The sequence below is a fragment of the Odontesthes bonariensis genome, chromosome 15 (genome assembly GCF_027942865.1).
Source record: "Odontesthes bonariensis isolate fOdoBon6 chromosome 15, fOdoBon6.hap1, whole genome shotgun sequence".
Classification (NCBI taxonomy): Eukaryota; Metazoa; Chordata; class Actinopteri; order Atheriniformes; family Atherinopsidae; genus Odontesthes; species Odontesthes bonariensis.
Window position 1 is genome coordinate 37,984,171 of NC_134520.1, and position 72,089 is coordinate 38,056,259.

General features: G+C 39.2%; 1 protein-coding gene across 2 annotated transcripts; it reads right to left on the reverse strand.

The window, feature by feature from the left end:
• Window positions 1–31,188: 31,188 nt before the first annotated feature.
• Window positions 31,189–51,953, reverse strand: palm1a (paralemmin 1a). 2 transcript variants are annotated; one of them, XM_075486135.1, is made up of 10 exons: window positions 51,870–51,953; window positions 45,257–45,290; window positions 44,781–44,861; window positions 41,456–41,583; window positions 35,532–35,595; window positions 35,409–35,430; window positions 35,273–35,341; window positions 34,984–35,049; window positions 33,685–33,816; window positions 31,189–32,145 (listed from the first exon to the last, which is right to left on the reverse strand). In XM_075486135.1, the coding sequence occupies exons 1-10, from the start codon at window positions 51,872–51,874 to the stop codon at window positions 31,481–31,483; spliced, it is 1,266 nt and encodes a 421-aa protein (XP_075342250.1). In that variant the 5' UTR covers window positions 51,875–51,953; the 3' UTR covers window positions 31,189–31,480. The 2 variants fall into 2 exon arrangements, with proteins under 2 accessions (XP_075342250.1, XP_075342251.1); XM_075486136.1 differs by lacking the exon at window positions 33,685–33,816 and having other exon boundaries at window positions 51,870–51,952.
• Window positions 51,954–72,089: the final 20,136 nt, after the last annotated feature.

A 72,089-nucleotide genomic window follows, 5' to 3' on the forward strand; every position in this document is an offset into this window, starting at 1 on the left:
CAAAAGCATGTATGTTAGTGCATGTTTATATTAGTGCACAAAAGCGTGTATGTTAGTACATGTTTATATTAGTGCACAAAAGCGTGTATGTTAGTACATGTTTATATTAGTGCACAAAAGCACGTATGTTAGTACATGTTTATATTAGTGCACAAAAGCATGTGTGTTAGTACATGTTTATATTAGTGCACAAAAGCGTGTATGTTAGTACATGTTTATATTAGTGCACAAAAGCGTGTATGTTAGTACATGTTTATATTAGTGCACAAAAGCACGTGTGTTAGTACATGTTTATATTAGTGCACAGAAGCATGTATGTTAGTGCATGTTTATATTAGTGCACAAAAGCGTGTATGTTAGTACATGTTTATATTAGTGCACAAAAGCGTGTATGTTAGTACATGTTTATATTAGTGCACAAAAGCACGTGTGTTAGTACATGTTTATATTAGTGCACAAAAGCATGTATGTTAGTACATGTTTATATTAGTGCACAAAAGCACGTGTGTTAGTGCATGTTTATATTAGTGCACAAAAGCACGTGTGTTAGTACATGTTTATATTAGTGCACAAAAGCACGTGTGTTAGTGCATGTTTATATTAGTGCACAAAAGCACGTGTGTTAGTACATGTTTATATTAGTGCACAAAAGCACGTATGTTAGTGCATGTTTATATTAGTGCACAAAAGCATGTATGTTAGTACATGTTTATATTAGTGCACAAAAGCGTGTATGTTAGTACATGTTTATATTAGTGCACAAAAGCGTGTATGTTAGTACATGTTTATATTAGTGCACAAAAGCACGTGTGTTAGTACATGTTTATATTAGTGCACAAAAGCATGTATGTTAGTACATGTTTATATTAGTGCACAAAAGCACGCTTGTTAGTACATGTTTATATTAGTGCACAAAAGCACGTGTGTTAGTACATGTTTATATTAGTGCACAAAAGCACGTGTGTTAGTACATGTTTATATTAGTGCACAAAAGCGTGTATGTTAGTACATGTTTATATTAATGCACAAAAGCGTGTATGTTAGTACATGTTTATATTAGTGCACAAAAGCATGTGTGTTAGTACATGTTTATATTAGTGCACAAAAGCGTGTATGTTAGTACATGTTTATATTAGTGCACAAAAGCACGTGTGTTAGTACATGTTTATATTAGTGCACAAAAGCATGTATGTTAGTACATGTTTATATTAGTGCACAAAAGCATGTGTGTTAGTACATGTTTATATTAGTGCACAAAAGCATGTATGTTAGTACATGTTTATATTAGTGCACAAAAGCACGTGTGTTAGTACATGTTTATATTAGTGCACAAAAGCACGTGTGTTAGTACATGTTTATATTAGTGCACAAAAGCACGCTTGTTAGTACATGTTTATATTAGTGCACAAAAGCACGTGTGTTAGTACATGTTTATATTAGTGCACAAAAGCACGTGTGTTAGTACATGTTTATATTAGTGCACAAAAGCATGTGTGTTAGTACATGTTTATATTAGTGCACAAAAGCACGTGTGTTAGTACATGTTTATATTAGTGCACAAAAGCATGTATGTTAGTACATGTTTATATTAGTGCACAAAAGCATGTGTGTTAGTACATGTTTATATTAGTGCACAAAAGCATGTGTGTTAGTACATGTTTATATTAGTGCACAAAAGCACGTGTGTTAGTACATGTTTATATTAGTGCACAAAAGCATGTATGTTAGTACATGTTTATATTAGTGCACAAAAGCATGTATGTTAGTACATGTTTATATTAGTGCACAAAAGCGTGTATGTTAGTACATGTTTATATTAGTGCACAAAAGCATGTATGTTAGTGCATGTTTATATTAGTGCACAAAAGCATGTATGTTAGTACATGTTTATATTAGTGCACAAAAGCGTGTATGTTAGTACATGTTTATATTAGTGCACAAAAGCATGTATGTTAGTACATGTTTATATTAGTGCACAAAAGCATGTATGTTAGTACATGTTTATATTAGTGCACAAAAGCGTGTATGTTAGTACATGTTTATATTAGTGCACAAAAGCGTGTATGTTAGTACATGTTTATATTAGTGCACAAAAGCGTGTATGTTAGTACATGTTTATATTAGTGCACAAAAGCATGTATGTTAGTACATGTTTATATTAGTGCACAAAAGCATGTATGTTAGTACATGTTTATATTAGTGCACAAAAGCGTGTATGTTAGTACATGTTTATATTAGTGCACAAAAGCATGTGTGTTAGTACATGTTTATATTAGTGCACAAAAGCATGTATGTTAGTGCATGTTTATATTAGTGCACAAAAGCATGTATGTTAGTACATGTTTATATTAGTGCACAAAAGCGTGTATGTTAGTACATGTTTATATTAGTGCACAAAAGCATGTATGTTAGTGCATGTTTATATTAGTGCACAAAAGCGTGTGTGTTAGTACATGTTTATATTAGTGCACAAAAGCATGTGTGTTAGTACATGTTTATATTAGTGCACAAAAGCGTGTATGTTAGTACATGTTTATATTAGTGCACAAAAGCGTGTGTGTTAGTACATGTTTATATTAGTGCACAAAAGCGTGTATGTTAATACATGTTTATATTAGTGCACAAAAGCATGTGTGTTAGTACATGTTTATATTAGTGCACAAAAGCATGTGTGTTAGTACATGTTTATATTAGTGCACAAAAGCATGTATGTTAGTACATGTTTATATTAGTGCACAAAAGCACGTATGTTAGTACATGTTTATATTAGTGCACAAAAGCACGTATGTTAGTACATGTTTATATTAGTGCACAAAAGCGTGTATGTTAATACATGTTTATATTAGTGCACAAAAGCACGTATGTTAGTACATGTTTATATTAGTGCACAAAAGCACGTATGTTAGTACATGTTTATATTAGTGCACAAAAGCACGTGTGTTAGTACATGTTTATATTAGTGCACAAAAGCACGCGTGTTAGTACATGTTTATATTAGTGCACAAAAGCACGTGTGTTAGTGCATGTTTATATTAGTGCACAAAAGCACGAGTGTTAGTACATGTTTATATTAGTGCACAAAAGCACGTGTGTTAGTACATGTTTATATTAGTGCACAAAAGCACGCGTGTTAGTACATGTTTATATTAGTGCACAAAAGCACGTGTGTTAGTGCATGTTTATATTAGTGCACAAAAGCACGCGTGTTAGTACATGTTTATATTAGTGCACAAAAGCACGCGTGTTAGTACATGTTTATATTAGTGCACAAAAGCACGTGTGTTAGTGCATGTTTATATTAGTGCACAAAAGCACGTATGTTAGTACATGTTTAAATTAGTGCACAAAAGCACGTATGTTAGTACATGTTTATATTAGTGCACAAAAGCATGTGTGTTAGTACATGTTTATATTAGTGCACAAAAGCATGTGTGTTAGTACATGTTTATATTAGTGCACAAAAGCACGTATGTTAGTACATGTTTATATTAGTGCACAAAAGCACGTGTGTTAGTGCATGTTTATATTAGTGCACAAAAGCATGTGTGTTAGTACATGTTTATATTAGTGCACAAAAGCGTGTATGTTAGTACATGTTTCTATTAGTGCACAAAAGCATGTATGTTAGTACATGTTTATATTAGTGCACAAAAGCGTGTATGTTAGTACATGTTTATATTAGTGCACAAAAGCACGTATGTTAGTACATGTTTATATTAGTGCACAAAAGCACGTATGTTAGTACATGTTTATATTAGTGCACAAAAGCACGTATGTTAGTACATGTTTATATTAGTGCACAAAAGCACGTATGTTAGTACATGTTTATATTAGTGCACAAAAGCACGTATGTTAGTACATGTTTATATTAGTGCACAAAAGCATGTATGTTAGTACATGTTTATATTAGTGCACAAAAGCACGCGTGTTAGTACATGTTTATATTAGTGCACAAAAGCACGTGTGTTAGTACATGTTTATATTAGTGCACAAAAGCATGTGTGTTAGTACATGTTTATATTAGTGCACAAAAGCATGTGTGTTAGTACATGTTTATATTAATGCACAAAAGCATGTGTGTTAGTACATGTTTATATTAGTGCACAAAAGCATGTGTGTTAGTACATGTTTATATTAGTGCACAAAAGCGTGTATGTTAGTACATGTTTATATTAGTGCACAAAAGCGTGTATGTTAGTACATGTTTATATTAGTGCACAAAAGCATGTGTGTTAGTGCATGTTTATATTAGTGCACAAAAGCACGTGTGTTAGTACATGTTTATATTAGTGCACAAAAGCATGTGTGTTAGTACATGTTTATATTAGTGCACAAAAGCACGTATGTTAGTACATGTTTATATTAGTGCACAAAAGCGTGTATGTTAGTACATGTTTATATTAGTGCACAAAAGCATGTGTGTTAGTGCATGTTTATATTAGTGCACAAAAGCACGTATGTTAGTACATGTTTATATTAGTGCACAAAAGCGTGTATGTTAGTACATGTTTATATTAGTGCACAAAAGCATGTGTGTTAGTACATGTTTATATTAGTGCACAAAAGCATGTGTGTTAGTGCATGTTTATATTAGTGCACAAAAGCATGTATGTTAGTACTTGTTTATATTAGTGCACAAAAGCACGCGTGTTAGTACATGTTTATATTAGTGCACAAAAGCACGTGTGTTAGTACATGTTTATATTAGTGCACAAAAGCATGTGTGTTAGTGCATGTTTATATTAGTGCAAAAAAGCACGTGTGTTAGTACATGTTTATATTAGTGCACAAAAGCGTGTATGTTAGTACATGTTTATATTAGTGCACAAAAGCATGTGTGTTAGTACATGTTTATATTAGTGCACAAAAGCATGTGTGTTAGTACTTGTTAATATTAGTGCACAAAAGCACGCGTGTTAGTACATGTTTATATTAGTGCACAAAAGCACGTGTGTTAGTACATGTTTATATTAGTGCACAAAAGCGTGTATGTTAGTACATGTTTATATTAGTGCACAAAAGCATGTATGTTAGTACATGTTTATATTAGTGCACAAAAGCATGTGTGTTAGTGCATGTTTATATTAGTAAACAAAAGCACGCGTGTTAGTACATGTTTATATTAGTGCACAAAAGCATGTATGTTAGTACTTGTTAATATTAGTGCACAAAAGCATGTATGTTAGTACATGTTTATATTAGTGCACAAAAGCATGTGTGTTAGTGCATGTTTATATTAGTGCACAAAAGCACGCGTGTTAGTACATGTTTATATTAGTGCACAAAAGCACGTGTGTTAGTACATGTTTATATTAGTGCACAAAAGCATGTGTGTTAGTGCATGTTTATATTAGTGCACAAAAGCACGCGTGTTAGTACATGTTTATATTAGTGCACAAAAGCACGTATGTTAGTACATGTTTATATCAGTGCACAAAAGCACGTATGTTAGTACATGTTTATATTAGTGCACAAAAGCGTGTGTGTTAGTACATGTTTATATTAGTGCACAAAAGCGTGTATGTTAGTACATGTTTATATTAGTGCACAAAAGCGTGTGTGTTAGTACATGTTTATATTAGTGCACAAAAGCGTGTGTGTTAGTACATGTTTATATTAGTGCACAAAAGCACGTATGTTAGTACATGTTTATATTAGTGCACAAAAGCGTGTGTGTTAGTACATGTTTATATTAGTGCACAAAAGCGTGTATGTTAGTACATGTTTATATTAGTGCACAAAAGCACGTATGTTAGTACATGTTTATATTAGTGCACAAAAGCGTGTGTGTTAGTACATGTTTATATTAGTGCACAAAAGCGTGTATGTTAGTACATGTTTATATTAGTGCACAAAAGCGTGTGTGTTAGTACATGTTTATATTAGTGCACAAAAGCGTGTATGTTAGTACATGTTTATATTAGTGCACAAAAGCGTGTGTGTTAGTACATGTTTATATTAGTGCACAAAAGCACGTATGTTAGTACATGTTTATATTAGTGCACAAAAGCGTGTGTGTTAGTACATGTTTATATTAGTGCACAAAAGCGTGTATGTTAGTACATGTTTATATTAGTGCACAAAAGCGTGTATGTTAGTACATGTTTATATTAGTGCACAAAAGCACGTATGTTAGTACATGTTTATATTAGTGCACAAAAGCATGTGTGTTAATGCATGTTTATATTAGTGCACAAAAGCACGTGTGTTAGTACATGTTTATATTAGTGCACAAAAGCACGTGTGTTAGTACATGTTTATATTAGTGCACAAAAGCACGTATGTTAGTACATGTTTATATTAGTGCACAAAAGCGTGTATGTTAGTACATGTTTATATTAGTGCACAAAAGCACGTATGTTAGTACATGTTTATATTAGTGCACAAAAGCGTGTATGTTAGTACATGTTTATATTAGTGCACAAAAGCACGTATGTTAGTACATGTTTATATTAGTGCACAAAAGCATGTGTGTTAGTGCATGTTTATATTAGTGCACAAAAGCACGTATGTTAGTACATGTTTATATTAGTGCACAAAAGCGTGTATGTTAGTACATGTTTATATTAGTGCACAAAAGCATGTGTGTTAGTACATGTTTATATTAGTGCACAAAAGCATGTATGTTAGTACATGTTTATATTAGTGCACAAAAGCACGTGTGTTAGTACATGTTTATATTAGTGCACAAAAGCACGTGTGTTAGTACATGTTTATATTAGTGCACAAAAGCACGTGTGTTAGTACATGTTTATATTAGTGCACAAAAGCACGTGTGTTAGTACATGTTTATATTAGTGCACAAAAGCACGTATGTTAGTACATGTTTATATTAGTGCACAAAAGCATGTATGTTAGTACATGTTTATATTAGTGCACAAAAGCGTGTATGTTAGTACATGTTTATATTAGTGCACAAAAGCGTGTATGTTAGTACATGTTTATATTAGTGCACAAAAGCACGTATGTTAGTACATGTTTATATTAGTGCACAAAAGCATGTGTGTTAGTGCATGTTTATATTAGTGCACAAAAGCACGTATGTTAGTACATGTTTATATTAGTGCACAAAAGCATGTGTGTTAGTACATGTTTATATTAGTGCACAAAAGCATGTATGTTAGTACATGTTTATATTAGTGCACAAAAGCGTGTGTGTTAGTACATGTTTATATTAGTGCACAAAAGCATGTATGTTAGTACATGTTTATATTAGTGCACAAAAGCGTGTATGTTAGTACATGTTTATATTAGTGCACAAAAGCGTGTATGTTAGTACATGTTTATATTAGTGCACAAAAGCATGTATGTTAGTACATGTTTATATTAGTGCACAAAAGCATGTATGTTAGTACATGTTTATATTAGTGCACAAAAGCATGTGTGTTAGTGCATGTTTATATTAGTGCACAAAAGCATGTGTGTTAGTGCATGTTTATATTAGTGCACAAAAGCATGTATGTTAGTGCATGTTTATATTAGTGCACAAAAGCATGTATGTTAGTACATGTTTATATTAGTGCACAAAAGCGTGTATGTTAGTACATGTTTATATTAGTGCACAAAAGCGTGTATGTTAGTACATGTTTATATTAGTGCACAAAAGCATGTATGTTAGTACATGTTTATATTAGTGCACAAAAGCATGTATTTTAGTGCATGTTTATATTAGTGCACAAAAGCATGTATGTTAGTGCATGTTTATATTAGTGCACAAAAGCATGTATGTTAGTACATGTTTATATTAGTGCACAAAAGCATGTGTGTTAGTACATGTTTATATTAGTGCACAAAAGCATGTGTGTTAGTGCATGTTTATATTAGTGCACAAAAGCATGTATGTTACTGCATGTTTATATTAGTGCACAAAAGCGTGTATGTTAGTACATGTTTATATTAGTGCACAAAAGCGTGTATGTTAGTACATGTTTATATTAGTGCACAAAAGCGTGTATGTTAGTACATGTTTATATTAGTGCACAAAAGCGTGTATGTTAGTACATGTTTATATTAGTGCACAAAAGCATGTATGTTAGTACATGTTTATATTAGTGCACAAAAGCATGTATGTTAGTGCATGTTTATATTAGTGCACAAAAGCATGTATGTTAGTGCATGTTTATATTAGTGCACAAAAGCATGTGTGTTAGTGCATGTTTATATTAGTGCACAAAAGCATGTATGTTAGTACATGTTTATATTAGTGCACAAAAGCGTGTATGTTAGTACATGTTTATATTAGTGCACAAAAGCATGTATGTTAGTGCATGTTTATATTAGTGCACAAAAGCGTGTGTGTTAGTACATGTTTATATTAGTGCACAAAAGCATGTGTGTGTTAGTACATGTTTATATTAGTGCACAAAAGCGTGTGTGTTAGTACATGTTTATATTAGTGCACAAAAGCGTGTATGTTAGTACATGTTTATATTAGTGCACAAAAGCATGTGTGTTAGTGCATGTTTATATTAGTGCACAAAAGCATGTATGTTAGTACATGTTTATATTAGTGCACAAAAGCACGTATGTTAGTGCATGTTTATATTAGTGCACAAAAGCGTGTGTGTTAGTACATGTTTATATTAGTGCACAAAAGCGTGTGTGTTAGTACATGTTTATATTAGTGCACAAAAGCATGTGTGTTAGTGCATGTTTATATTAGTGCACAAAAGCGTGTATGTTAATACATGTTTATATTAGTGCACAAAAGCACGTATGTTAGTACATGTTTATATTAGTGCACAAAAGCACGTATGTTAGTACATGTTTATATTAGTGCACAAAAGCACGTGTGTTAGTACATGTTTATATTAGTGCACAAAAGCACGCGTGTTAGTACATGTTTATATTAGTGCACAAAAGCACGTGTGTTAGTACATGTTTATATTAGTGCACAAAAGCACGTGTGTTAGTGCATGTTTATATTAGTGCACAAAAGCACGTATGTTAGTACATGTTTATATTAGTGCACAAAAGCACGTATGTTAGTACATGTTTATATTAGTGCACAAAAGCACGTGTGTTAGTACATGTTTATATTAGTGCACAAAAGCACGTATGTTAGTACATGTTTATATTAGTGCACAAAAGCACGTGTGTTAGTACATGTTTATATTAGTGCACAAAAGCACGTATGTTAGTACATGTTTATATTAGTGCACAAAAGCACGTATGTTAGTACATGTTTATATTAGTGCACAAAAGCACGCGTGTTAGTACATGTTTATATTAGTGCACAAAAGCGTGTATGTTAGTACATGTTTATATTAGTGCACAAAAGCACGTATGTTAGTACATGTTTATATTAGTGCACAAAAGCACGTGTGTTAGTACATGTTTATATTAGTGCACAAAAGCACGCGTGTTAGTACATGTTTATATTAGTGCACAAAAGCACGTGTGTTAGTACATGTTTATATTAGTGCACAAAAGCACGTGTGTTAGTACATGTTTATATTAGTGCACAAAAGCACGCGTGTTAGTACATGTTTATATTAGTGCACAAAAGCACGCGTGTTAGTACATGTTTATATTAGTGCACAAAAGCACGTATGTTAGTACATGTTTATATTAGTGCACAAAAGCATGTGTGTTAGTACATGTTTAAATTAGTGCACAAAAGCACGTATGTTAGTACATGTTTATATTAGTGCACAAAAGCACGTATGTTAGTACATGTTTATATTAGTGCACAAAAGCATGTGTGTTAGTACATGTTTATATTAGTGCACAAAAGCATGTGTGTTAGTACATGTTTATATTAGTGCACAAAAGCACGTATGTTAGTACATGTTTATATTAGTGCACAAAAGCACGTGTGTTAGTGCATGTTTATATTAGTGCACAAAAGCATGTATGTTAGTACATGTTTATATTAGTGCACAAAAGCGTGTATGTTAGTACATGTTTCTATTAGTGCACAAAAGCATGTATGTTAGTACATGTTTATATTAGTGCACAAAAGCACGTGTGTTAGTGCATGTTTATATTAGTGCACAAAAGCATGTATGTTAGTACATGTTTATATTAGTGCACAAAAGCGTGTATGTTAGTACATGTTTATATTAGTGCACAAAAGCACGTATGTTAGTACATGTTTATATTAGTGCACAAAAGCACGTATGTTAGTACATGTTTATATTAGTGCACAAAAGCACGTATGTTAGTACATGTTTATATTAGTGCACAAAAGCACGCGTGTTAGTACATGTTTATATTAGTGCACAAAAGCACGTGTGTTAGTACATGTTTATATTAGTGCACAAAAGCACGTGTGTTAGTACATGTTTATATTAGTGCACAAAAGCATGTGTGTTAGTACATGTTTATATTAGTGCACAAAAGCATGTGTGTTAGTACATGTTTATATTAGTGCACAAAAGCATGTGTGTTAGTACATGTTTATATTAGTGCACAAAAGCGTGTATGTTAGTACATGTTTATATTAGTGCACAAAAGCATGTGTGTTAGTGCATGTTTATATTAGTGCACAAAAGCATGTATGTTAGTACATGTTTATATTAGTGCACAAAAGCGTGTATGTTAGTACATGTTTATATTAGTGCACAAAAGCATGTGTGTTAGTGCATGTTTATATTAGTGCACAAAAGCATGTGTGTTAGTACATGTTTATATTAGTGCACAAAAGCATGTGTGTTAGTACATGTTTATATTAGTGCACAAAAGCATGTGTGTTAGTGCATGTTTATATTAGTGCACAAAAGCATGTGTGTTAGTACATGTTTATATTAGTGCACAAAAGCATGTGTGTTAGTACATGTTTATATTAGTGCACAAAAGCATGTGTGTTAGTGCATGTTTATATTAGTGCACAAAAGCATGTGTGTTAGTACATGTTTATATTAGTGCACAAAAGCACGTGTGTTAGTACATGTTTATATTAGTGCACAAAAGCACGTGTGTTAGTACATGTTTATATTAGTGCACAAAAGCATGTGTGTTAGTACATGTTTATATTAGTGCACAAAAGCATGTGTGTTAGTACATGTTTATATTAGTGCACAAAAGCATGTGTGTTAGTACATGTTTATATTAGTGCACAAAAGCATGTGTGTTAGTACATGTTTATATTAGTGCACAAAAGCGTGTATGTTAGTACATGTTTATATTAGTGCACAAAAGCATGTGTGTTAGTGCATGTTTATATTAGTGCACAAAAGCATGTATGTTAGTACATGTTTATATTAGTGCACAAAAGCGTGTATGTTAGTACATGTTTATATTAGTGCACAAAAGCATGTGTGTTAGTACATGTTTATATTAGTGCACAAAAGCATGTGTGTTAGTGCATGTTTATATTAGTGCACAAAAGCATGTATGTTAGTACATGTTTATATTAGTGCACAAAAGCACGCGTGTTAGTACATGTTTATATTAGTGCACAAAAGCACGTGTGTTAGTACATGTTTATATTAGTGCACAAAAGCATGTGTGTTAGTGCATGTTTATATTAGTGCACAAAAGCACGCGTGTTAGTACATGTTTATATTAGTGCACAAAAGCGTGTATGTTAGTACATGTTTATATTAGTGCACAAAAGCATGTGTGTTAGTACTTGTTAATATTAGTGCACAAAAGCACGCGTGTTAGTACATGTTTATATTAGTGCACAAAAGCACGTGTGTTAGTACATGTTTATATTAGTGCACAAAAGCGTGTATGTTAGTACATGTTTATATTAGTGCACAAAAGCATGTATGTTAGTACATGTTTATATTAGTGCACAAAAGCATGTGTGTTAGTGCATGTTTATATTAGTGCACAAAAGCACGCGTGTTAGTACATGTTTATATTAGTGCACAAAAGCATGTATGTTAGTACTTGTTAATATTAGTGCACAAAAGCACGCGTGTTAGTACATGTTTATATTAGTGCACAAAAGCACGTGTGTTAGTACATGTTTATATTAGTGCACAAAAGCATGTGTGTTAGTGCATGTTTATATTAGTGCACAAAAGCACGCGTGTTAGTACATGTTTATATTAGTGCACAAAAGCGTGTATGTTAGTACATGTTTATATTAGTGCACAAAAGCACGTATGTTAGTACATGTTTATATTAGTGCACAAAAGCACGTATGTTAGTACATGTTTATATTAGTGCACAAAAGCACGTATGTTAGTACATGTTTATATTAGTGCACAAAAGCACGTATGTTAGTACATGTTTATATTAGTGCACAAAAGCATGTATGTTAGTACATGTTTATATTAGTGCACAAAAGCGTGTGTGTTAGTACATGTTTATATTAGTGCACAAAAGCGTGTATGTTAGTACATGTTTATATTAGTGCACAAAAGCGTGTGTGTTAGTACATGTTTATATTAGTGCACAAAAGCACGTATGTTAGTACATGTTTATATTAGTGCACAAAAGCATGTGTGTTAATGCATGTTTATATTAGTGCACAAAAGCACGTGTGTTAGTACATGTTTATATTAGTGCACAAAAGCACGTGTGTTAGTACATGTTTATATTAGTGCACAAAAGCACGTATGTTAGTACATGTTTATATTAGTGCACAAAAGCGTGTATGTTAGTACATGTTTATATTAGTGCACAAAAGCACGTATGTTAGTACATGTTTATATTAGTGCACAAAAGCATGTGCGTTAGTGCATGTTTATATTAGTGCACAAAAGCACGTATGTTAGTACATGTTTATATTAGTGCACAAAAGCGTGTATGTTAGTACATGTTTATATTAGTGCACAAAAGCATGTGTGTTAGTGCATGTTTATATTAGTGCACAAAAGCATGTATGTTAGTGCATGTTTATATTAGTGCACAAAAGCATGTATGTTAGTACATGTTTATATTAGTGCACAAAAGCATGTGTGTTAGTACATGTTTATATTAGTGCACAAAAGCATGTGTGTTAGTACATGTTTATATTAGTGCACAAAAGCATGTGTGTTAGTGCATGTTTATATTAGTGCACAAAAGCATGTATGTTAGTGCATGTTTATATTAGTGCACAAAAGCACGTATGTTAGTGCATGTTTATATTAGTGCACAAAAGCACGTATGTTAGTACATGTTTATATTAGTGCACAAAAGCACGTATGTTAGTGCATGTTTATATTAGTGCACAAAAGCACGTATGTTAGTGCATGTTTATATTAGTGCACAAAAGCACGTATGTTAGTACATGTTTATATTAGTGCACAAAAGCATGTATGTTAGTGCATGTTTATATTAGTGCACAAAAGCGTGTATGTTAGTACATGTTTATATTAGTGCACAAAAGCATGTGTGTTAGTACATGTTTATATTAGTGCACAAAAGCATGTATGTTAGTACATGTTTATATTAGTGCACAAAAGCACGTGTGTTAGTACATGTTTATATTAGTGCACAAAAGCACGTGTGTTAGTACATGTTTATATTAGTGCACAAAAGCACGTATGTTAGTACATGTTTATATTAGTGCACAAAAGCATGTATGTTAGTACATGTTTATATTAGTGCACAAAAGCACGTGTGTTAGTACATGTTTATATTAGTGCACAAAAGCACGTGTGTTAGTACATGTTTATATTAGTGCACAAAAGCGTGTATGTTAGTACATGTTTATATTAGTGCACAAAAGCACGTGTGTTAGTACATGTTTATATTAGTGCACAAAAGCATGTATGTTAGTACATGTTTATATTAGTGCACAAAAGCACGTGTGTTAGTACATGTTTATATTAGTGCACAAAAGCGTGTATGTTAGTACATGTTTATATTAGTGCACAAAAGCACGTGTGTTAGTACATGTTTATATTAGTGCACAAAAGCTTGTATGTTAGTACATGTTTATATTAGTGCACAAAGGCATGTGTGTTAGTACATGTTTATATTAGTGCACAAAAGCACGTGTGTTAGTACATGTTTATATTAGTGCACAAAAGCATGTATGTTAGTACATGTTTATATTAGTGCACAAAGGCATGTGTGTTAGTACATGTTTATATTAGTGCACAAAAGCACGTGTGTTAGTACATGTTTATATTAGTGCACAAAAGCATGTATGTTAGTACATGTTTATATTAGTGCACAAAAGCACGTGTGTTAGTACATGTTTATATTAGTGCACAAAAGCATGTATGTTAGTACATGTTTATATTAGTGCACAAAGGCATGTGTGTTAGTACATGTTTATATTAGTGCACAAAAGCACGTGTGTTAGTACATGTTTATATTAGTGCACAAAAGCACGTGTGTTAGTACATGTTTATATTAGTGCACAAAAGCGTGTATGTTAGTACATGTTTATATTAGTGCACAAAAGCATGTGTGTTAGTACATGTTTATATTAGTGCACAAAAGCACGTGTGTTAGTACATGTTTATATTAGTGCACAAAAGCATGTATGTTAGTACATGTTTATATTAGTGCACAAAAGCACGTGTGTTAGTACATGTTTATATTAGTGCACAAAAGCGTGTATGTTAGTACATGTTTATATTAGTGCACAAAAGCACGTGTGTTAGTACATGTTTATATTAGTGCACAAAAGCATGTATGTTAGTACATGTTTATATTAGTGCACAAAGGCGTGTGTGTTAGTACATGTTTATATTAGTGCACAAAAGCACGTGTGTTAGTACATGTTTATATTAGTGCACAAAAGCGTGTATGTTAGTACATGTTTATATTAGTGCACAAAAGCACGTATGTTAGTACATGTTTATATTAGTGCACAAAAGCACGCGTGTTAGTACATGTTTATATTAGTGCACAAAAGCACGTGTGTTAGTACATGTTTATATTAGTGCACAAAAGCACGTGTGTTAGTACATGTTTATATTAGTGCACAAAAGCACGCGTGTTAGTACATGTTTATATTAGTGCACAAAAGCACGCGTGTTAGTACATGTTTATATTAGTGCACAAAAGCACGTATGTTAGTACATGTTTATATTAGTGCACAAAAGCATGTGTGTTAGTACATGTTTAAATTAGTGCACAAAAGCACGTATGTTAGTACATGTTTATATTAGTGCACAAAAGCACGTATGTTAGTACATGTTTATATTAGTGCACAAAAGCATGTGTGTTAGTACATGTTTATATTAGTGCACAAAAGCATGTGTGTTAGTACATGTTTATATTAGTGCACAAAAGCACGTATGTTAGTACATGTTTATATTAGTGCACAAAAGCACGTGTGTTAGTGCATGTTTATATTAGTGCACAAAAGCATGTATGTTAGTACATGTTTATATTAGTGCACAAAAGCGTGTATGTTAGTACATGTTTCTATTAGTGCACAAAAGCATGTATGTTAGTACATGTTTATATTAGTGCACAAAAGCACGTGTGTTAGTGCATGTTTATATTAGTGCACAAAAGCATGTATGTTAGTACATGTTTATATTAGTGCACAAAAGCGTGTATGTTAGTACATGTTTATATTAGTGCACAAAAGCACGTATGTTAGTACATGTTTATATTAGTGCACAAAAGCACGTATGTTAGTACATGTTTATATTAGTGCACAAAAGCACGTATGTTAGTACATGTTTATATTAGTGCACAAAAGCACGCGTGTTAGTACATGTTTATATTAGTGCACAAAAGCACGTGTGTTAGTACATGTTTATATTAGTGCACAAAAGCACGTGTGTTAGTACATGTTTATATTAGTGCACAAAAGCATGTGTGTTAGTACATGTTTATATTAGTGCACAAAAGCATGTGTGTTAGTACATGTTTATATTAGTGCACAAAAGCATGTGTGTTAGTACATGTTTATATTAGTGCACAAAAGCGTGTATGTTAGTACATGTTTATATTAGTGCACAAAAGCATGTGTGTTAGTGCATGTTTATATTAGTGCACAAAAGCATGTATGTTAGTACATGTTTATATTAGTGCACAAAAGCGTGTATGTTAGTACATGTTTATATTAGTGCACAAAAGCATGTGTGTTAGTGCATGTTTATATTAGTGCACAAAAGCATGTGTGTTAGTACATGTTTATATTAGTGCACAAAAGCATGTGTGTTAGTACATGTTTATATTAGTGCACAAAAGCATGTGTGTTAGTGCATGTTTATATTAGTGCACAAAAGCATGTGTGTTAGTACATGTTTATATTAGTGCACAAAAGCATGTGTGTTAGTACATGTTTATATTAGTGCACAAAAGCATGTGTGTTAGTGCATGTTTATATTAGTGCACAAAAGCATGTGTGTTAGTACATGTTTATATTAGTGCACAAAAGCACGTGTGTTAGTACATGTTTATATTAGTGCACAAAAGCACGTGTGTTAGTACATGTTTATATTAGTGCACAAAAGCATGTGTGTTAGTACATGTTTATATTAGTGCACAAAAGCATGTGTGTTAGTACATGTTTATATTAGTGCACAAAAGCATGTGTGTTAGTACATGTTTATATTAGTGCACAAAAGCATGTGTGTTAGTACATGTTTATATTAGTGCACAAAAGCGTGTATGTTAGTACATGTTTATATTAGTGCACAAAAGCATGTGTGTTAGTGCATGTTTATATTAGTGCACAAAAGCATGTATGTTAGTACATGTTTATATTAGTGCACAAAAGCGTGTATGTTAGTACATGTTTATATTAGTGCACAAAAGCATGTGTGTTAGTACATGTTTATATTAGTGCACAAAAGCATGTGTGTTAGTGCATGTTTATATTAGTGCACAAAAGCATGTATGTTAGTACATGTTTATATTAGTGCACAAAAGCACGCGTGTTAGTACATGTTTATATTAGTGCACAAAAGCACGTGTGTTAGTACATGTTTATATTAGTGCACAAAAGCATGTGTGTTAGTGCATGTTTATATTAGTGCACAAAAGCACGCGTGTTAGTACATGTTTATATTAGTGCACAAAAGCGTGTATGTTAGTACATGTTTATATTAGTGCACAAAAGCATGTGTGTTAGTACTTGTTAATATTAGTGCACAAAAGCACGCGTGTTAGTACATGTTTATATTAGTGCACAAAAGCACGTGTGTTAGTACATGTTTATATTAGTGCACAAAAGCGTGTATGTTAGTACATGTTTATATTAGTGCACAAAAGCATGTATGTTAGTACATGTTTATATTAGTGCACAAAAGCATGTGTGTTAGTGCATGTTTATATTAGTGCACAAAAGCACGCGTGTTAGTACATGTTTATATTAGTGCACAAAAGCATGTATGTTAGTACTTGTTAATATTAGTGCACAAAAGCACGCGTGTTAGTACATGTTTATATTAGTGCACAAAAGCACGTGTGTTAGTACATGTTTATATTAGTGCACAAAAGCATGTGTGTTAGTGCATGTTTATATTAGTGCACAAAAGCACGCGTGTTAGTACATGTTTATATTAGTGCACAAAAGCGTGTATGTTAGTACATGTTTATATTAGTGCACAAAAGCACGTATGTTAGTACATGTTTATATTAGTGCACAAAAGCACGTATGTTAGTACATGTTTATATTAGTGCACAAAAGCACGTATGTTAGTACATGTTTATATTAGTGCACAAAAGCACGTATGTTAGTACATGTTTATATTAGTGCACAAAAGCATGTATGTTAGTACATGTTTATATTAGTGCACAAAAGCGTGTGTGTTAGTACATGTTTATATTAGTGCACAAAAGCGTGTATGTTAGTACATGTTTATATTAGTGCACAAAAGCGTGTGTGTTAGTACATGTTTATATTAGTGCACAAAAGCACGTATGTTAGTACATGTTTATATTAGTGCACAAAAGCATGTGTGTTAATGCATGTTTATATTAGTGCACAAAAGCACGTGTGTTAGTACATGTTTATATTAGTGCACAAAAGCACGTGTGTTAGTACATGTTTATATTAGTGCACAAAAGCACGTATGTTAGTACATGTTTATATTAGTGCACAAAAGCGTGTATGTTAGTACATGTTTATATTAGTGCACAAAAGCACGTATGTTAGTACATGTTTATATTAGTGCACAAAAGCATGTGCGTTAGTGCATGTTTATATTAGTGCACAAAAGCACGTATGTTAGTACATGTTTATATTAGTGCACAAAAGCGTGTATGTTAGTACATGTTTATATTAGTGCACAAAAGCATGTGTGTTAGTGCATGTTTATATTAGTGCACAAAAGCATGTATGTTAGTGCATGTTTATATTAGTGCACAAAAGCATGTATGTTAGTACATGTTTATATTAGTGCACAAAAGCATGTGTGTTAGTACATGTTTATATTAGTGCACAAAAGCATGTGTGTTAGTACATGTTTATATTAGTGCACAAAAGCATGTGTGTTAGTGCATGTTTATATTAGTGCACAAAAGCATGTATGTTAGTGCATGTTTATATTAGTGCACAAAAGCACGTATGTTAGTGCATGTTTATATTAGTGCACAAATGCACGTATGTTAGTACATGTTTATATTAGTGCACAAAAGCACGTATGTTAGTGCATGTTTATATTAGTGCACAAAAGCACGTATGTTAGTGCATGTTTATATTAGTGCACAAAAGCACGTATGTTAGTACATGTTTATATTAGTGCACAAAAGCATGTATGTTAGTGCATGTTTATATTAGTGCACAAAAGCGTGTATGTTAGTACATGTTTATATTAGTGCACAAAAGCATGTATGTTAGTACATGTTTATATTAGTGCACAAAAGCACGTGTGTTAGTACATGTTTATATTAGTGCACAAAAGCACGTGTGTTAGTACATGTTTATATTAGTGCACAAAAGCGTGTATGTTAGTACATGTTTATATTAGTGCACAAAAGCACGTGTGTTAGTACATGTTTATATTAGTGCACAAAAGCATGTATGTTAGTACATGTTTATATTAGTGCACAAAAGCACGTGTGTTAGTACATGTTTATATTAGTGCACAAAAGCGTGTATGTTAGTACATGTTTATATTAGTGCACAAAAGCACGTGTGTTAGTACATGTTTATATTAGTGCACAAAAGCTTGTATGTTAGTACATGTTTATATTAGTGCACAAAGGCATGTGTGTTAGTACATGTTTATATTAGTGCACAAAAGCACGTGTGTTAGTACATGTTTATATTAGTGCACAAAAGCATGTATGTTAGTACATGTTTATATTAGTGCACAAAGGCATGTGTGTTAGTACATGTTTATATTAGTGCACAAAAGCACGTGTGTTAGTACATGTTTATATTAGTGCACAAAAGCATGTATGTTAGTACATGTTTATATTAGTGCACAAAAGCACGTGTGTTAGTACATGTTTATATTAGTGCACAAAAGCATGTATGTTAGTACATGTTTATATTAGTGCACAAAGGCATGTGTGTTAGTACATGTTTATATTAGTGCACAAAAGCACGTGTGTTAGTACATGTTTATATTAGTGCACAAAAGCACGTGTGTTAGTACATGTTTATATTAGTGCACAAAAGCGTGTATGTTAGTACATGTTTATATTAGTGCACAAAAGCATGTGTGTTAGTACATGTTTATATTAGTGCACAAAAGCACGTGTGTTAGTACATGTTTATATTAGTGCACAAAAGCATGTATGTTAGTACATGTTTATATTAGTGCACAAAAGCACGTGTGTTAGTACATGTTTATATTAGTGCACAAAAGCGTGTATGTTAGTACATGTTTATATTAGTGCACAAAAGCACGTGTGTTAGTACATGTTTATATTAGTGCACAAAAGCATGTATGTTAGTACATGTTTATATTAGTGCACAAAGGCGTGTGTGTTAGTACATGTTTATATTAGTGCACAAAAGCACGTGTGTTAGTACATGTTTATATTAGTGCACAAAAGCGTGTATGTTAGTACATGTTTATATTAGTGCACAAAAGCACGTATGTTAGTACATGTTTATATTAGTGCACAAAAGCACGTATGTTAGTACATGTTTATATTAGTGCACAAAAGCATGTGTGTTAGTACATGTTTATATTAGTGCACAAAAGCATGTGTGTTAGTACATGTTTATATTAGTGCACAAAAGCATGTGTGTTAGTACATGTTTATATTAGTGCACAAAACCACGTATGTTAGTACATGTTTATATTAGTGCACAAAAGCATGTGTGTTAGTACATGTTTATATTAGTGCACAAAAGCGTGTATGTTAGTACATGTTTATATTAGTGCACAAAAGCACGTATGTTAGTACATGTTTATATTAGTGCACAAAAGCGTGTATGTTAGTACATGTTTATATTAGTGCACAAAAGCATGTGTGTTAGTACATGTTTATATTAGTGCACAAAAGCATGTATGTTAGTACATGTTTATATTAGTGCACAAAAGCACGTGTGTTAGTACATGTTTATATTAGTGCACAAAAGCACGTGTGTTAGTACATGTTTATATTAGTGCACAAAAGCACGTGTGTTAGTACATGTTTATATTAGTGCACAAAAGCACGTATGTTAGTACATGTTTATATTAGTGCACAAAAGCATGTATGTTAGTACATGTTTATATTAGTGCACAAAAGCGTGTATGTTAGTACATGTTTATATTAGTGCACAAAAGCGTGTATGTTAGTACATGTTTATATTAGTGCACAAAAGCACGTATGTTAGTACATGTTTATATTAGTGCACAAAAGCATGTGTGTTAGTGCATGTTTATATTAGTGCACAAAAGCACGTATGTTAGTACATGTTTATATTAGTGCACAAAAGCATGTGTGTTAGTACATGTTTATATTAGTGCACAAAAGCATGTATGTTAGTACATGTTTATATTAGTGCACAAAAGCGTGTGTGTTAGTACATGTTTATATTAGTGCACAAAAGCATGTATGTTAGTACATGTTTATATTAGTGCACAAAAGCGTGTATGTTAGTACATGTTTATATTAGTGCACAAAAGCGTGTATGTTAGTACATGTTTATATTAGTGCACAAAAGCATGTATGTTAGTACATGTTTATATTAGTGCACAAAAGCATGTATGTTAGTACATGTTTATATTAGTGCACAAAAGCATGTGTGTTAGTACATGTTTATATTAGTGCACAAAAGCATGTGTGTTAGTGCATGTTTATATTAGTGCACAAAAGCATGTATGTTAGTGCATGTTTATATTAGTGCACAAAAGCATGTATGTTAGTACATGTTTATATTAGTGCACAAAAGCGTGTATGTTAGTACATGTTTATATTAGTGCACAAAAGCGTGTATGTTAGTACATGTTTATATTAGTGCACAAAAGCATGTATGTTAGTACATGTTTATATTAGTGCACAAAAGCATGTATGTTAGTGCATGTTTATATTAGTGCACAAAAGCATGTATGTTAGTGCATGTTTATATTAGTGCACAAAAGCATGTATGTTAGTACATGTTTATATTAGTGCACAAAAGCATGTGTGTTAGTACATGTTTATATTAGTGCACAAAAGCATGTGTGTTAGTGCATGTTTATATTAGTGCACAAAAGCATGTATGTTAGTGCATGTTTATATTAGTGCACAAAAGCATGTATGTTAGTACATGTTTATATTAGTGCACAAAAGCGTGTATGTTAGTACATGTTTATATTAGTGCACAAAAGCGTGTATGTTAGTACATGTTTATATTAGTGCACAAAAGCGTGTATGTTAGTACATGTTTATATTAGTGCACAAAAGCATGTATGTTAGTACATGTTTATATTAGTGCACAAAAGCATGTATGTTAGTGCATGTTTATATTAGTGCACAAAAGCATGTATGTTAGTGCATGTTTATATTAGTGCACAAAAGCATGTGTGTTAGTGCATGTTTATATTAGTGCACAAAAGCATGTATGTTAGTACATGTTTATATTAGTGCACAAAAGCGTGTATGTTAGTACATGTTTATATTAGTGCACAAAAGCATGTATGTTAGTGCATGTTTATATTAGTGCACAAAAGCGTGTGTGTTAGTACATGTTTATATTAGTGCACAAAAGCGTGTGTGTTAGTACATGTTTATATTAGTGCACAAAAGCGTGTGTGTTAGTACATGTTTATATTAGTGCACAAAAGCGTGTATGTTAGTACATGTTTATATTAGTGCACAAAAGCGTGTGTGTTAGTACATGTTTATATTAGTGCACAAAAGCATGTGTGTTAGTGCATGTTTATATTAGTGCACAAAAGCATGTGTGTTAATACATGTTTATATTAGTGCACAAAAGCATGTGTGTTAGTACATGTTTATATTAGTGCACAAAAGCGTGTATGTTAATACATGTTTATATTAGTGCACAAAAGCACGTATGTTAGTACATGTTTATATTAGTGCACAAAAGCACGTATGTTAGTACATGTTTATATTAGTGCACAAAAGCACGTGTGTTAGTACATGTTTATATTAGTGCACAAAAGCACGCGTGTTAGTACATGTTTATATTAGTGCACAAAAGCACGTGTGTTAGTACATGTTTATATTAGTGCACAAAAGCACGCGTGTTAGTACATGTTTATATTAGTGCACAAAAGCACGTGTGTTAGTACATGTTTATATTAGTGCACAAAAGCACGTGTGTTAGTGCATGTTTATATTAGTGCACAAAAGCACGTATGTTAGTACATGTTTATATTAGTGCACAAAAGCACGTATGTTAGTACATGTTTATATTAGTGCACAAAAGCACGTATGTTAGTACATGTTTATATTAGTGCACAAAAGCACGTATGTTAGTACATGTTTATATTAGTGCACAAAAGCACGCGTGTTAGTACATGTTTATATTAGTGCACAAAAGCACGTATGTTAGTACATGTTTATATTAGTGCACAAAAGCACGTGTGTTAGTACATGTTTATATTAGTGCACAAAAGCACGCGTGTTAGTACATGTTTATATTAGTGCACAAAAGCACGTGTGTTAGTACATGTTTATATTAGTGCACAAAAGCACGCGTGTTAGTACATGTTTATATTAGTGCACAAAAGCACGTATGTTAGTACATGTTTATATTAGTGCACAAAAGCACGCGTGTTAGTACATGTTTATATTAGTGCACAAAAGCACGTATGTTAGTACATGTTTATATTAGTGCACAAAAGCATGTGTGTTAGTACATGTTTATATTAGTGCACAAAAGCACGTGTGTTAGTACATGTTTATATTAGTGCACAAAAGCACGTATGTTAGTACATGTTTATATTAGTGCACAAAAGCATGTGTGTTAGTACATGTTTATATTAGTGCACAAAAGCATGTGTGTTAGTACATGTTTATATTAGTGCACAAAAGCACGTATGTTAGTACATGTTTATATTAGTGCACAAAAGCACGTGTGTTAGTGCATGTTTATATTAGTGCACAAAAGCATGTATGTTAGTACATGTTTATATTAGTGCACAAAAGCGTGTATGTTAGTACATGTTTCTATTAGTGCACAAAAGCATGTATGTTAGTACATGTTTATATTAGTGCACAAAAGCACGTGTGTTAGTGCATGTTTATATTAGTGCACAAAAGCATGTATGTTAGTACATGTTTATATTAGTGCACAAAAGCGTGTATGTTAGTACATGTTTATATTAGTGCACAAAAGCACGTATGTTAGTACATGTTTATATTAGTGCACAAAAGCACGTGTGTTAGTACATGTTTATATTAGTGCACAAAAGCACGTGTGTTAGTACATGTTTATATTAGTGCACAAAAGCACGTGTGTTAGTACATGTTTATATTAGTGCACAAAAGCACGTGTGTTAGTACATGTTTATATTAGTGCACAAAAGCATGTGTGTTAGTACATGTTTATATTAGTGCACAAAAGCATGTGTGTTAGTACATGTTTATATTAGTGCACAAAAGCGTGTATGTTAGTACATGTTTATATTAGTGCACAAAAGCATGTGTGTTAGTGCATGTTTATATTAGTGCACAAAAGCATGTATGTTAGTACATGTTTATATTAGTGCACAAAAGCGTGTATGTTAGTACATGTTTATATTAGTGCACAAAAGCATGTGTGTTAGTGCATGTTTATATTAGTGCACAAAAGCATGTGTGTTAGTACATGTTTATATTAGTGCACAAAAGCATGTGTGTTAGTACATGTTTATATTAGTGCACAAAAGCATGTGTGTTAGTGCATGTTTATATTAGTGCACAAAAGCATGTGTGTTAGTACATGTTTATATTAGTGCACAAAAGCACGTGTGTTAGTACATGTTTATATTAGTGCACAAAAGCACGTGTGTTAGTACATGTTTATATTAGTGCACAAAAGCACGTGTGTTAGTACATGTTTATATTAGTGCACAAAAGCACGTGTGTTAGTACATGTTTATATTAGTGCACAAAAGCATGTGTGTTAGTGCATGTTTATATTAGTGCACAAAAGCATGTGTGTTAGTACATGTTTATATTAGTGCACAAAAGCGTGTATGTTAGTACATGTTTATATTAGTGCACAAAAGCATGTGTGTTAGTACATGTTTATATTAGTGCACAAAAGCATGTGTGTTAGTGCATGTTTATATTAGTGCACAAAAGCATGTATGTTAGTACATGTTTATATTAGTGCACAAAAGCACGCGTGTTAGTACATGTTTATATTAGTGCACAAAAGCACGTGTGTTAGTACATGTTTATATTAGTGCACAAAAGCATGTGTGTTAGTGCATGTTTATATTAGTGCACAAAAGCACGCGTGTTAGTACATGTTTATATTAGTGCACAAAAGCGTGTATGTTAGTACATGTTTATATTAGTGCACAAAAGCATGTGTGTTAGTACTTGTTAATATTAGTGCACAAAAGCACGCGTGTTAGTACATGTTTATATTAGTGCACAAAAGCACGTGTGTTAGTACATGTTTATATTAGTGCACAAAAGCGTGTATGTTAGTACATGTTTATATTAGTGCACAAAAGCATGTATGTTAGTACATGTTTATATTAGTGCACAAAAGCATGTGTGTTAGTGCATGTTTATATTAGTGCACAAAAGCACGCGTGTTAGTACATGTTTATATTAGTGCACAAAAGCATGTATGTTAGTACTTGTTAATATTAGTGCACAAAAGCACGCGTGTTAGTACATGTTTATATTAGTGCACAAAAGCACGTGTGTTAGTACATGTTTATATTAGTGCACAAAAGCATGTGTGTTAGTGCATGTTTATATTAGTGCACAAAAGCACGCGTGTTAGTACATGTTTATATTAGTGCACAAAAGCGTGTATGTTAGTACATGTTTATATTAGTGCACAAAAGCACGTATGTTAGTACATGTTTATATTAGTGCACAAAAGCACGTATGTTAGTACATGTTTATATTAGTGCACAAAAGCACGTATGTTAGTACATGTTTATATTAGTGCACAAAAGCACGTATGTTAGTACATGTTTATATTAGTGCACAAAAGCATGTATGTTAGTACATGTTTATATTAGTGCACAAAAGCGTGTGTGTTAGTACATGTTTATATTAGTGCACAAAAGCGTGTATGTTAGTACATGTTTATATTAGTGCACAAAAGCGTGTATGTTAGTACATGTTTATATTAGTGCACAAAAGCACGTATGTTAGTACATGTTTATATTAGTGCACAAAAGCATGTGTGTTAATGCATGTTTATATTAGTGCACAAAAGCACGTGTGTTAGTACATGTTTATATTAGTGCACAAAAGCACGTGTGTTAGTACATGTTTATATTAGTGCACAAAAGCACGTATGTTAGTACATGTTTATATTAGTGCACAAAAGCGTGTATGTTAGTACATGTTTATATTAGTGCACAAAAGCACGTATGTTAGTACATGTTTATATTAGTGCACAAAAGCATGTGCGTTAGTGCATGTTTATATTAGTGCACAAAAGCACGTATGTTAGTACATGTTTATATTAGTGCACAAAAGCGTGTATGTTAGTACATGTTTATATTAGTGCACAAAAGCATGTGTGTTAGTGCATGTTTATATTAGTGCACAAAAGCATGTATGTTAGTGCATGTTTATATTAGTGCACAAAAGCATGTATGTTAGTACATGTTTATATTAGTGCACAAAAGCATGTGTGTTAGTACATGTTTATATTAGTGCACAAAAGCATGTGTGTTAGTACATGTTTATATTAGTGCACAAAAGCATGTGTGTTAGTGCATGTTTATATTAGTGCACAAAAGCACGTATGTTAGTGCATGTTTATATTAGTGCACAAAAGCACGTATGTTAGTACATGTTTATATTAGTGCACAAAAGCACGTATGTTAGTGCATGTTTATATTAGTGCACAAAAGCACGTATGTTAGTGCATGTTTATATTAGTGCACAAAAGCACGTATGTTAGTACATGTTTATATTAGTGCACAAAAGCATGTATGTTAGTGCATGTTTATATTAGTGCACAAAAGCGTGTATGTTAGTACATGTTTATATTAGTGCACAAAAGCATGTATGTTAGTACATGTTTATATTAGTGCACAAAAGCATGTGTGTTAGTACATGTTTATATTAGTGCACAAAAGCACGTGTGTTAGTACATGTTTATATTAGTGCACAAAAGCGTGTATGTTAGTACATGTTTATATTAGTGCACAAAAGCACGTGTGTTAGTACATGTTTATATTAGTGCACAAAAGCATGTATGTTAGTACATGTTTATATTAGTGCACAAAAGCACGTGTGTTAGTACATGTTTATATTAGTGCACAAAAGCGTGTATGTTAGTACATGTTTATATTAGTGCACAAAAGCACGTGTGTTAGTACATGTTTATATTAGTGCACAAAAGCTTGTATGTTAGTACATGTTTATATTAGTGCACAAAGGCATGTGTGTTAGTACATGTTTATATTAGTGCACAAAAGCACGTGTGTTAGTACATGTTTATATTAGTGCACAAAAGCATGTATGTTAGTACATGTTTATATTAGTGCACAAAGGCATGTGTGTTAGTACATGTTTATATTAGTGCACAAAAGCACGTGTGTTAGTACATGTTTATATTAGTGCACAAAAGCATGTATGTTAGTACATGTTTATATTAGTGCACAAAAGCACGTGTGTTAGTACATGTTTATATTAGTGCACAAAAGCATGTATGTTAGTACATGTTTATATTAGTGCACAAAGGCATGTGTGTTAGTACATGTTTATATTAGTGCACAAAAGCACGTGTGTTAGTACATGTTTATATTAGTGCACAAAAGCACGTGTGTTAGTACATGTTTATATTAGTGCACAAAAGCGTGTATGTTAGTACATGTTTATATTAGTGCACAAAAGCATGTGTGTTAGTACATGTTTATATTAGTGCACAAAAGCACGTGTGTTAGTACATGTTTATATTAGTGCACAAAAGCATGTATGTTAGTACATGTTTATATTAGTGCACAAAAGCACGTGTGTTAGTACATGTTTATATTAGTGCACAAAAGCGTGTATGTTAGTACATGTTTATATTAGTGCACAAAAGCACGTGTGTTAGTACATGTTTATATTAGTGCACAAAAGCATGTATGTTAGTACATGTTTATATTAGTGCACAAAGGCATGTGTGTTAGTACATGTTTATATTAGTGCACAAAAGCACGTGTGTTAGTACATGTTTATATTAGTGCACAAAAGCGTGTATGTTAGTACATGTTTATATTAGTGCACAAAAGCACGTATGTTAGTACATGTTTATATTAGTGCACAAAAGCACGTATGTTAGTACATGTTTATATTAGTGCACAAAAGCATGTGTGTTAGTACATGTTTATATTAGTGCACAAAAGCATGTGTGTTAGTACATGTTTATATTAGTGCACAAAAGCATGTGTGTTAGTACATGTTTATATTAGTGCACAAAACCACGTATGTTAGTACATGTTTATATTAGTGCACAAAAGCATGTGTGTTAGTACATGTTTATATTAGTGCACAAAAGCGTGTGTGTTAGTACATGTTTATATTAGTGCACAAAAGCATGTATGTTAGTGCATGTTTATATTAGTGCACAAGAGCATGTATGTTAGTACATGTTTATATTAGTGCACAAAAGCACAGGCTTTTATTTTGTAAGTCTTTTGCTCACAGGCTTTTATTTTGTAAAAATCTGTTGCCCACAGGCTTTTATTTTGTAAAAGTCTGTTGCCCAGAGGCTTTTATTTTGTAAAAGTCTGTCGCTCACAGGCTTTTATTTTGTAAAAGTCTGTTGCTCACAGGCTTTTATTTTGTAAAAGTTTGTTGCACACAGGCTTTTATTATTGTAAAAGTCTGTTGCTCACAGGCTTTTATTTTGTAAAAGTTTGTTGCACACAGGCTTTTATTTTGTAAAAGTCTGCCGCTCACAGGCTTTTATTTTGTAAAAGTCTGTTGCTCACATGCTTTTATTTTGTAAAAGTATGTTGCTCACAGGCTTTTTGTAAAAGTCTGCTCACAGGCTTTTATTTTGTAAAAGACTTTTGCTCACAGGCTTTTATTTTGTAAAAGACTTTTGCTCACAGGCTTTTATTTTGTAAGTCTGCTGCTCACAGGCTTTTATTTTGTAAAATTCTGTTTCCTTACAGGCTTTTATTTTGTAAGTCTGTTGCTCACAGGCTTTTATTTGTAAAAGTCTGTTGCTCACAGGATTTTATTTTGTAAGTCTGTTGCTCACAGGCTTTTATTTGTAAAAGTCTGTTGCTCACAGGCTTTTATTTTGTAAGTCTGTTGCTCACAGGCTTTTATTTGTAAAAGTCTGTTGCTCACAGGATTTTATTTTGTAAAAGTCTGTTGCTCACAGGATTTTTTTGTAAAAGTTTGCTCATAGGCTTTTATTTTGTAAAATACTTTTGCTCACAGGCTTTTATTTTTTAAGTCTGCTGCTCACAGGCTTTTATTTTGTAAAAGTCTGTTGCTCACAGGCTTTTATTTTGTAAGTCTGTTGCTCACAGGCTTTTATTTTGTAAAAGTCTGTTGCTCACAGGCTTTTATTTTGTAAGTCTGTTGCTCACAGGCTTTTATTTGTAAAAGTCTGTTGCTCACAGGATTTTATTTTGTAAAAGTCTGTTGCTCACAGGATTTTTTTGTAAAAGTTTGCTCATAGGCTTTTATTTTGTAAAATACTTTTGCTCACAGGCTTTTATTTTTTAAGTCTGCTGCTCACAGGCTTTTATTTTGTAAAAGTCTGTTTCCTTACAGGCTTTTATTTTGTAAGTCTGTTGCTCACAGGCTTTTATTTTGTAAAATACTTTTGCTCACAGGCTTTTATTTTGTAAGTCTGCTGCTCACAGGCTTTTATTTTGTAAAAGTCTGTTGCTCACATGCTTTTATTTTGTAAAAGTATGTTGCTCACAGGCTTTTTTGTAAAAGTCTGCTCACAGGCTTTTATTTTGTAAAAGACTTTTGCTCACAGGCTTTTATTTTGTAAGTCTGCTGCTCACAGGCTTTTATTTTGTAAAAGCCTGTTTCCTTACAGGCTTTTATTTTGTAAGTCTGTTGCTCACAGGCTTTTATTTGTAAAAGTCTGTTGCTCACAGGATTTTATTTTGTAAAAGTCTGTTGCTCACAGGATTTTTTTGTAAAAGTTTGCTCATAGGCTTTTACTTTGTAAAAGTCTGCTGCTCACAGGCTTTTATTTTGTAAGTCTGTTGCTCACAGGCTTTTATTTTGTAAAAGTCTGCTGCTCACAGGCTTTTATTTTGTAAAATTCTTTTTCCTTACAGGCTTTTATTATTGTAAAAGTCTGCTGCTCACAGGCTTTTATTTTGTAAAAGTCTGTTGCTCACAGGATTTTTTTGTAAAAGTTTGCTCATAGGCTTTTATTTTGTAAAATACTTTTGCTCACAGGCTTTTATTTTGTAAAATACTTTTGCTCACAGGCTTTTATTTTGTAAGTCTGCTGCTCACAGGCTTTTATTTTGTAAAAGTTTGTTTCCTTACAGGCTTTTATTTTGTAAGTCTGTTGCTCACAGGCTTTTATTTTGTAAGTCTGTTGCTCACAGGCTTTTATTTTGTAAAAGTGTGTTGCTCACAGGCTTTAATTTTGTAAAAGTCTGCTGCTCACAGGCTTTTATTTTGTAAAAGTCTGTTGCTCACACGCTTTTATTATTGTAAAAGTCTGCTGCTCACAGGCCTTTATTTTGTAAAAGTCTGTTGCTCACAGGCTTTTATTTTGTAAAAGTCTGCTGCTCACAGTCTTTTATTTTGTAAAAGTCTGCTCATAGGCTTTTTTTTTGTAAAATACTTTTGCTCACAGGCTTTTATTTTGTAAGTCTGCTGCTCACAGGCTTTTATTTTGTAAAAGTCTGTTTCCTTACAGGCTTTTATTTTGTAAGTCTGTTGCTCACAGGCTTTTATTTTGTAAAAGTCTGTCGCTCACAGGCTTTTATTCTGTAAAAGTCTGTTACTCACAGGCTTTTATTCTGTAAAAGTCTGTTGCTCACAGGCTTTTATTTTGTAAAAGTCTTTTACTTACAGGCTTTTATTCTGTAAAAGTCTGTCGCTCACAGGCTTTTATTTTGTAAAAGTCTGTTGCTCACAGGCTTTTATTCTGTAAAAGTCTGCTGCTCACAGGCTTTTATTTTGTAAAAGTCTGTTGCTCACAGGCTTTTATTTTGTAAAAGTCTGCTGCTGTCTGCTGTGGAACAGGAAAAGAAAGTAATCGGCGGATCCACCAAACATGGAGAAGGGTACGGAACTTTTACTCGGCCATTTTCATTTTAAAGTTCTTCCAGACGGCGGAGTCGACAGAACCAAAGTCATCTGTAAACACTGCCAAGTTGAATTGTCTTCTCAGCGTAGTAGTTCCAGTCTAAAATATCACTTAAAGGCAAAACACACAACTGATAGCAGCAAGTCATTCAAGGAAACAGACAGTGGAGCGAGGCTTCTACATAAAAACTACAGAAAGATGCTGATGTTAAAAGTGTGTTTGCACAACAAATGTTATGGCACTTTCATTCATATGGCAGCACATTTAAAATAAAGCTAAATGCTAAAAGCTATACGCTACTTTTGGATTCATTTTTGGATTCTACGTACAAATGCGATTAATCCTCATTAATCAGGGAAATCGTGATTAATCAGGGAAATCATGCGATTAAGTAGATTAAACATGTTAACGTTGTTAAATTTCATGTAATTTAATGTAAATGGGTCCTGAAAGTTTTAGCTGGTGTGGAACCCCGGCCACATGATGTAACAGGTTCTGGTTCTGGTTGTGTGCAGATGGGCTTAATGTGATGTCACCATGAAGGAGGAGGAGCACAAAGCAGACTCAGCCGGTGGTGATTCAGCGAGCGTGTGCAGCTCATCTTTATTTCCTCTGTGGACACGTACAGACAAACACACCTGTGGAGGTAACGAGCTCAGACACACAACAAGAGGAGGGAAGCTCATGCTAACCTGGAACAGGAAGGGTACAAAAGTAAAAAGGCTTCAGGAGAATAGAAAAAGTAAAAAAAAGCTTTTAGAAAACTGGTGACCATGAGGAAACAGGAAATGACGTCATGTTAGAAGCGTGTTGGCGGGCGGGGGGCGGGATTAGAGTCTCGACCTTTTCCTATTGGTGTGTTTTATCAGGTCACATGATGCTGCAGCACTTACACGGCTGCTTCTCCTCCTTCACCTCCACCACTGCTCCACCCGCCGCCTCCTCCGCCGGCACCTCGCCGCCCGTGGCCATTCTCTCCGGAGGTTTGGTGGAGGTGGGTGGTGCAGCTGAGGTGAGTGGGGCAGTTGAGGTGGGTGGGGCAGCTGAGGTGGGTGGGGCAGTTGAGGTGGGTGGGGCAGTTGAGGTGGGTGGGGCAGCTGAGGTGGGGGGGGCAGCTGAGGTGGGGGGGGCAGCTGAGGTGGGTGCCGCAGCAGGAGCCTCCTCCACCCTCCCCTCGGCCTCGTGGATCAGCACCAGCTCCGCCTTCACGGTGCCCTGCAGCCCCAGGACCCTCTTGGTCTGGTCCTCGTCCTCCACGCTCTGGTAGCCCATGAACACCATGGTAACCGGGTTCTCCACGCTGGCCTCCTCCACGCTGGGCTCGCCGCAGGCCTCGGGTTCGGCTTCCAGCCCGGTGATTTCCGCTGCCGGCGGCTCCGGGCCTGCCTCGTCCTGGACCTCCACCGTTGGGATGGGGGGCGCCGTGGCGACAGCCGGCGACATCATGGACGCTTCGCCGGCTTTGTGGATGAGCTCCTCCACCTCGGAGAGGCTGAGCAGGTGGACGCCGTCCTCGCCGTTCATCTCGTGGACCACTGAGAGAGGAAGAAACGGCGTCAGAACGGGTCACCTGACTCGCCTCCAGCTGAGGGACCAATCAGAACACAGTGATGTCACAGACAACCACCATGAGCAGAGTCCCTCAGCTGGAGGTGGCAGTCCTTCAGGCTCCACCTGATGATGTCACCTGATGGCGTCACCTGATGACGTCACCTGATGGCCATGTGACCTGTTAGCTGTGTTTCTATGACTGAAGCAGCTTTGACTTTAGGAGAAGGACACAAAGTTGCTTCATCACAGAAGCTGCTGAATCAAAGGCTGTGTTCCAAACCGCATACTTCTCCTACTAACTTTTTTTAAGTTCCCGGATGCATACTAGATTCTCCTAAATGTTGGGTATGCATCATGAGGTTACTATTTATACTCAAACTACCCAAGATGCAACGTAACGTGACGTCGCCGATCGTCATTTCCTGTCAAAACGGCAGTTTCAAGCTAGCTACAACGAGGGTAGGTTCACTTCCTGTTTTCAAAACAAAAGCACCAATTGTATGGTAATGGCTTTCCCTATGATAAAAGGCAACGGGTATTTTATTTTGTGGAAATAACAGGAAGTGCGTTAGCTCACTGCGGCTAGCTTTAGTAGCGCCCAATTCGTCTGAACAAAATTGTAAACAGCCGGTATTTTGTCAGGTTTTCAACACGTTGGGGATCTAAACGACTACTTTCTCACCTGAAAATGTTTCAAATGTTGCTAAAGTTTACAGAGTTTAGAGCTTAAGGGAAATCAGCTTCAGGCCGGCTGATTTCGGCTCGGGCAGGAGCGCAATGCATTGTGGGTTAATGCTCTGCATACTGTCTGATCGATGAGTATGTAGTATGGAAGTATGTAGTATGCAGTATGCAGTGTGTAGTATGTAGTATGCAGAATGTAGTATGCAGAATGTAGTATGCAGTATGTAGTATACAGAATGTTGTATGCAGTATGTAGTATGCAGTGTGTAGTATGCAGTATGCAGTGTGTAGTATGTAGTATGCAGAATGTAGTATGCAGAATGTTGTATGCAGTATGCAGTATGCAGTATGTAGTATGCAGTATGCAGTGTGTAGTATGTAGTATACAGAATGTTGTATGCAGTATGCAGTATGCAGAATGTTGTATGCAGTATGCAGTATGCAGTATGTAGTATGCAGTATGCAGTGTGTAGTATGTAGTATGCAGTATGTAGTATGCAGTATGCAGTGTGTAGTATGTAGTATACAGAATGTTGTATGCAGTATGCAGTATGCAGTATGCAGTATGTAGTATGTAGAATGTTGTATGCAGTATGCAGTATGCAGTATGTAGTATGTAGTATGCAGAATGTAGTATGCAGAATGTAGTATACAGTATGTAGTATGCAGTGTGTAGTATGTAGTATGCAGTATGTAGTATGCAGTGTGTAGTATGTAGTATGCAGAATGTTGTATGCAGTATTCAGTATGCAGTATGTAGTATGCAGTTTCAAACACAGCCAAAGACTTTGGGTTACTTCTCCTAAAGTTTATCTGGTGTCTGTATTTACTGACGTCACCTTTCTGCTCGTCCTCGTACACTTTGACACCTTGGTGGGACAGGTCAACGGGAAGAGTGGTGTTAGTGGACAGAACCCTGGTTTCCCCCGTCACTCTGTCCCGCTCTACTTTAATCTCCACCGAGTACATTGCTGCAGGGGTAAGGGTTAGAGGGACACACGGGGGGAAGAGTTAGAGGGACACACGGGGGGAAGAGTTAGAGGGACGCACGGGGGGAAGAGTTAGAGGGACGCACGGGGGGAGGGGTTAGAGGGACGCACGGGGGGAAGAGTTAAAGGGACGCACGGGGGGAAGAGTTAGAGGGACGCACGGGGGGAAGAGTTAGAGGGAGGCACGGGGGGAGGGGTTAGAGGGACGCACAGGGGGAAGAGTTAGAGGGACGCACGGGGGAGGGGTTAGAGGGACACACGGGGGGAAGAGTTAGAGGGACGCACGGGGGGAGGGGTTACAGGGACGCACAGGGGGAAGAGTTAGAGGGACGCACGGGGGGAGGGGTTAGAGGGACGCACGGGGGGAAGAGTTAGAGGGAGGCACGGGGGAGGGGTTAGAGGGACGCACAGGGGGAAGAGTTAGAGGGACGCACGGGGGAGGGGTTAGAGGGACGCACGGGGGGAAGAGTTAGAGGGACACACGGGGGGAAGAGTTAGAGGGACGCACGGAGGGAAGAGTTAGAGGGACGCACGGGGGGAAGAGTTAGAGGGACACACGGGGGGAAGAGTTAGAGGGACGCACGGGGGGAAGAGTTAGAGGGACACACGGGGGGAGGGGTTACAGGGACGCACAGGGGGAAGAGTTAGAGGGACGCACACAGGGAGGGGTTAGAGGGACGCACAGGGTCAGCACACACAGGGGGAGGGGTTAGAGGGACGGACAGACAGACTCACAGTCAGTGCTGCTGATGCTTTCAGCAGGAAACTAACAGGACAGACATTAAACTGTTAGAGACAGACAGGAGACTTCATTCACCTAAACACTTCCTGCTGACATCAACGAACATCACCTGACCGCTGATCAGCTGATGCTGATCAGCTGATCAGCTGAACATCACCTGACTTCTGACCTGCAGGCTTTCTGTTCAAACCACTGATAACACTTTCTGATACAAACTACAAAAGTGTTTGCAACTATTCCCAGAAACCTGAATTACACATGATGTTGTGATGTGGTTCTATTTACACAAGGAGCCTGTTGTAAACCTGCAAATATGTAGAAAGCAATAATATAATATAATAATATACAGTAAACCTGTAGTAAATGTGTATTAAACCTGTAGTAAATGTGTAATAAAAAACACTCGCCTCTCTTCATCTCATCCGTCACGTCCTTTGACTTGGCGACTCGAGGACTTTTGCAAATTTTGATCTCTGCAGGGGTTTGTGGGTAAAAATGGGGCAGGAGACAGAGTGTGACATCATTTTACTGTAATCAAGTTACTTTATTTTGATTTCAAGAGCTCTGTAATCACCTACAGAATGTAATCTAAACACTTTAACTTGCTGTAATGGGATTACTGTAACTGTAACTACACCAATGAGATCGCCGTGTGGCTGTGTGGCTGTGATTAATTAGCATAGAGCTGAAGCTCACCTTGGACCACCTGATCAGATGGAATCGCTCCACCCAGCTGATGGCCGCTGTGACCTTTGACCTCAACATCTAATCAGAGACACAAGTGAGACACAGAAACCTCTAAAAGATTACGGACACAGAAGAAGAGGTTTACCTGCGGCTGATCCTGACGTCACCTGAAGGCACAAACACAAAAGAGGAAGCTCACTGTCACAGTAAAAGCCTCTGCAGACCAACAGGAAACACCCGACCCCTCCAAAATAAAGTGCGTACTCACAGCAGTGTGTGTTACGGTCTGACACACAGCTCCGGTTTCCAGGCTGACCAGTTCCTGCTCCAACCTGCAGCAGTCAGTCAAACAATCAGTCAATCAAACAACAAAACAAACAGCTAAACAAACAGCAGATGTTTAACTGTCTCCGTTTACTCCGGCTCGGTTTCTCTGGCCTTGTTGACAACAACATGTCATAAAGGTTAAAGACAGAACGGCGCCCGGGGTCTGAAGGACCGCCTGGGGTAGCTAACCCTAACCCTGCTAATTTAACCCTGACCCTGCTAATTTAACCCTAACCCTGCTAATTTAACCCTGACCCTGCTAATTTAACCTTAACCCTGCTAATTTAACCCTAACCCTGCTAATTTAACCCTGACCCTGCTAATTTAACCCTGACCCTGCTAATTTAACCCTAACCCTGCTAATTTAACCCTGACCCTGCTAATTTAACCTTAACCCTGCTAATTTAACCTTAACCCTGCTAATTTAACCTTAACCCTGCTAATTTAACCCTAACCCTGCTAATTTAACCTTAACCCTGCTAATTTAACCCTAACCCTGCTAATTTAACCTTAACCCTGCTAATTTAACCCTAACCCTGCTAATTTAACCTTAACCCTGCTAATTTAACCTTAACCCTGCTAATTTAACCTTAACCCTGCTAATTTAACCCTGACCCTGCTAATTTAACCTAACCCTGCTAATTTAACCTTAACCCTGCTAATTTAACCTTAACCCTGCTAATTTAACCTTAACCCTGCTAATTTAACCCTGACCCTGCTAATTTAACCTTAACCCTGCTAATTTACCTTAACCCTGCTAATTTAACCCTAACCCTGCTAATTTAACCCTGACCCTGCTAATTTAACCTTAACCCTGCTAATTTACCCTGACCCTGCTAATTTAACCCTGACCCTGCTAATTTAACCCTAACCCTGCTAATTTAACCTTAACCCTGCTAATTTAACCTTAACCCTGCTAATTTAACCTTAACCCTGCTAATTTAACCTTAACCCTGCTAATTTAACCCTGACCCTGCTAATTTAACCCCTGACCCTGCTAATTTAACCCTGACCCTGCTAATTTAACCTTAACCCTGCTAATTTAACCTTAACCCTGCTAATTTAACCTTAACCCTGCTAATTTAACCTTAACCTGCTAATTTAACCCTGACCCTGCTAATTTAACCTTAACCCTGCTAATTTAACCCTGACCCTGCTAATTTAACCTTAACCCTGCTAATTTAACCCTGACCCTGCTAATTTAACCCTAACCCTGCTAATTTAACCCTGACCCTGCTAATTTAACCTTAACCCTGCTAATTTAACCCTGACCCTGCTAATTAACCTTAACCCTGCTAATTTAACCCTGACCCTGCTAATTTAACCTTAACCCTGCTAATTTAACCCTGACCCTGCTAATTTAACCTTAATCCTGCTAATTTAACCCTGACCCTGCTAATTTAACCCTAACCCTGCTAATTTAACCCTAACCCTGCTAATTTAACCTTAACCCTGCTAATTTAACCCTGACCCTGCTAATTTAACCTTAACCCTGCTAATTTAACCCTGACCCTGCTAATTTAACCCTAACCCTGCTAATTTAACCCTGACCCTGCTAATTTAACCTTAACCCTGCTAATTTAACCCTGACCCTGCTAATTTAACCTAACCCTGCTAATTTAACCCTGACCCTGCTAATTTAACCTTGACCCTGCTAATTTAACCCTGACCCTGCTAATTAACCTTAACCCTGCTAATTTAACCCTGACCCTGCTAATTTAACCTTAACCCTGCTAATTTAACCCTGACCCTGCTAATTTAACCCTAACCCTGCTAATTTAACCTTAACCCTGCTAATTTAACCCTGACCCTGCTAATTTAACCTTAACCCTGCTAATTTAACCTTAACCCTGCTAATTTAACCCTAACCCTGCTAATTTAACCCTGACCCTGCTAATTTAACCTTAAACCTGCTAATTTAACCTTAACCCTGCTAATTTAACCCTAACCCTGCTAATTTAACCCTTAACCCTGCTAATTTAACCCTGACCCTGCTAATTTAACCCTGACCCTGCTAATTTAACCCTGACCCTGCTAATTTAACCTTAATCCTGCTAATTTAACCCTGACCCTGCTAATTTAACCTTAACCCTGCTAATTTAACCCTGACCCTGCTAATTTAACCCTGACCCTGCTAATTTAACCCTGACCCTGCTAATTTAACCTTAACCCTGCTAATTTAACCCTAACCCTGCTAATTTAACCCTGACCCTGCTAATTTAACCTTAAACCTGCTAATTTAACCTTAACCCTGCTAATTTAACCTGACCCTGCTAATTTAACCCTGACCCTGCTAATTTAACCCTGACCCTGCTAATTTACCCTAACCCTGCTAATTTAACCCTGACCCTGCTAATTTAACCTTAACCCTGCTAATTTAACCTTAACCCTGCTAATTTAACCCTGACCCTGCTAATTTAACCCTAACCCTGCTAATTTAACCCCTAACCCTGCTAATTTAACCCTGACCCTGCTAATTTAACCCTGACCCTGCTAATTTAACCCTAACCTGCTAATTTAACCTTAACCTGCTAATTTAACCCTGACCCTGCTAATTTAACCTTAACCCTGCTAATTTAACCCTAACCCTGCTAATTTAACCCTAACCCTGCTAATTTAACCCTGACCCTGCTAATTTAACCTGACCCTGCTAATTTAACCCTGACCCTGCTAATTTAACCCTGACCCTGCTAATTTAACCCTGACCCTGCTAATTTAACCTTAACCCTGCTAATTTAACCCTGACCCTGCTAATTTAACCCTGACCCTGCTAATTTAACCTAACCCTGCTAATTTAACCTTAACCCTGCTAATTTAACCCTGACCCTGCTAATTTAACCCTGACCCTGCTAATTTAACCTTAACCCTGCTAAGTTAACCCTGACCCTGCTAATTTAACCCTGACCCTGCTAATTTAACCCTGACCCTGCTAATTTAACCCTGACCCTGCTAATTTAACCCTGACCCTGCTAATTTAACCTTAACCCTGCTAATTTAACCCTAACCCTGCTAATTTAACCCTAACCCTGCTAATTTAACCTGGACCCTGCTAATTTAACCTGACCCTGCTAATTTACCTTAACCTGCTAATTTAACCTTAACCCTGCTAATTTAACCCTGACCCTGCTAATTTAACCCTGACCCTGCTAATTTAACCCTAACCCTGCTAATTTAACCCTAACCCTGCTAATTTAACCTTAACCCTGCTAATTTAACCCTGACCCTGCTAATTTAACCCTGACCCTGCTAATTTAACCCTAACCCTGCTAATTTAACCCTAACCCTGCTAATTTAACCTTAACCCTGCTAATTTAACCTAACCCTGCTATTTAACCTTAACCCTGCTAATTTAACCCTGACCCTGCTAATTTAACCCTAACCCTGCTAATTTAACCTTAACCCTGCTAATTTAACCCTGACCCTGCTAATTTAACCCTGACCCTGCTAATTTAACCCTAACCCTGCTAATTTAACCTTAACCCTGCTAATTTAACCTTAACCCTGCTAATTTAACCCTGACCCTGCTAATTTAACCCTGACCCTGCTAATTTAACCCTGACCCTGCTAATTTAACCTTAACCCTGCTAATTTAACCCTGACCCTGCTAATTTAACCCCTAACCCTGCTAATTTAACCCTGACCCTGCTAATTTAACCCTAACCCTGCTAATTTAACCCTGACCCTGCTAATTTAACCCTAACCCTTCTAATTTAACCTTAACCCTGCTAATTTAACCTTAACCTTGCTAATTTAACCCTAACCCTGCTAATTTAACCCTGACCCTGCTAATTTAACCCTGACCCTGCTAATTTAACCCTAACCCTGCTAATTTAACCCTGACCCTGCTAATTTAACCCTGACCCTGCTAATTTAACCCTGACCCTGCTAATTTAACTTAACCCTGCTAATTTAACCCTGACCCTGCTAATTTAACCCTAACCCTGCTAATTTAACCTTAACCCTGCTAATTTAACCCTGACCCTGCTAATTTAACCTTAACCCTGCTAATTTAACCCTGACCCTGCTAATTTAACCCTAACCCTGCTAATTTAACCCTAACCCTGCTAATTTAACCTTAACCCTGCTAATTTAACCTTAACCCTGCTAATTTAACCTTAACCCTGCTAATTTAACCCTGACCCTGCTAATTTAACCCTAACCCTGCTAATTTAACCCTGACCCTGCTAATTAACCTTAACCCTGCTAATTTAACCCTGACCCTGCTAATTTAACCCTAACCCTGCTAATTTACCCTGACCCTGCTAATTTAACCTTAACCCTGCTAATTTAACCTTAACCCTGCTAATTTAACCCTGACCCTGCTAATTTAACCTTAACCCTGCTAATTTAACCCTGACCCTGCTAATTTAACCCTTAACCCTGCTAATTTAACCCTAACCCTGCTAATTTAACCCTGACCCTGCTAATTTTACCTTAACCCTGCTAATTTAACCTTAACCCTGCTAATTTAACCCTAACCCTGCTAATTTAACCTTAACCCTGCTAATTTAACCCTGAACCCTGCTAATTTAACCCTAACCCTGCTAATTTAACCTTTAACCCTGCTAATTTAACCCTGACCCTGCTAATTTAACCTTAACCCTGCTAAATTAACCCTACCCTGCTAATTTAACCTTAACCCTGCTAATTTAACCCTGACCCTGCTAATTTAACCTTAACCTGCTAATTTAACCCCTGACCCTGCTAATTTAACCTTAACCCTGCTAATTTAACCCTTTAACCCCCTGCTAATTTAACCCTGACCCTGCTAATTTAACCCTGACCCTGCTAATTTAACCCTGACCCTGCTATTTAACCTGACCCTGCTAATTTAACCCTGACCCTGCTAATTTAACCTTAACCCTGCTAATTTAACCCTGACCCTGCTAATTTAACCTTAACCCTGCTAATTTAACCTGACCCTGCTAATTTAACCCTAACCCTGCTAATTAACCCTAACCCTGCTAATTTAAACCTGACCCTGCTAATTTAACCTTAACCCTGCTAATTTAACCTTAACCCTGCTAATTAACCTTAACCCTGCTAATTTAACCTGACCCTGCTAATTTAACCTTAACCCTGCTAATTTAACCTTAACCCTGCTAATTTAACCTTAACCCTGCTAATTTACCTAACCCTGCTAATTTAACCCTGACCCTGCTAATTTAACCTTAACCCTGCTAATTTAACCCTGACCCTGCTAATTTAACCTTAACCCTGCTAATTTAACCTTTAACCCTGCTAATTTAACCTTAACCCTGCTAATTTAACCCTAACCCTGCTAATTTCACCTTAACCCTGCTAATTTAACCCTGACCCTGCTAATTTAACCTTAACCCTGCTAATTTAACCCTGACCCTGCTAATTTAACCTTAACCCTGCTAATTTAACCCTAACCCTGCTAATTTAACCCTGACCCTGCTAATTTAACCTTAAACCCTGCTAATTTAACCCTGACCCTGCTAATTTAACCTTAACCCTGCTAATTAACCCTAACCCTGCTAATTTTAACCCTAACCCTGCTAATTTAACCTAACCCTGCTAATTTAAACCCTGACCCTGCTAATTTAACCCTAACCCTGCTAATTTAACCCTGACCCTGCTAATTTAACCTTAACCCTGCTAATTTAACCCTAACCCTGCTAATTTAACCTTAACCTGCTAATTTAACCCTGACCTGCTAATTTAACCTTAACCCTGCTATTAACCCTGACCCTGCTAATTTAACATCATTTTTTTAAATTGGTTCTGTATGAATTGGACTCATTTTGAATTTAATTATTGGATTTGATTGGATTCTGATTACAATGAATTGGACAGAATTATTGAAGCTTTATAAATAAACTGAACTGAACTGAACCCGACCTGCAGATGGTCTCCTCCAGGCTGCCGGTCCTCGCCTCGTCTTGCTCCAGTTGCCTCTTGACTTCTTCCTGTTCTGGCGCCGCAGCGGGGGATCCATCCAGCAGCCAGCGCTCCCTCAGAGCCTTGGACTGGACCCAGGAAACAGGAACCACAACATGTGCAGAACATTAATGGCATGCAGAGCATTTTGGAGAAAATGAAAAATGTCTGAAAATTTAATTTTATGTAAATATTCTATAAGCAGAAAATAACATATACAACTAATAATAAGAACGGTTCCTAAATACTGAAACTGTCTTCGTAAACCTGAGAAAAAGCAGCTGCAGCAGAAACATGAGGACCTCCAGTACCTCCATCACAATATAAATTATATATTTATATTATATTATATTTATTTTATATTTATCAGCTTCGATGCTTGGTTTATCTCCCCCAACACGTTCTGCTCAGCGGTCCCCCTGTTTCACACGGACAGTTATTACCGTCGCACAACGAAAAAGAGGAAAAAAGTTTGGAATAATTTATTTTAATAATTTTCCTCAGAGCAATTTCAGCCGGTTAATATGAATTGATATAACTAATGATATGTGAATTAATATAACTAATGATGTGAACTAATATAACTAATGATATGTGAACTAATATAACGAATGATATGTGAACTAATATAACTAATGATATGTGAACTAATATAACTAATGATGTGAACTAATATAACTAATGATATGTGAACTAATATAACTAATGATGTGAACTACTATAACTAATGATATGTGAACTGATATAACTAATGATATGTGAACTAATATAACTAATGATGTGAACTAATATAACTAATGATATGTGAACTAATATAACTAATGATGTGAACTAATATAACTAATGATGTGAACTACTATAACTAATGATATGTGAACTGATATAACTAATGATATGTGAACTAATATAACTAATGATGTGAACTAATATAACTAATGATATGTGAACTAATATAACTAATGATATGTGAACTAATATAACTAATGATATGTGAATTAATATAACTAATGATGTGAACTAATATAACTAATGATATGTGAACTAATATAACTAATGATGTGAACTACTATAACTAATGATATGTGAACTGATATAACTAATGATATGTGAACTAATATAACTAATGATGTGAACTAATATAACTAATGATATGTGAACTAATATAACTAATGATGTGAACTAATATAACTAATGATGTGAACTGATATAACTAATGATGTGAACTAATATAACTAATGATGTGAACTAATATAACTAATGATATGTGAACTAATATAACTAATGATGTGAACTAATATAACTAATGATGTGAACTAATATAACTAATGATATGTGAACTAATATAACTAATGATGTGAACTTATATAACTAATGATGTGAACTAATATAACTAATGATATGTGAACTGATATAACTAATGATATGTGAACTAATATAACTAATGATATGTGAACTAATATAACTAATGATATGTGAACTAATATAACTAATGATATGTGAACTGATATAACTAATGATGTGAACTAATATAACTAATGATATGTGAACTAATATAACTAATGATATGTGAACTAATATAACTAATGATATGTGAACTAATATAACTAATGATATGTGAACTGATATAACTAATGATGTGAACTAATATAACTAATGATATGTGAACTAATATAACTAATGATGTGAACTAATATAACTAATGATGTGAACTAATATAACTAATGATGTGAACTAATATAACTAATGATATGTGAACTGATATAACTAATGATATGTGAACTAATATAACTAATGATATGTGAACTAATATAACTAATGATATGTGAACTAATATAACTAATGATATGTGAACTGATATAACTAATGATGTGAACTAATATAACTAATGATATGTGAACTAATATAACTAATGACGTGAACCAATATTACTAATGATATGTGAACTAATATAACTAATGATATGTGAACTGATATAACTAATGATATGTGAACTAATATAACTAATGATGTGAACTAATATAACTAATGATATGTGAACTGATATAACTAATGATATGTGAACTAATATAACTAATGATATGTGAACTAATATAACTAATGATATGTGAACTAATATAACTAATGATATGTGAACTGATATAACTAATGATGTGAACTAATATAACTAATGATATGTGAACTAATATAACTAATGATATGTGAACTAATATAACTAATGATATGTGAACTGATATAACTAATGATATGTGAATTAATATAACTAATGATGTGAACTAATATAACTAATGATATGTGAACTAATATAACTAATGATATGTGAACTGATATAACTAATGATATGTGAACTAATATAACTAATGACGTGAACCAATATTACTAATGATATGTGAACTAATATAACTAATGATGTGAACTGATATAACTAATGATATGTGAACTAATATAACTAATGATGTGAACTACTATAACTAATGATATGTGAACTAATATAACTAATGACGTGAACTAATATTACTAATGATATGTGAACTAATATAACTAATGATATGTGAACTGATATAACTAATGATATGTGAAGTGATATAACTAATGATATGTGAAGTGATATAACTAATGATATGTGAACTAATATAACTAATGATATGTGAACTGATATCCTGAGAAAAACAGCTAATTTTATCTGACATATTGTGTCTGTAGCATCAGAGGCTGCTGGTTAAACTGCTGGTTAGACTAAACGGCTGGTTAAACTGCTGGTTAATCTGCTGGTTAAACTAAACTGCTGGTTAGACTGCTGGTCAGACTAAACTGCTGGTTAAACTAGTTAAACTGCTGGTTAGACTGCTGGTTAAACTGCAGGTTAAACTCCTGGTTAAACTCCTGGTTAAACTCCTGGTTAAACTAAACTGCTGGTTAAACTGCAGGTTAAACTCCTGGTTAAACTCCTGGTTAAACTCCTGGTTAAACTGCTGGTTAAACTAAACTGCTGGTTAAACTGCTGGTTAAGCTGCTGGTTAGACTGCTGGTTAAACTAGTTAAACTGCTGGTTAGACTGTTGGTTAAACTGCAGATTAAACTCCTGGTTAAACTAAACTGCTGGTCAGACTAAACTGCTGGTTAAACTAAACTGCTGGTTAAACTAGTTAAACTGCTGGTTAAACTGCAGGTTAAACTCCTGGTTAAACTCCTGGTTAAACTAAACTGCTGGTTAAACTGCTGGTTAAGCTGCTGGTTAGACTGCTGGTTAAACTAGTTAAACTGCTGGTTAGACTCCAGGGGGTCTCACCTTCAGGTGCTGCAGAGTCCTCCGATCATCCTCCAGCTGACGCCTCTTGTTTTCGATCTCTGTCTGCCACTTCCTCTTCTCCTGAGGCATGATGGGAAACAGAGTCATATCTGATGCCCCTCAGTAATAAAGCCCACTCTGACATTTACCCGGTGAGCCGTTAGAGGGTCCCGGATCAATAATGTGATTGGCTCACAGACAGTGAGAGACCACCAGGGGAGAAGATCAATAACCTGAACCTAACCTCACTGATCAGCCCAGAACCCATCAGGGGTTTATTTCTGTTCTCTGCCCCGTTTCATTCATGGAAGAAGCAGTTTTATCTTTTACTAAATGTTTCAGCTGGTTTCTGGTGTTGTTGATGATGCTGCAGACTGAATGAAAAGTGGTTTTAAATAAAGTTTGATTGACTGATAAAGTCACCTGACTCCTCTCCCTGTGTGTAAATAAAGCTGGTGGTGCGTTCACTGACTCACCGTGAGGAGCTGCAGCCGGTCCTGATGAAGCACCCTGAAACACAGAGACAGAAACATTAACTCAGGTTCTGAGACAGACGCCGGGTCAGGACCTTCAGCTTTAACAAGAGAAGCCTCAGATTCCCAGGGAACATGAACGCACCAAACCAGCTGCATTCTGGGTCATCAGCTGAGGATCGATCATGGATCCATCAGGCCGCCCCACCCTAACCGAGTCAGACATGTTTCTGTTCAAATCCACATAGCAACCCAGTCTCACAGAAAAACGTGTAACAGCTACGTTGGTCCACAAGGGAAAACGTGGTATTGTCACAATTTGGTCCCCAAAATTGTGACAATACCACGTTTTATTCGGCCTATTCATTTACATTGCTTCGCAACCAGGTCACGTGACTATCAAGTTTCCCTCAGCTAAAAAAGGAAAATGGCCGACTGTCAACCTTTTTTCTGTGAAAACATAACATTTTAAGAAAGCATCTGCATCTGTATGCATTTCGATGGCATTTCTAGTGAGAACTATGCATAATATTTTCAGAATCTTCGTTCAGAGAATGTAGACGATCTTTTGTTTAGTAGTTTCGCCAAAGATTTTGGTATCTCCTTGAAAAAACCATAAGAACACCGTTGTTAAGGTGGTTGCTATGGACGCTGCTATCTCTACGTCACCGACCAGCGCCGACATTCCCCGTAATTTCTGTTAAAAAAATTTTTAAAAAGAAATATGTATATATATATATATATATATATATATACATACACACACATATATATTTTTTTAAATTTTTAATTTTATTTTTTATATAGCCACACTATATCTGCGTGGCGCATGCGCCAGTGGCTGAGGCACGGCAACCCGACCAGGATAATGCAAAGGAATTTAGGCTAATGTGAAGGAACAACGATTCTATTGTGTGTAGTTACATATGACACAACAGAACTTCTGTTGTGTATGCATTCTAATATGCTTTACTCTGTTCATTTTACATTTTTTGGAATATGTATTCACAAAAAGCAAAAGATAATTTTTTGATCATAGATAATAATATAAGTATATCTATGCACCCTATTTGACTGTTATCAGTCTATTCAACAGACGTTATCAGCACACATCAGTCCTGCTGCGTTTTTTTTTTTTTTAAATCAGGTTGCCAGATCTCGTCTTTTATGTTTAGCTTGCCTGGTAGCTATTGTAGTAGTGTGGTTGTTGACCTAATAGAGGCGGACTGGTCACATAGTGCGTAAAAAACGCAGGTACTAGCGAACCTGGCAACCACTCCGAGCTGCTTACCAAAAAAAATGACTCCTATTTATGTATGTATGTATGCCGACATAAACATACATATGTCTATTTGGTTATTTATCTGATTTGATGGAAGAAGTTGGGCTGATTAATATAGGGATGAAAGAGTAGTAGTATTATACTAGTGAATATAGCGGACAAATAACATACACACTGTCTTTACAAACACCTGTTTTAAGCATGTTAAACACCTGGTGTTTAAAACAGGCGTTTAACATGTTTAAAACAGGTGTTTAACATGTTTAAAACAGGTGTTTAACATGTTTAAAACAGGTGTTTAACATGTTTAAAACAGGTGTTTAACGTGCTTAAAACAGGTGTTTAACATGCCTAAAACAGGTGTTTAACATGTTTAAAACAGGTGTTTAACATGTTTAAAACAGGTGTTTAACATGTTTAAAACAGGTGTTTAACGTGCTTAAAACAGGTGTTTAACATGCCTAAAACAGGTGTTTAACGTGCTTAAAACAGGTGTTTAACATGCCTAAAAAACACCCGTTTTAAACATGTTAAACCCGTGTTAGTGAGTCCGACAGGTCTGAGGCTGCTGCTGCTGTCCAATAGTGAAACACTGAAACTCTTTTTTGCTTTTGTCTGAACCCAAAGATCCTTAACAAAGTTCTGCCATCTCCACGGAGACCAGACCACACCACAAAGACTTTGAGAGGACGTCCAGAAAGCCTGAGAGCAAAGGCAGCGGCACCAGGGTCCAACACACAGAATCACAGAGTCTGAGCAGCAGAAAACAGAAAAACTACAAAAACTACAGATCCCAGAAACAGCTGCATTAAAGCTGAACCAGGTGAACCCATTTGAACTGATAATATCAGCTGAATCTGGTTTAATCTTCCTTCTAAAGTCTCTGAGAAACGTTGGAGGACAGATTTTCTTCTTCTTCTTCTGAGAAGTCATCTCTGAGCTCAGTCTCTGGCTGTGTTCCAAACCGTATACTACTCCTACTACTCCTACTAACTTTAACTTTTTTTAAGTTCCCGGATGCATACTAGATTCTCCTAAATGTTGGGTATGCATCATGAGGTTACTACTCATACTCAAACTACCCAAGATGCAACGTAACGTGACGTCGCCGATCGTCATTTCCTGTCAAAACGGCAGTTTCAAGCTAGCTACAACGAGGGTAGGTTCACTTCCTGTTTTCAAAACAAAAGCACCAATTGTATGGTAATGGCTTTCCCTATGATAAAAGGCAACGGGTATTTTATTTTGTGAAAATAACCGGAAGTGCGTTGCTCACTGCGGCTAGCTTTAGTAGCGCCGAATTCGTGGGAACAAAATGGTAAACAGCCGGTATTTTGTCAGGTTTTCAACACGTTGGGGATCTAAACGACTACTTTCTCACCTGAAAATGTTTCAAATGTTGCTAAAGTTTACAGAGTTTAGAGCTTAAGAGAAATCAGCTTCAGGCCGGCTGATTTCGGCTCGGGCAGGAGCCAAATGCATTGTGGGTAAACACTCTGCATACTGTCTGATCGATGAGTATGCAGTATGTAGTATGTAATATGGAAGTATGGAAGTATGTAGTATGCAGTATGTAGTATGGAAGTATGTAGTATGCAGTATGCAGTATGCAGTATGCATTATGTAGTATGTAGTATGTAGTATGTAGTATGGAAGTATGTAGTATGCAGTATGCAGTATGTAGTATGGAAGTATGTAGTATGCAGTATGCAGTATGTAGTATGCAGTATGCAGTATGTAGTATGGAAGTATGTAGTATGCAGTATGTAGTATGGAAGTATGTAGTATGCAGTATGCAGTATGTAGTATGGAAGTATGCAGTATGCAGTATGCAGTATGCAGTATGGAAGTATGTAGTATGCAGTATGTAGTATGGAAGTATGTAGTATGCAGTATGCAGTATGTAGTATGCAGTATGCAGTATGTAGTATGGAAGTATGTAGTATGCAGTATGTAGTATGGAAGTATGTAGTATGCAGTATGCAGTATGCAGTATGTAGTATGGAAGTATGCAGTATGCAGTATGGAAGTATGTAGTATGCAGTATGTAGTATGGAAGTATGTAGTATGCAGTATGCAGTATGTAGTATGGAAGTATGTAGTATGCAGTATGTAGTATGGAAGTATGTAGTATGCAGTATGCAGTATGCAGTATGTAGTATGCAGTATGCAGTATGCAGTATGGAAGTATGTAGTATGTAGTATGCAGTATGTAGTATGCAGTATGTAGTATGTAGTATGCAGTATGCAGTATGTAGTATGGAAGTATGTAGTATGCAGTATGTAGTATGGAAGTATGTAGTATGCAGTATGCAGTATGCAGTATGTAGTATGCAGTATGCAGTATGCAGTATGGAAGTATGTAGTATGTAGTATGCAGTATGTAGTATGCAGTATGTAGTATGCAGTATGCAGTATGCAGTATGCAGAATGGAAGTATGGAAGTATGTAGTATGCAGTATGTAGTATGGAAGTATGTAGTATGCAGTATGTAGTATGGAAGTATGGAAGTATGTAGTATGCAGTATGTAGTATGGAAGTATGTAGTATGCAGTATGTAGTATGGAAGTATGGAAGTATGTAGTATGTGGTTTCGAACACAGCCTCAGTTTAAGGTGATGGAGGATGTTCATCCTAAAATAAAACACTGAGTCTGTGCTCTGCTGGAACATCATGAAATCTGTTTTATGGAACAGACAGGAAGTGATGTCATCAAAGTGGTGCTCACTAATATTCCCCTCAGATCTGATGATGACCTCCATCCGCTCCGAGAGCAACATGGCTGCTGCACCATGACTCAGCAGTTCTGCCCCTGGTGCTCTGATTCTGTCACTTATTGATCAGTTATTGATCCGTCTGAGAGGAAAAGCTCCCTCATAAAAGCTGCTTCCTCCTTTATGCTTTCATTCCTCTTTTTTAATTCATATTCATGAATCATTTCATCATGTGTAGAATACGTTCGAGTGTCCAAACAGGACCACAGAACATTTAGGGGGAAGTTTCTGACCCGTCTGTGTCCTCCCTGAGGCTCCGCCCACCTGCAGCAGCTCAGTATGGAGCTAAATCAGTCTCAATTATCACAACTGTACAAGACGAGAGTCACAAATGCACATAGCTCACTGGCGTAGCTCACTAGCGTAGCTCACTGGCGTAGCTCACCGGCGTAGCTCACTAGCGTAGCTCACTGGCGTAGCTCACCGGCGTAGCTCACTGGCGTAGCTCACCGGCGTAGCTCACTAGCGTAGCTCACTGGCGTAGCTCACCGGCGTAGCTCACTAGCGTAGCTCACTAGCGTAGCTCACTAGCGTAGCTCTCTGGCTTAGCTGGCTGGTTTGTATTGACAGTTGCACAATTAAAGCGATTAAGATTAATAACTAAACAACTTCTCATAACAAGGAGATTAAGCAGCCAAACGTGTTAAATGAGATGTTTCACTTTCCGCTCCGCTGTCGCTGCTGGAAGCCATGATGAACGGACTGAAATTCACATGCGTATGTAGCAGTTTGTTAAAAATAAAATAAAATTTAAAAAAGTTTTATGCATTTCACCAAACCCCCCACGTTTATCATTCTTTACCGGGTTGTTCTTCTCTGCCTGTTAATAACGTAGTTATGACGCTTCGGTCATTTCTGCTGAGCGGAGCTCACTGTTTCTGTTTCTGTAAAACTGTTGAACTGGACCCGAGTCCCTGTTCTTCATTCCCTCACAACACAAGCAGAGGAACATCCAGTCCTCTGCATCTGTGAATCTCGCCCCGCGTATTTGTGATTCTCGCCCCGCGTATTTGTGAATCTCGTCCCGCGTATTTGTGAATCTCGTCCCGCGTATTTGTGAATCTCGCCCCGCGTATTTGTGAATCTCGCCCCGCGTATTTGTGAATCTCGCCCCGCGTATTTGTGAATCTCGCCCCGCGTATTTGTGAATCTCGCCCCGCGTATTTGTGAATCTCGCCCCGCGTATTTGTGAATCTCGCCCTGCGTATTTGTGATTCTCGCCCTGCGTATTTGTGATTCTCGCCCTGCGTATTTGTGAATCTCGCCCCGCGTATTTGTGAATCTCGCCCCGCGTATTTGTGAATCTCGCCCTGCGTATTTGTGAATCTCGCCCTGCGTATTTGTGAATCTCGCCCCGCGTATTTGTGAATCTCGCCCCGCGTATTTGTGAATCTCGCCCCGCGTATTTGTGAATCTCGCCCTGCGTATTTGTGATTCTCGCCCTGCGTATTTGTGATTCTCGCCCTGCGTATTTGTGAATCTCGCCCCGCGTATTTGTGAATCTCGCCCCGCGTATTTGTGAATCTCGCCCTGCGTATTTGTGAATCTCGCCCTGCGTATTTGTGATTCTCGCCCTGCGTATTTGTGAATCTCGCCCCGCGTATTTGTGAATCTCGCCCCGCGTATTTGTGAATCTCGCCCCGCGTATTTGTGAATCTCGCCCCGCGTATTTGTGATTCTCGCCCTGCGTATTTGTGAATCTCGCCCCGCGTATTTGTGAATCTCGCCCCGCGTATTTGTGAATCTCGCCCTGCGTATTTGTGAATCTCGCCCTGCGTATTTGTGATTCTTGCCCTGCGTATTTGTGATTCTCGCCCTGCGTATTTGTGATTCTCGCCCTGCGCATTTGTGAATCTCGTCCTGCGTATTTGTGAATCTCGTCCCGCGTATTTGTGATTCTCGTCCTCTCCATCTGTGACTCTTGAGACTGATTTAGCTCCGTACTCATGAACCTCACAGGGACACGGAGCAGGGCTGAGGTGGGGGGGGGGGGGGGGGGGGGCTCCTCTCATCACACCTGTTACCTTCCTCTGACTCCTCCTCCGCACCTGCTGCAGGTGCGTGCGTGTCACACGTGTCTGACCCGGTTCTGATCAGGAAACCAACATCATCTTATTTTGACCAACTTTTTGCTTTTATTGTGGAGAAACTCCACCGGAAGTCATCCACCCGTGCACGTCCACCGTGCCACGCGCATATTGATCAGAAACTGATCATCTGATCAGATGAGTGATCCGCCGCTTCCGCTGAGAAAAGCAGAGCGCACGCGGGCTCGGTCCCTGCAGCACGCGCTTTAAACCCTTTGATCTCGGGTCGGAACCGGCCCGGCCCACGTGCCCCTGCAGCTGCACCGGGTCCACGCGCTCTGCGCGAGGCTCGTTCACACAATGGAGCTCCTGACTCAGCGGTCTGATGCCGCATGATGCAGCGCGCGCTGCGCGTTCACGCCAAACTCAGAGTTTACATTATAAGCACACAGAAAAAAAAGCGCGCAGAAGAAGAAGATGTGAGAAGATGGAAGGAGAGAAGAAACGGAGGAGAAGAGATAAAGTGTACTCACTCCATGTCTGAGCAGAGATCAGTCCGCCGCAGCCAGAATCATCTGATCCATCCGAGAGAGGAAACAGACCCGCCCATTGGGTGAGGAGGCGGGGGGAGACCTCTAACCAGCGCGAGCATCCCGCTGCCCGCGCGACCCGCTTCTTTAAGAGGAATAAGAAATAAGACTCATCCTGAGTCATGTTCAGGAAGCTTTCATAGGAGAGAAAATCATCAATAACCCATCAAATAAATACAGACAGCTTCTGGGAAATGAAGGCAGGGGCAATAAAGAGAAGTAAATATATACAGAAAAGTTTAGTTTACAAAATAAATTATAGAAGAAATGTAGAATATAAATTCCCATAAATTTGTTAGGATGGGCGGGTGAGGTAGGACACAGACTCCAAAAGATGTTCAGTAAAAACTGAGATTTATTAAGATTAAGATCAGATTTATTGTCATGCATACACACGAAATTTGTCCTCCGCTTTTAACCCATCCAGGTTGGCACCTGTTTGACACACACATGCACATGCACATGCACAGGGTCAAAAACAAAACGTGGTTAACCTTGTAGCACCCAAGCATATGAATAATCATTGAAAAAAATCATTTTGGCTCTTCTTGCATCTTTCTGGGTGGGAATAAACAGATATTTTTGGAATTTTTGGAATTGGGCTGTTTTTGATCATTTTAGGCCATGTTGCATATTTGCAGCTGTGGGCTTTCCTGATTAATTTAGTTCACAAAACCAAGTCATTCTCTGCAGATCGTTTGGCAAAAAAGGTTTAGTGAAAGTTCACCAGTAACTGCTGCTGCCACAATAAAATGTATATAATAAACCTTTATTGAACATTCTTAATACAAAGTGCGGAACGCAACCATCATAAACTTTCCATTCAACAACAAATCAAACAGATTTCACAGATCTTTGTTGTGAAAAAGTGAAGCACATATAAAATGCAAAAAATGTCATGTAAATAAAAACGTACACATGAAGCTAATAAAAAAATAATGATAATAATACAATTTGGAGAGCTGAGCTCCCATTAGCGCTGTGAAAGGTGGACAAAGCAGAGCACCGCAGAGCAGAGTGTAACTCACTGAGCCGAGAAAATGATGCTGTGACATTTGTCGGCACATAAAATGTACTGTAAAAAAATGTTACACATGAATGTAAATAATGTAAGTAAATTAAAAACAAAACAAATAATGTAATGTAAATAAAAATATAAATAAAAATATATTGTAAATAAATAATGTAAATAAATAAAAAGCTTGTTGCATATCTGCAACTGTGGGTGCTAAAAGGTTAAAAACAACATGACAATGGAAAAACAAAAGAAACAACAAGCATGGCATGGAATAAATACTTAACTTGAGCAAGAAGGCGTAGCGAGGCATGAGATGTGTAGACGGAGAAGGATCTGACAAAAGGAAAAGGAAACTAAATGGAGAACTGGGTGATTGTGAATGAGTGAAGCTAATGAACAAGCTTGGGAAGTGATCAAGACATAACCTAAAACATGATAAAACATAAAACTAAAAACATGGGAAAAAGTCACGTGGGCGTGACAAAATTATTCATAAAGAAAATAAAAGAACATTATTTCTGTTTTATATAGATTTATTATTTTTTTAAATGATAAAAATACAGAGGAACGCCTAACTCCACCATAAAAACATTAAAATAGATATTAAATCAGAGGGATTTCTTATCAACACAATTACAGACAAATTCCTCATCCCAGCTGTGAGCCGTTTACCTGTCTGAAACAGCACCTGTGAGCCGTTTACCTGTCTGAAACAGCACCTATGAGCCGTTTACCTGTCTGAAATAGCACCTGTCAGCTTATTACCTGTCTGAAACAGCACCTGTGAACTGTTTACCTGTCTGAAACAGCACCTGTGAACTGTTTACCTGTCTGAAACAGCACCTGTGAACTGTTTACCTGTCTGAAACAGCACCTGTGAACTGTTTACCTGTCTGAAACAGCACCTGTGAGCCGTTTACCTGTATCAAACAGCACCTGTTAACCGTTTACCTGTCTGAAACAGCACCTGTCAGCCGTTTACCTGTCTGAAACAGCACCTGTGAACTGTTTACCTGTCTGAAACAGCACCTGTGAACTGTTTACCTGTCTGAAACAGCACCTGTGAACTGTTTACCTGTCTGAAACAGCACCTGTGAACTGTTTACCTGTCTGAAACAGCACCTGTGAGCCGTTTACCTGTATCAAACAGCACCTGTTAACTGTTTACCTGTCTGAAACAGCACCTGTGAGCCGTTTACCTGTATCAAACAGCACCTGTTAACTGTTTACCTGTCTGAAACAGCACCTGTGAACGGTTTACCTGTCTGAAACAGCACCTGTGAGCTGTTTACCTGTCTGAAACAGCACCTGTCAGCTTATTACCTGTCTGAAACAGCACCTGTGAACTGTTTACCTGTCTGAAACAGCACCTGTGAACTGTTTACCTGTCTTAAACAGCACCTGTGAGCTGTTTATCTGTCTGAAACAGCACCTGTCAGCTGTTTACCTGTCTGAAACAGCACCTGTCAGCTGTTTACCTGTCTGAAACTGCACCTGTGAGCTGTTTACCTGTCTGAAACAGCACCTGTGAACTGTTTACCTGTCTGAAATAGCACCTGTCAGCTGTTTACCTGTCTGAAACAGCACCTGTCAGCTATTTACCTGTCTGAAACAGCACCTGTGAGCTGTTTACCTGTCTGAAACAGCACCTGTCAGCCGTTTACCTGTCTGAAACAGCACCTGTCAGCCGTTTACCTGTCTGAAACAGCACCTGTGAGCCGTTTACCTGTCTGAAACAGCACCTGTGAGCCGTTTACCTGTCTGAAACAGCACCTGTGAGCTGTTTACCTGTCTGAAACAGCACCTGTCAGCCGTTTACCTGTCTGAAACAGCACCTGTGAGCCGTTTACCTGTCTGAAACAGCACCTGTCAGCCGTTTACCTGTCTGAAACAGCACCTGTGAGCCGTTTACCTGTATCAAACAGCACCTGTTAACCGTTTACCTGTCTGAAACAGCACCTGTCAGCCGTTTACCTGTCTGAAACAGCACCTGTGAACTGTTTACCTGTCTGAAACAGCACCTGTGAACTGTTTACCTGTCTGAAACAGCACCTGTGAACTGTTTACCTGTCTGAAACAGCACCTGTGAACGGTTTACCTGTCTGAAACAGCACCTGTGAGCTGTTTACCTGTCTGAAACAGCACCTGTCAGCTTATTACCTGTCTGAAACAGCACCTGTGAACTGTTTACCTGTCTGAAACAGCACCTGTGAACTGTTTACCTGTCTTAAACAGCACCTGTGAGCTGTTTATCTGTCTGAAACAGCACCTGTCAGCTGTTTACCTGTCTGAAACTGCACCTGTGAGCTGTTTACCTGTCTGAAACAGCACCTGTGAACTGTTTACCTGTCTGAAATAGCACCTGTCAGCTGTTTACCTGTCAGCAATTTACCTGTCTGAAACAGCACCTGTGAGCTGTTTACCTGTCTGAAACAGCACCTGTCAGCCGTTTACCTGTCTGAAACAGCACCTGTGAGCCGTTTACCTGTCTGAAACAGCACCTGTGAGCCGTTTACCTGTCTGAAACAGCACCTGTGAGCTGTTTACCTGTCTGAAACAGCACCTGTCAGCCGTTTACCTGTCTGAAACAGCACCTGTGAGCCGTTTACCTGTCTGAAACAGCACCTGTCAGCCGTTTACCTGTCTGAAACAGCACCTGTGAGCCGTTTACCTGTATCAAACAGCACCTGTTAACCGTTTACCTGTCTGAAACAGCACCTGTCAGCCGTTTACCTGTCTGAAACAGCACCTGTGAACGGTTTACCTGTCTGAAACAGCACCTGTGAACGGTTTACCTGTCTGAAACAGCACCTGTGAACGGTTTACCTGCCTGAAACAGCACCTGTGAGCCGTTTACCTGTCTGAAACAGCACCTGTGAACTGTTTACCTGTCTGAAACAGCACCTGTCAGCTTATTACCTGTCTGAAACAGCACCTGTGAGCTGTTTACCTGTCTGAAACAGCACCTGTGAGCTGTTTACCCGTCTGAAACAGCACCTGTCAGCTTATTACCTGTCTGAAACAGCACCTGTGAACTGTTTACCTGTCTGAAACAGCACCTGTGAACTGTTTACCTGTCTGAAACAGCACCTGTGAGCTGTTTACCTGTCTGAAACAGCACCTGTCTGCTGTTTATCTGTCTGAAACAGCACCTGTCAGCTGTTTACCTGTTTGAAACAGCACCTGTGAGCTGTTTACCTGTCTGAAACAGCACCTGTGAGCTGTTTACCTGTCTGAAACAGCACCTGTGAGCCGTTTACCTGTCTGAAACAGCACCTGTGAGCCGTTTACCTGCCTGAAACAGCACCTGTGAGCCGTTTACCTGTATCAAACAGCACCTGTTAACCGTTTACCTGTCTGAAACAGCACCTGTCAGCCGTTTACCTGTCTGAAACAGCACCTGTCAGCCGTTTACCTGTCTGAAACAGCACCTGTAAACGGTTTACCTGTCTGAAACAGCACCTGTCAGCCGATTACCTGTCTGAAACAGCACCTGTCAGCCGTTTACCTGTCTGAAACAGCACCTGTGAACGGTTTACCTGTCTGAAACAGCACCTGTGAACGGTTTACCTGTCTGAAACAGCACCTGTGAACGGTTTACCTGTCTGAAACAGCACCTGTGAGCCGTTTACCTGTCTGAAACAGCACCTGTGAACTGTTTACCTGTCTGAAACAGCACCTGTCAGCTTATTACCTGTCTGAAACAGCACCTGTGAGCTGTTTACCTGTCTGAAACAGCACCTGTGAGCTGTTTACCCGTCTGAAACAGCACCTGTCAGCTTATTACCTGTCTGAAACAGCACCTGTGAACTGTTTACCTGTCTGAAACAGCACCTGTGAACTGTTTACCTGTCTGAAACAGCACCTGTGAGCTGTTTACCTGTCTGAAACAGCACCTGTCTGCTGTTTATCTGTCTGAAACAGCACCTGTCAGCTGTTTACCTGTTTGAAACAGCACCTGTGAGCTGTTTACCTGTCTGAAACAGCACCTGTGAGCTGTTTACCTGTCTGAAACAGCACCTGTGAGCCGTTTACCTGTCTGAAACAGCACCTGTGAGCCGTTTACCTGTCTGAAACAGCACCTGTGAGCCGTTTACCTGCCTGAAACAGCACCTGTGAGCCGTTTACCTGTATCAAACAGCACCTGTTAACCGTTTACCTGTCTGAAACAGCACCTGTCAGCCGTTTACCTGTCTGAAACAGCACCTGTCAGCCGTTTACCTGTCTGAAACAGCACCTGTAAACGGTTTACCTGTCTGAAACAGCACCTGTCAGCCGATTACCTGTCTGAAACAGCACCTGTCAGCCGTTTACCTGTCTGAAACAGCACCTGTGAACGGTTTACCTGTCTGAAACAGCACCTGTGAACGGTTTACCTGTCTGAAACAGCACCTGTGAACGGTTTACCTGTCTGAAACAGCACCTGTGAGCTGTTTACCTGTCTGAAACAGCACCTGTGAACGGTTTACCTGTCTGAAACAGCACCTGTGAGCTGTTTACCTGTCTGAAACAGCACCTGTCAGCTTATTACCTGTCTGAAACAGCACCTGTGAACTGTTTACCTGTCTGAAACAGCACCTGTGAACTGTTTACCTGTCTGAAACAGCACCTGTGAGCTGTTTACCTGTCTGAAACAGCACCTGTCAGCTTATTACCTGTCTGAAACAGCACCTGTGAACTGTTTACCTGTCTGAAACAGCACCTGTGAACTGTTTACCTGTCTGAAACAGCACCTGTGAGCTGTTTACCTGTCTGAAACAGCACCTGTGAACTGTTTACCTGTCTGAAACAGCACCTGTCAGCTGTTTACCTGTCTGAAACAGCACCTGTCAGCTGTTTACCTGTCTGAAACAGCACCTGTGAACTGTTTACCTGTCTGAAACAGCACCTGTCAGCTTATTACCTGTCTGAAACAGCACCTGTGAGCCGTTTACCTGTCTGAAACGGCACCTGTCAGGTGTTTACCTGTCTGAAACAGCACCTGTCAGCAGTTTACCTGTCTGAAACAGCACCTGTGAACTGTTTACCTGTCTGAAACAGCACCTGTCAGCTTATTACCTGTCTGAAACAGCACCTGTGAACTGTTTACCTGTCTGAAACAGCACCTGTCAGCTTATTACCTGTCTGAAACAGCACCTGTGAACTGTTTACCTGTCTGAAACAGCACCTGTGAGCTGTTTACCTGTCTGAAACAGCACCTGTCAGCCGTTTACCTGTCTGAAACAGCACCTGTCAGCGGTTTACCTGTCTGAAACAGCACCTGTGAGCTGTTTACCTGTCTGAAACAGCACCTGTCAGCTGTTTACCTGTCTGAAACAGCACCTGTCAGCCGTTTACCTGTCTGAAACAGCACCTGTCAGCTGTTTACCTGTCTGAAACAGCACCTGTGAACTGTTTACCTGTCTGAAACAGCACCTGTCAGCTTATTACCTGTCTGAAACAGCACCTGTGAACTGTTTACCTGTCTGAAACAGCACCTGTGAAGTGTTTACCTGTCTGAAACAGCACCTGTCAGCTTATTACCTGTCTGAAACAGCACCTGTCAGCTGTTTACCTGTCTGAAACAGCACCTGTCAGCTGTTTACCTGTTTGAAACAGCACCTGTGAGCTGTTTACCTGTTTGAAACAGCACCTGTGAGCTGTTTACCTGTCTGAAACAGCACCTGTGAGCTGTTTACCTGTCTGAAACAGCACCTGTCAGCCGTTTACCTGTCTGAAACAGCACCTGTGAGCCGTTTACCTGTCTGAAACAGCACCTGTGAACTGTTTACCTGTCTGAAACAGCACCTGTGAGCTGTTTACCTGTCTGAAACAGCACCTGTCAGCTGTTTACCTGTCTGAAACAGCACCTGTGAACTGTTTACCTGTCTGAAACAGGACCTGTCAGCCGTTTACCTGTCTGAAACAGCACCTGTCAGCTGTTTACCTGTCTGAAACAGCACCTGTCAGCTGTTTACCTGTCTGAAACAGCACCTGTGAACTGTTTACCTGTCTGAAACAGGACCTGTCAGCCGTTTACCTGTCTGAAACAGCACCTGTCAGCCGTTTACCTGTCTGAAACAGCACCTGTGAGCTGTTTACCTGTCTGAAACAGCACCTGTCAGCTGTTTACCTGTCTGAAACAGCACCTGTCAGCCGTTTACCTGTCTGAAACAGCACCTGTCAGCCGTTTACCTGTCTGAAACAGCACCTGTGAACTGTTTACCTGTCTGAAACAGCACCTGTCAGCCGTTTACCTGTCTGAAACAGCACCTGTCAGCCGTTTACCTGTCTGAAACAGCACCTGTGAACTGTTTACCTGTCTGAAACAGGACCTGTCAGCCGTTTACCTGTCTGAAACAGCACCTGTCAGCCGTTTACCTGTCTGAAACAGCACCTGTGAACTGTTTACCTGTCTGAAACAGCACCTGTCAGCTGTTTACCTGTCTGAAACAGCACCTGCCAGCTGTTTACCTGTCTGAAACAGCACCTGTGAACTGTTTACCTGTCTGAAACAGCACCTATCAGCCGTTTACCTGTCTGAAACAGCACCTGTCAGGTGTTTACCTGTTTGAAACAGCACCTGTGAACTGTTTACCTGTCTGAAACAGCACCTGTCAGCTGTTTACCTGTCTGAAACAGCACCTGTCAGCTGTTTACCTGTTTGAAACAGCACCTGTGAGCTGTTTACCTGTTTGAAACAGCACCTGTCAGCTGTTTACCTGTTTGAAACAGCACCTGTGAACTGTTTACCTGTCTGAAACAGCACCTGTGAACTGTTTACCTGTCTGAAACAGCACCTGTGAACTGTTTACCTGTCTGAAACAGCACCTGTGAACTGTTTACCTGTCTGAAACAGCACCTGTGAGCCGTTTACCTGTATCAAACAGCACCTGTTAACCGTTTACCTGTCTGAAACAGCACCTGTCAGCCGTTTACCTGTCTGAAACAGCACCTGTGAACTGTTTACCTGTCTGAAACAGCACCTGTGAACTGTTTACCTGTCTGAAACAGCACCTGTGAACTGTTTACCTGTCTGAAACAGCACCTGTGAACTGTTTACCTGTCTGAAACAGCACCTGTGAGCCGTTTACCTGTATCAAACAGCACCTGTTAACTGTTTACCTGTCTGAAACAGCACCTGTGAGCCGTTTACCTGTATCAAACAGCACCTGTTAACTGTTTACCTGTCTGAAACAGCACCTGTGAACGGTTTACCTGTCTGAAACAGCACCTGTGAGCTGTTTACCTGTCTGAAACAGCACCTGTCAGCTTATTACCTGTCTGAAACAGCACCTGTGAACTGTTTACCTGTCTGAAACAGCACCTGTGAACTGTTTACCTGTCTTAAACAGCACCTGTGAGCTGTTTACCTGTCTGAAACAGCACCTGTCAGCTGTTTACCTGTCTGAAACAGCACCTGTCAGCTGTTTACCTGTCTGAAACTGCACCTGTGAGCTGTTTACCTGTCTGAAACAGCACCTGTGAACTGTTTACCTGTCTGAAATAGCACCTGTCAGCTGTTTACCTGTCTGAAACAGCACCTGTCAGCTATTTACCTGTCTGAAACAGCACCTGTGAGCTGTTTACCTGTCTGAAACAGCACCTGTCAGCCGTTTACCTGTCTGAAACAGCACCTGTCAGCCGTTTACCTGTCTGAAACAGCACCTGTGAGCCGTTTACCTGTCTGAAACAGCACCTGTGAGCCGTTTACCTGTCTGAAACAGCACCTGTGAGCTGTTTACCTGTCTGAAACAGCACCTGTCAGCCGTTTACCTGTCTGAAACAGCACCTGTGAGCCGTTTACCTGTCTGAAACAGCACCTGTCAGCCGTTTACCTGTCTGAAACAGCACCTGTGAGCCGTTTACCTGTATCAAACAGCACCTGTTAACCGTTTACCTGTCTGAAACAGCACCTGTCAGCCGTTTACCTGTCTGAAACAGCACCTGTGAACTGTTTACCTGTCTGAAACAGCACCTGTGAACTGTTTACCTGTCTGAAACAGCACCTGTGAACTGTTTACCTGTCTGAAACAGCACCTGTGAACTGTTTACCTGTCTGAAACAGCACCTGTGAGCCGTTTACCTGTCTGAAACAGCACCTGTCAGCCGTTTACCTGTCTGAAACAGCACCTGTGAACTGTTTACCTGTCTGAAACAGCACCTGTCAGCCGTTTACCTGTCTGAAACAGCACCTGTCAGCCGTTTACCTGTCTGAAACAGCACCTGTGAACTGTTTACCTGTCTGAAACAGGACCTGTCAGCCGTTTACCTGTCTGAAACAGCACCTGTCAGCCGTTTACCTGTCTGAAACAGCACCTGTGAACTGTTTACCTGTCTGAAACAGCACCTGTCAGCTGTTTACCTGTCTGAAACAGCACCTGCCAGCTGTTTACCTGTCTGAAACAGCACCTGTGAACTGTTTACCTGTCTGAAACAGCACCTATCAGCCGTTTACCTGTCTGAAACAGCACCTGTCAGGTGTTTACCTGTTTGAAACAGCACCTGTGAACTGTTTACCTGTCTGAAACAGCACCTGTCAGCTGTTTACCTGTCTGAAACAGCACCTGTCAGCTGTTTACCTGTTTGAAACAGCACCTGTGAGCTGTTTACCTGTTTGAAACAGCACCTGTCAGCTGTTTACCTGTTTGAAACAGCACCTGTGAACTGTTTACCTGTCTGAAACAGCACCTGTGAACTGTTTACCTGTCTGAAACAGCACCTGTGAACTGTTTACCTGTCTGAAACAGCACCTGTGAACTGTTTACCTGTCTGAAACAGCACCTGTGAGCCGTTTACCTGTATCAAACAGCACCTGTTAACCGTTTACCTGTCTGAAACAGCACCTGTCAGCCGTTTACCTGTCTGAAACAGCACCTGTGAACTGTTTACCTGTCTGAAACAGCACCTGTGAACTGTTTACCTGTCTGAAACAGCACCTGTGAACTGTTTACCTGTCTGAAACAGCACCTGTGAACTGTTTACCTGTCTGAAACAGCACCTGTGAGCCGTTTACCTGTATCAAACAGCACCTGTTAACTGTTTACCTGTCTGAAACAGCACCTGTGAGCCGTTTACCTGTATCAAACAGCACCTGTTAACTGTTTACCTGTCTGAAACAGCACCTGTGAACGGTTTACCTGTCTGAAACAGCACCTGTGAGCTGTTTACCTGTCTGAAACAGCACCTGTCAGCTTATTACCTGTCTGAAACAGCACCTGTGAACTGTTTACCTGTCTGAAACAGCACCTGTGAACTGTTTACCTGTCTTAAACAGCACCTGTGAGCTGTTTATCTGTCTGAAACAGCACCTGTCAGCTGTTTACCTGTCTGAAACAGCACCTGTCAGCTGTTTACCTGTCTGAAACTGCACCTGTGAGCTGTTTACCTGTCTGAAACAGCACCTGTGAACTGTTTACCTGTCTGAAATAGCACCTGTCAGCTGTTTACCTGTCTGAAACAGCACCTGTCAGCTATTTACCTGTCTGAAACAGCACCTGTGAGCTGTTTACCTGTCTGAAACAGCACCTGTCAGCCGTTTACCTGTCTGAAACAGCACCTGTCAGCCGTTTACCTGTCTGAAACAGCACCTGTCAGCCGTTTACCTGTCTGAAACAGCACCTGTGAACTGTTTACCTGTCTGAAACAGCACCTGTCAGCTGTTTACCTGTCTGAAACAGCACCTGCCAGCTGTTTACCTGTCTGAAACAGCACCTGTGAACTGTTTACCTGTCTGAAACAGCACCTATCAGCCGTTTACCTGTCTGAAACAGCACCTGTCAGGTGTTTACCTGTTTGAAACAGCACCTGTGAACTGTTTACCTGTCTGAAACAGCACCTGTCAGCTGTTTACCTGTCTGAAACAGCACCTGTCAGCTGTTTACCTGTTTGAAACAGCACCTGTGAGCTGTTTACCTGTTTGAAACAGCACCTGTCAGCTGTTTACCTGTTTGAAACAGCACCTGTGAACTGTTTACCTGTCTGAAACAGCACCTGTGAACTGTTTACCTGTCTGAAACAGCACCTGTGAACTGTTCACCTGTCTGAAACAGCACCTGTGAACTGTTTACCTGTCTGAAACAGCACCTGTGAGCCGTTTACCTGTATCAAACAGCACCTGTTAACCGTTTACCTGTCTGAAACAGCACCTGTCAGCCGTTTACCTGTCTGAAACAGCACCTGTGAACTGTTTACCTGTCTGAAACAGCACCTGTGAACTGTTTACCTGTCTGAAACAGCACCTGTGAACTGTTTACCTGTCTGAAACAGCACCTGTGAACTGTTTACCTGTCTGAAACAGCACCTGTGAGCCGTTTACCTGTATCAAACAGCACCTGTTAACTGTTTACCTGTCTGAAACAGCACCTGTGAGCCGTTTACCTGTATCAAACAGCACCTGTTAACTGTTTACCTGTCTGAAACAGCACCTGTGAACGGTTTACCTGTCTGAAACAGCACCTGTGAGCTGTTTACCTGTCTGAAACAGCACCTGTCAGCTTATTACCTGTCTGAAACAGCACCTGTGAACTGTTTACCTGTCTGAAACAGCACCTGTGAACTGTTTACCTGTCTTAAACAGCACCTGTGAGCTGTTTATCTGTCTGAAACAGCACCTGTCAGCTGTTTACCTGTCTGAAACAGCACCTGTCAGCTGTTTACCTGTCTGAAACTGCACCTGTGAGCTGTTTACCTGTCTGAAACAGCACCTGTGAACTGTTTACCTGTCTGAAATAGCACCTGTCAGCTGTTTACCTGTCTGAAACAGCACCTGTCAGCTATTTACCTGTCTGAAACAGCACCTGTGAGCTGTTTACCTGTCTGAAACAGCACCTGTCAGCCGTTTACCTGTCTGAAACAGCACCTGTAAGCCGTTTACCTGTCTGAAACAGCACCTGTGAGCCGTTTACCTGTCTGAAACAGCACCTGTGAGCCGTTTACCTGTCTGAAACAGCACCTGTGAGCTGTTTACCTGTCTGAAACAGCACCTGTCAGCCGTTTACCTGTCTGAAACAGCACCTGTGAGCCGTTTACCTGTCTGAAACAGCACCTGTCAGCCGTTTACCTGTCTGAAACAGCACCTGTGAGCCGTTTACCTGTATCAAACAGCACCTGTTAACCGTTTACCTGTCTGAAACAGCACCTGTCAGCCGTTTACCTGTCTGAAACAGCACCTGTGAACTGTTTACCTGTCTGAAACAGCACCTGTGAACTGTTTACCTGTCTGAAACAGCACCTGTGAACTGTTTACCTGTCTGAAACAGCACCTGTGAACTGTTTACCTGTCTGAAACAGCACCTGTGAGCCGTTTACCTGTATCAAACAGCACCTGTTAACCGTTTACCTGTCTGAAACAGCACCTGTCAGCCGTTTACCTGTCTGAAACAGCACCTGTGAACTGTTTACCTGTCTGAAACAGCACCTGTGAACTGTTTACTTGTCTGAAACAGCACCTGTGAACTGTTTACCTGTCTGAAACAGCACCTGTGAACTGTTTACCTGTCTGAAACAGCACCTGTGAGCCGTTTACCTGTATCAAACAGCACCTGTTAACTGTTTACCTGTCTGAAACAGCACCTGTGAGCCGTTTACCTGTATCAAACAGCACCTGTTAACTGTTTACCTGTCTGAAACAGCACCTGTGAACGGTTTACCTGTCTGAAACAGCACCTGTGAGCTGTTTACCTGTCTGAAACAGCACCTGTCAGCTTATTACCTGTCTGAAACAGCACCTGTGAACTGTTTACCTGTCTGAAACAGCACCTGTGAACTGTTTACCTGTCTTAAACAGCACCTGTGAGCTGTTTATCTGTCTGAAACAGCACCTGTCAGCTGTTTACCTGTCTGAAACAGCACCTGTCAGCTGTTTACCTGTCTGAAACTGCACCTGTGAGCTGTTGACCTGTCTGAAACAGCACCTGTGAACTGTTTACCTGTCTGAAATAGCACCTGTCAGCTGTTTACCTGTCTGAAACAGCACCTGTCAGCTATTTACCTGTCTGAAACAGCACCTGTGAGCTGTTTACCTGTCTGAAACAGCACCTGTCAGCCGTTTACCTGTCTGAAACAGCACCTGTCAGCCGTTTACCTGTCTGAAACAGCACCTGTGAGCCGTTTACCTGTCTGAAACAGCACCTGTGAGCCGTTTACCTGTCTGAAACAGCACCTGTGAGCTGTTTACCTGTCTGAAACAGCACCTGTCAGCCGTTTACCTGTCTGAAACAGCACCTGTGAGCCGTTTACCTGTCTGAAACAGCACCTGTCAGCCGTTTACCTGTCTGAAACAGCACCTGTGAGCCGTTTACCTGTATCAAACAGCACCTGTTAACCGTTTACCTGTCTGAAACAGCACCTGTCAGCCGTTTACCTGTCTGAAACAGCACCTGTGAACTGTTTACCTGTCTGAAACAGCACCTGTGAACTGTTTACCTGTCTGAAACAGCACCTGTGAACTGTTTACCTGTCTGAAACAGCACCTGTGAACTGTTTACCTGTCTGAAACAGCACCTGTGAGCCGTTTACCTGTCTGAAACAGCACCTGTCAGCCGTTTACCTGTCTGAAACAGCACCTGTGAACTGTTTACCTGTCTGAAACAGCACCTGTCAGCCGTTTACCTGTCTGAAACAGCACCTGTCAGCCGTTTACCTGTCTGAAACAGCACCTGTGAACTGTTTACCTGTCTGAAACAGGACCTGTCAGCCGTTTACCTGTCTGAAACAGCACCTGTCAGCCGTTTACCTGTCTGAAACAGCACCTGTGAACTGTTTACCTGTCTGAAACAGCACCTGTCAGCTGTTTACCTGTCTGAAACAGCACCTGCCAGCTGTTTACCTGTCTGAAACAGCACCTGTGAACTGTTTACCTGTCTGAAACAGCACCTATCAGCCGTTTACCTGTCTGAAACAGCACCTGTCAGGTGTTTACCTGTTTGAAACAGCACCTGTGAACTGTTTACCTGTCTGAAACAGCACCTGTCAGCTGTTTACCTGTCTGAAACAGCACCTGTCAGCTGTTTACCTGTTTGAAACAGCACCTGTGAGCTGTTTACCTGTTTGAAACAGCACCTGTCAGCTGTTTACCTGTTTGAAACAGCACCTGTGAACTGTTTACCTGTCTGAAACAGCACCTGTGAACTGTTTACCTGTCTGAAACAGCACCTGTGAACTGTTTACCTGTCTGAAACAGCACCTGTGAACTGTTTACCTGTCTGAAACAGCACCTGTGAGCCGTTTACCTGTATCAAACAGCACCTGTTAACCGTTTACCTGTCTGAAACAGCACCTGTCAGCCGTTTACCTGTCTGAAACAGCACCTGTGAACTGTTTACCTGTCTGAAACAGCACCTGTGAACTGTTTACCTGTCTGAAACAGCACCTGTGAACTGTTTACCTGTCTGAAACAGCACCTGTGAACTGTTTACCTGTCTGAAACAGCACCTGTGAGCCGTTTACCTGTATCAAACAGCACCTGTTAACTGTTTACCTGTCTGAAACAGCACCTGTGAGCCGTTTACCTGTATCAAACAGCACCTGTTAACTGTTTACCTGTCTGAAACAGCACCTGTGAACGGTTTACCTGTCTGAAACAGCACCTGTGAGCTGTTTACCTGTCTGAAACAGCACCTGTCAGCTTATTACCTGTCTGAAACAGCACCTGTGAACTGTTTACCTGTCTGAAACAGCACCTGTGAACTGTTTACCTGTCTTAAACAGCACCTGTGAGCTGTTTATCTGTCTGAAACAGCACCTGTCAGCTGTTTACCTGTCTGAAACAGCACCTGTCAGCTGTTTACCTGTCTGAAACTGCACCTGTGAGCTGTTTACCTGTCTGAAACAGCACCTGTGAACTGTTTACCTGTCTGAAATAGCACCTGTCAGCTGTTTACCTGTCTGAAACAGCACCTGTCAGCTATTTACCTGTCTGAAACAGCACCTGTGAGCTGTTTACCTGTCTGAAACAGCACCTGTCAGCCGTTTACCTGTCTGAAACAGCACCTGTCAGCCGTTTACCTGTCTGAAACAGCACCTGTCAGCCGTTTACCTGTCTGAAACAGCACCTGTGAACTGTTTACCTGTCTGAAACAGCACCTGTCAGCTGTTTACCTGTCTGAAACAGCACCTGCCAGCTGTTTACCTGTCTGAAACAGCACCTGTGAACTGTTTACCTGTCTGAAACAGCACCTATCAGCCGTTTACCTGTCTGAAACAGCACCTGTCAGGTGTTTACCTGTTTGAAACAGCACCTGTGAACTGTTTACCTGTCTGAAACAGCACCTGTCAGCTGTTTACCTGTCTGAAACAGCACCTGTCAGCTGTTTACCTGTTTGAAACAGCACCTGTGAGCTGTTTACCTGTTTGAAACAGCACCTGTCAGCTGTTTACCTGTTTGAAACAGCACCTGTGAACTGTTTACCTGTCTGAAACAGCACCTGTGAACTGTTTACCTGTCTGAAACAGCACCTGTGAACTGTTCACCTGTCTGAAACAGCACCTGTGAACTGTTTACCTGTCTGAAACAGCACCTGTGAGCCGTTTACCTGTATCAAACAGCACCTGTTAACCGTTTACCTGTCTGAAACAGCACCTGTCAGCCGTTTACCTGTCTGAAACAGCACCTGTGAACTGTTTACCTGTCTGAAACAGCACCTGTGAACTGTTTACCTGTCTGAAACAGCACCTGTGAACTGTTTACCTGTCTGAAACAGCACCTGTGAACTGTTTACCTGTCTGAAACAGCACCTGTGAGCCGTTTACCTGTATCAAACAGCACCTGTTAACTGTTTACCTGTCTGAAACAGCACCTGTGAGCCGTTTACCTGTATCAAACAGCACCTGTTAACTGTTTACCTGTCTGAAACAGCACCTGTGAACGGTTTACCTGTCTGAAACAGCACCTGTGAGCTGTTTACCTGTCTGAAACAGCACCTGTCAGCTTATTACCTGTCTGAAACAGCACCTGTGAACTGTTTACCTGTCTGAAACAGCACCTGTGAACTGTTTACCTGTCTTAAACAGCACCTGTGAGCTGTTTATCTGTCTGAAACAGCACCTGTCAGCTGTTTACCTGTCTGAAACAGCACCTGTCAGCTGTTTACCTGTCTGAAACTGCACCTGTGAGCTGTTTACCTGTCTGAAACAGCACCTGTGAACTGTTTACCTGTCTGAAATAGCACCTGTCAGCTGTTTACCTGTCTGAAACAGCACCTGTCAGCTATTTACCTGTCTGAAACAGCACCTGTGAGCTGTTTACCTGTCTGAAACAGCACCTGTCAGCCGTTTACCTGTCTGAAACAGCACCTGTAAGCCGTTTACCTGTCTGAAACAGCACCTGTGAGCCGTTTACCTGTCTGAAACAGCACCTGTGAGCCGTTTACCTGTCTGAAACAGCACCTGTGAGCTGTTTACCTGTCTGAAACAGCACCTGTCAGCCGTTTACCTGTCTGAAACAGCACCTGTGAGCCGTTTACCTGTCTGAAACAGCACCTGTCAGCCGTTTACCTGTCTGAAACAGCACCTGTGAGCCGTTTACCTGTATCAAACAGCACCTGTTAACCGTTTACCTGTCTGAAACAGCACCTGTCAGCCGTTTACCTGTCTGAAACAGCACCTGTGAACTGTTTACCTGTCTGAAACAGCACCTGTGAACTGTTTACCTGTCTGAAACAGCACCTGTGAACTGTTTACCTGTCTGAAACAGCACCTGTGAACTGTTTACCTGTCTGAAACAGCACCTGTGAGCCGTTTACCTGTATCAAACAGCACCTGTTAACTGTTTACCTGTCTGAAACAGCACCTGTGAGCCGTTTACCTGTATCAAACAGCACCTGTTAACTGTTTACCTGTCTGAAACAGCACCTGTGAACGGTTTACCTGTCTGAAACAGCACCTGTGAGCTGTTTACCTGTCTGAAACAGCACCTGTCAGCTTATTACCTGTCTGAAACAGCACCTGTGAACTGTTTACCTGTCTGAAACAGCACCTGTGAACTGTTTACCTGTCTTAAACAGCACCTGTGAGCTGTTTATCTGTCTGAAACAGCACCTGTCAGCTGTTTACCTGTCTGAAACAGCACCTGTCAGCTGTTTACCTGTCTGAAACTGCACCTGTGAGCTGTTTACCTGTCTGAAACAGCACCTGTGAACTGTTTACCTGTCTGAAATAGCACCTGTCAGCTGTTTACCTGTCTGAAACAGCACCTGTCAGCTATTTACCTGTCTGAAACAGCACCTGTGAGCTGTTTACCTGTCTGAAACAGCACCTGTCAGCCGTTTACCTGTCTGAAACAGCACCTGTCAGCCGTTTACCTGTCTGAAACAGCACCTGTGAGCCGTTTACCTGTCTGAAACAGCACCTGTGAGCCGTTTACCTGTCTGAAACAGCACATGTGAGCTGTTTACCTGTCTGAAACAGCACCTGTCAGCCGTTTACCTGTCTGAAACAGCACCTGTGAGCCGTTTACCTGTCTGAAACAGCACCTGTCAGCCGTTTACCTGTCTGAAACAGCACCTGTGAGCCGTTTACCTGTATCAAACAGCACCTGTTAACCGTTTACCTGTCTGAAACAGCACCTGTCAGCCGTTTACCTGTCTGAAACAGCACCTGTGAACGGTTTACCTGTCTGAAACAGCACCTGTGAACGGTTTACCTGTCTGAAACAGCACCTGTGAACGGTTTACCTGCCTGAAACAGCACCTGTGAGCCGTTTACCTGTCTGAAACAGCACCTGTGAACGGTTTACCTGTCTGAAACAGCACCTGTGAACTGTTTACCTGTCTGAAACAGCACCTGTCAGCTTATTACCTGTCTGAAACAGCACCTGTGAGCTGTTTACCTGTCTGAAACAGCACCTGTGAGCTGTTTACCTGTCTGAAACAGCACCTGTCAGCTTATTACCTGTCTGAAACAGCACCTGTGAACTGTTTACCTGTCTGAAACAGCACCTGTGAGCTGTTTCCCTGTCTGAAACAGCACCTGTCTGCTGTTTATCTGTCTGAAACAGCACCTGTCAGCTGTTTACCTGTTTGAAACAGCACCTGTGAGCTGTTTACCTGTCTGAAACAGCACCTGTGAGCTGTTTACCTGTCTGAAACAGCACCTGTGAGCCGTTTACCTGTCTGAAACAGCACCTGTGAGCCGTTTACCTGTCTGAAACAGCACCTGTGAGCCGTTTACCTGCCTGAAACAGCACCTGTGAGCCGTTTACCTGTATCAAACAGCACCTGTTAACCGTTTACCTGTCTGAAACAGCACCTGTCAGCCGTTTACCTGTCTGAAACAGCACCTGTCAGCCGTTTACCTGTCTGAAACAGCACCTGTAAACGGTTTACCTGTCTGAAACAGCACCTGTCAGCCGATTACCTGTCTGAAACAGCACCTGTCAGCCGTTTACCTGTCTGAAACAGCACCTGTGAACGGTTTACCTGTCTGAAACAGCACCTGTGAACGGTTTACCTGTCTGAAACAGCACCTGTGAACGGTTTACCTGTCTGAAACAGCACCTGTCAGCGGTTTACCTGTCTGAAACAGCACCTGTGAGCTGTTTACCTGTCTGAAACAGCACCTGTCAGCTGTTTACCTGTCTGAAACAGCACCTGTCAGCCGTTTACCTGTCTGAAACAGCACCTGTCAGCTTATTACCTGTCTGAAACAGCACCTGTGAACTGTTTACCTGTCTGAAACAGCACCTGTGAACTGTTTACCTGTCTGAAACAGCACCTGTGAGCTGTTTACCTGTCTGAAACAGCACCTGTCAGCTTATTACCTGTCTGAAACAGCACCTGTGAACTGTTTACCTGTCTGAAACAGCACCTGTGAACTGTTTACCTGTCTGAAACAGCACCTGTGAGCTGTTTACCTGTCTGAAACAGCACCTGTGAACTGTTTACCTGTCTGAAACAGCACCTGTCAGCTGTTTACCTGTCTGAAACAGCACCTGTCAGCTGTTTACCTGTCTGAAACAGCACCTGTGAGCCGTTTACCTGTCTGAAACGGCACCTGTCAGGTGTTTACCTGTCTGAAACAGCACCTGTCAGCAGTTTACCTGTCTGAAACAGCACCTGTGAACTGTTTACCTGTCTGAAACAGCACCTGTCAGCTTATTACCTGTCTGAAACAGCACCTGTGAACTGTTTACCTGTCTGAAACAGCACCTGTCAGCTTATTACCTGTCTGAAACAGCACCTGTGAACTGTTTACCTGTCTGAAATAGCACCTGTCAGCGGTTTACCTGTCTGAAACAGCACCTGTGAGCTGTTTACCTGTCTGAAACAGCACCTGTCAGCTGTTTACCTGTCTGAAACAGCACCTGTCAGCCGTTTACCTGTCTGAAACAGCACCTGTCAGCTGTTTACCTGTCTGAAACAGCACCTGTGAACTGTTTACCTGTCTGAAACAGCACCTGTCAGCTTATTACCTGTCTGAAACAGCACCTGTGAACTGTTTACCTGTCTGAAACAGCACCTGTGAAGTGTTTACCTGTCTGAAACAGCACCTGTCAGCTTATTACCTGTCTGAAACAGCACCTGTCAGCTGTTTACCTGTCTGAAACAGCACCTGTCAGCTGTTTACCTGTTTGAAACAGCACCTGTGAGCTGTTTACCTGTCTGAAACAGCACCTGTGAGCTGTTTACCTGTCTGAAACAGCACCTGTCAGCCGTTTACCTGTCTGAAACAGCACCTGTGAGCCGTTTACCTGTCTGAAACAGCACCTGTGAACTGTTTACCTGTCTGAAACAGCACCTGTGAGCCGTTTACCTGTCTGAAACAGCACCTGTCAGCTGTTTACCTGTCTGAAACAGCACCTGTGAACTGTTTACCTGTCTGAAACAGGACCTGTCAGCCGTTTACCTGTCTGAAACAGCACCTGTCAGCCGTTTACCTGTCTGAAACAGCACCTGTGAGCTGTTTACCTGTCTGAAACAGCACCTGTCAGCTGTTTACCTGTCTGAAACAGCACCTGTGAACTGTTTACCTGTCTGAAACAGGACCTGTCAGCCGTTTACCTGTCTGAAACAGCACCTGTCAGCCGTTTACCTGTCTGAAACAGCACCTGTGAGCTGTTTACCTGTCTGAAACAGCACCTGTCAGCTGTTTACCTGTCTGAAACAGCACCTGTCAGCCGTTTACCTGTCTGAAACAGCACCTGTGAACTGTTTACCTGTCTGAAACAG

Bases quoted from the DNA above. Each gene is read 5' to 3' on its own strand.
- palm1a (XM_075486135.1), bottom strand. The intron at 35,050-35,272 runs GTGAGCTTCAGC...AAACCCCTGCAG, and splicing joins ATCTGATCAGGTGGTCCAAG to AGATCAAAATTTGCAAAAGT. The intron at 32,146-33,684 runs GTGACGTCAGTA...TTCCTCTCTCAG, and splicing joins GTACGAGGACGAGCAGAAAG to TGGTCCACGAGATGAACGGC.